At 42.2% G+C, this 72,089-nt stretch overlaps 1 protein-coding gene across 2 annotated transcripts; it reads left to right on the top strand.

Annotated features, from left to right (window-relative positions):
* The first annotated feature begins 29,568 nt into the window (after positions 1-29,568).
* Positions 29,569-60,994, top strand: mxi1 (max interactor 1, dimerization protein). 2 transcript variants are annotated; one of them, XM_033623934.2, is made up of 6 exons: positions 29,569-29,927; positions 32,449-32,551; positions 37,401-37,430; positions 57,063-57,177; positions 59,167-59,365; positions 59,905-60,994. In XM_033623934.2, the coding sequence occupies exons 1-6, from the start codon at positions 29,699-29,701 to the stop codon at positions 60,066-60,068; spliced, it is 840 nt and encodes a 279-aa protein (XP_033479825.1). In that variant the 5' UTR covers positions 29,569-29,698; the 3' UTR covers positions 60,069-60,994. The 2 variants fall into 2 exon arrangements, with proteins under 2 accessions (XP_033479825.1, XP_033479826.1); XM_033623935.2 differs by lacking the exon at positions 29,569-29,927 and adding an exon at positions 31,711-32,236.
* Positions 60,995-72,089: the final 11,095 nt, after the last annotated feature.

The following is a 72,089-nucleotide window of genomic DNA, read 5'->3' as shown; positions in this document are numbered from 1 at the left end:
TCAAAAATAAATATTAATACATCAAAATCACTTTACCTCCCCCAGTACATTTGCATGTATATTACCCTGACGATGATGCAACTAATATCCAGGATGACATCATAATGACAATACATACAAGGAGTATGTAGGCAGAGGGAAAGATTAATATTGCTGTACAAATGTATATTACAGGAATAATTAATGTCACATTTATTGAGGATTTTATAAGGATTTTTTTGTAATCACATTTGCTGGCAGAGTTTGCCCAATTTCATGCTTCCCACAGGGGAAATCATCTTCATTCTCTGATGAGACTAACAACACTTTCACACAATAACACTGTGTTTGATGTGGGATCATGCACAAGCTTTCAGCCCACATTTGACCAGTCCCACAAGTCCGTTAACCCTTTCACGCCAGAGCTAAGCAGTTTGTGACCCACATTACACACAGGTGTGCGGCACAGTCACAGGTCAGCTTAGATGTTGTAGATCTATCAACACTGACGTCAGTCGTGGGTCACTGCTGTGGCCTGAAGGTGGTAAAAGAGTCAGATTTTTATCACATACTTGTTGACTGGCTTTTCAGTCAAGTTGTGCTGTAAAGCTCTGAGTTTAAATATTAGAGGCAAGCTACTGATCCTGTAGTGGTGAATTATCTCCCCCAGGCATAAGCCTGGAGGGGGAATGCATTTGGTTGTGTGTGCGTGAGTGTGTGTGTTTGTATCTGTCTGTCTGAAGCCAAACACATTTATGACTATGTTCTTAAGGGTCCCTTGCGGTTGCAGTGATTCACAATTGTCGAAAAACCTGTTTTACTGTTTTATACTGCCATTAACCTTACTTCTCTTAACCTGCCAATAGGGGCTGCAAATTTTCTGGAAATCATCACAACTAAGACAGCAAGTCTTACCATCTGTTGCAGGCATAGACTGAAAAATAATGGATGTAGCTACCAAGATGTCACCCACTGGTTTGTGTACTCCCGTTTTGAAGCCTTGTGTTCAGTTTTCGGCTGTTGCCATCTTAGCTTTTAGAGCCAGAAGTGACCATTTTTGGATAAGAGGCTGGAGCTGTGGAGGAGTGAGCGGTGGATCTGACTGAGGAGCCAAGGATGCTGTCAGCAGACAGCCTGTCACTCAGCCTGTAATTATGCATAAACTTTAAGCCTTAATCAAATGTAAATTCACCCCTCAAACAGTTGCCATGTATGTTGAAATTAGCTATAGAGACCAGAATCATATAGGGAACCAGGCTTTAGATGTGTTTATTTCTGCAATAAAGTTGGGCATTTTAACATGGAGGTCTGTGGGGATTGACTGGCTTCTGGAGCCAGTCTCAAGTGGCCATTTGATGACCTGCAGTTTTTGACACGTCCACATTGGCTTCATTTTTCAGCCTCAGAGGTTGCCGCTTGGTTGCAGGCCACATTTTGGCCGTCATTGTGGCTAACACGTGACATCCATAAAAAATGTTGGTCTCATTCTGAACCGGAGCATCTACAGATTATTTAAATACTTGATGTGTTATTATCCATTAAAGTTAGCACAAAACAAGATGACTTACTCCCTGTTTTTGTCCTTTTTTTTTTGTTGTATCTTCTTTGTCACCTTGACTGGAAGGAAGACAGTAGGGACAATGCCACTGGGCGCAGATAGTGCAGATGTAACCCTGTTTTGTTTCGTCCATCACAGGGCTGGTCCGACAGCCCATTGGTCCGACATCCCATTAGTCTGACGGTCCGCGGTGCTGAACGGCTCCCGGCGGGCGTATTTCTACCTTGATGGTGCGCTGCGACTGGCACTGGGTCTGATGGGAAAGGCTTGAGGCGGAGCAGGCTCACAGCTTATGTTTTTGTCACTTTCTTTTTCATTTTAACCCACACCATGATCTTTTCCTGACCCTAACCAAGTGGTTTTTGTGCCTAAACCTAACCAGACCTTAACCACAGGGCATCATGATGATTTCGGAACGGACTTTGGAACAATGGGTTTAATATGGTCGGAACAATGGGATGTCGGACCAATGGGCTGTTCCCCACAGGGCATCATACCACACTGTAAGAGTTTCAGAAGCTGAGTGTTTTGCCTGCCTGATTTTGTGGACTTTTCTTTGTAGTTGTGCTTTTGCCAAGTAAGTCAGCAGGCTATCTAGTTAAAAGGTTTCTTTTTTTGTCTATTATAGTTGTGTTAATTGTTGTCATTTCTTACTTTGTTGTGCTGTAGCCCACAAACAACATTAACACTATTAAAAATCCACTTATGAGTAATTATATTGTGGCTATATTTTACATACAGTGCATGTTACCAGGAGAACTCAATTTGCAATGCGCTGCAGTTCCATCAAAACTAGACAAGTATGCTTGTATTTATTTTTTTTTTTCCCTGAGTTGCTTATGAAATGTGCTGTGCACGTCTGCTGGGATTACAAGAACTGTCTAGATTAGACGCAATCAGCCCAGGTGGCTGTGGGGCGGAGATCTGCACACCGCTGAGGGCACTTTTGTAGTTTAGAGTTTGTATTACCGTTGAAAGATGCTCTTCAATCTCAAATTTCTGTGCACTGTGAGTTGCTTGTGGAAGTGTCCTGCTTGCTATTATTGCAGATTCAGTTCTGTTGTTTCCTGAAGAAAGTTATTCATGATATTTTACAGGATTTTATGATTTTCATTCAGGTTTTTTTTTTTACATCTTTTCCTGTAAATTTATTCTCATGCTGCACATTTACATGTACAAGCTTCCCAGTTCCAGTCTATACTGCTTTGCAACATGGTTGTAGCTGGAGATGGAGGGAGTAGAGAGTCAAAAGAGGGAGGGAGGGGAGAGAAACAAAGGCGAGGAGCTGTTGATTCATCCTCTATCTGTCAGGCTTTCCTCTCTCTTCCCTACTATTCAGGAGTCACACTGACCTCCATTCACCAGCTACTAACGAGGGCTCCACTCCTACTCACTGTAACGCTACACTCTGGGACTCTACACACACACACACACACACACACACACACAGTGTACAACGGCAACACAAAACCTTTTCTTACGCACTTCTGCTCCCTCTTGCCAACTACACACAGTGTTTTCATGTGCACAGTCTTGACAACAATTCGTCCTTTATCCCCCACTCACTCTGCAACACACACACACACACACACACACACACACACACGCTGTATAATACAAACTCAGAATTGCGAAAATCTGGGTATACACATGCATAAATGTTTCATATGTGTGTGCAGGTCCTCCATTTGCCTCAGCGGGAACTGGTTTAAACAATCATCACACATGTATGCACTCACTTACACACACACACACACACACACACACACACACACAATGACCACTGTCCACATGTACACTTAAGCTTTTAGACATGTTCTCAGAAAACACACGATGCACATGTGCACTTAAGACTTGGTATATCCCCCCCTTTCTTTACATTTTACGTACACACACACACTCACTCACTCACTCACTCACTCACTCACTCACTCACTCACGCAGATGCCCACAGGCACACATTTACACATTATATGCCACACAACACATGCCCCCTTTGACTGGCAAACAATATATATTACCGCTTTTTCCATCTTTATTATGCACACACACTTAGACTTGCAAACAGTGTTCCCTCCCTCCCTTTCTTCCCCCATTAGCACACACACGCACACAGGCACACACACATCTACTATATGTTCCGTACAGTGTGTGGGGCAGCTGCCAGAGCGCCTACATACGTCCCACTGCCCATTATAATGCACACATTGTGGTCAAATCCCCCTGGATCAGGAGTGGGCTGACAAGCGCCTCACTGTGCCTGAGGTCCCTCCAGATAAGCCATTGTAAGCCTTTCAGTATCACAATATAGGCTCCCCCTTCTACAAGGCAGGATATGGGTCATTGGGTCAAAGGGACTAAGTGCTGTGTATTACATAGGAATTATGAATGTGCCTCCACTCTCCTCTTCCCTATCTACCACAGATAATCACCTGCAGATTATCCCCCATCGAATGCTGCCCTTAATCAAACTCCGCTTAGGGAAAGTAGACTATGTATGTTGACATGTTTTGGTGTTGCCTAAACATGAGTGGGATCAGATCACCGCTAATCAGCCACATTGAAACAGTTTGACCGTGTTATCCCAAACGACCTGGGAGATCTCCTGACACAAGAACGAGCTATCTGAAGGGGGATAAATTAACAAAACAAGGCATTCAAGTACTCTGGGTCAAGTGAAGGAGGGATGGCTGTGACATGAGCATGAGCACACGAACAAAGCACCTCCTCCAGAGATAACAAATATTTGAGATAGGTGGAAGGGACCGATCATCCTGGGTCAGTGTCTAACTTGCTCTTCTTCTATCTATCTTCTTCTTCTGTCTTTCCACTATCACCTTTGGCTGCTGTTCCTCATCTTTGCTTTTCATGATAGGAAATGTAGATGGATAGGAAAGATGGGAGAGAGAGGGGGGTGACATGCAGCAGGTTGGAATCAAACCAGAAACCAGAAATTGACATGTTAACAGCCTGGTGTCTATAGCTTATTTTCCTCTTCATGAAAAACTGTACAGGTGGTGAATTTCTGAAACTGACCTGTTTAAATTTTGTTAGTGCTTAAAGTTACAGGCTGCGTGAGAGACTTCGCTATAGTCTGCAAGTCAGGTCCACCCCTCACTCCTTCACAGCTCAACCCTCTCATTCAAATATGGTCACTTCTGACTCCAAAAAAAACAAGAAAGTGACGACCAAAATCCCAAACTCGAGGTTTCAAAACAGCAGTGCACAAACCAATAGGTGATGTAACAGTAGCTAGGTCCATTATTTTAGAGCAAGGGTCAGCAACCTTTACTACCAGAAGAGCCATTTTTGCTCCAAAAAAACTTAGAAGATAATAGAATATATTTGAGCCTTCTAATAAAGGTAACACAGCCTATTTATCTAAGTTATCTTATAAACATTACTAATTGTTCTAATCATGAATATGTTTTACCATCAGGTGGCTACTCTGCAGTAAGGTATTCATGAATATTTCGTACCTTGTAGGAAAGTAAACAAATCTGTATATGGACTATTAAATTCAGTATTTTCTTCCAAGACTTTTCCTTTCTGGATTTGGAATCCATGACTAGCTTCGCTAAGGAGATTCAAGATAAGTCACCGTTCTTGATGTTCAGCAAAATTTAGAGAAAAGGCACCAGGCCGTAGATATCGCTATGACTCACGTTTTAGTTGACAAATGTTAAAACTTTTTTAAAATTTATTTTTTAAATTACAACTGGATACTCTAAGAATCACTTTAGGCCTACAACAATGATAAATGAAAATTTAAATGTTAAAAAATAATCGTGATTCATTTCAATGTAGCCTAATATTTGGTAAAGGCCACTTGGAGCCACAGGTTGCCTACCCTTGTTATAGTCTATGAGCAGCACCTCCAAAGCTCACCAACTAACATATTATATCTTGTTTGTTTAATCCTACAAAAATATAGGAAAATGTAGAAAAGACATTTTGGGGTTTAACAGTTTTGCTGGATTTATTTCTTAAGCTATATGCTAATTAGTTCCAGTTTCATATTTAGTGTGAGAGCAGTAGGCCTTTTTATCATCTCATGTAAATCTGAGCATGAGAATGAATCAACACATTTACCAAAATGCCAAAACAAGAAATGGGATTAATTCAACATATGGCATGACATCATTTATTGTTGTGATCAAATTAATATTTCAACCACAGTCCAGAAATTTGCAGCTGAAATAGCACATAAACTCATTTGTAAGAAACTTTTTGAGGCCAGGAGGTAGAAACTAGCAGTTTGTCAGGCTCTTATCTCTCTTAGAAAATGAGATTAGTGTCTGTTATAACCAGTTGACAAACTCAGCACAATCTGCTTTCAGTGTAAGATTAGATGAGTTCTTAAACCATCCTGTTTTTTTTTTGGCCAGTTTTAGCTCTCTGTCTGCCCCTGTCTCCTTCCCTCCTCTGCTTTGGCATTCCTCCCACCTTCGTAACTGTGCATGTGACCTAGTGAGGAACAAGGGTCATGGGCCAGTGGTGAGGGGGCGTCGGGGCGTTGAGGGAAGGGGGGGCAGTTTAGGGTCTTTAAGCCCTTCTTGTTATAAGCAGGGCCCCCCTGTCTGCCGTCTCTTTCAGTGGGGAACTGAAATGAACTCCATGGGAGGGCACGGCGCTCCGTCGCAGGCGTCTGCTTGCACCACCCCACCCCAAAGCTGAGGAGGGCTAGCCATCTGCGCCCTTTGTCTAAGGAGGGGGATAGCTTCCCCATTTCTTTTCCACACACCCCTTCACATACACGTACGCAACTACGAGAGGGACAGAGATTTGCTTCAAGGTGGGGGAGATCCCACCCCTCTCTGTTTATCTTGAGAAAGAAAGAAAGAAAGAAAGAAAGAAAGAAAGAAAGAAAGAAAGAACTCATATTGAGGCAGCCATTTCTTTTCCTCTGCAGCTGGCTGTGTTCAGCTCTGCCCCCTCCTCTCACTCACTCAGTATGAAATATCAACTTTTCTCTCTCTTCTTTCTTCTCCTCAGTCTCTCCCATCTCACTGGCACACAATGAGAGGCTGTGTTTTCCTGGGAGTTGCCGATTGACTTGCCGAAATTGTTCACATAGCTCATTGTCTCTGCCCAGACTTTTTGGGGAAAAAAAGTCCAGACACCCCCCTAAAAGATAATGTTTGAATTATTCAACAGAGCAATAACTTCTCACCAGAGCTGTTTTCAACTGACATTGGATTAAGATTTGTACATTTGAATATCAAACATGATGCATGGGCAAAAAAGAAAAAGAAGAAAGAAATGCCTCCCTGGTGACAGCCGCAGCTTCACTCATAACTCATTTTAATGTCCACCGAGAAAGTAGAATGGATGAAATACTGGGAAAAAGTGACATCTGACACGTAATCAGCCATGGAAATGGGATACTAAAGGGCCATTCCACTTTTTTAAAAAACCTCCCTGGGAGTAAAATATCACAGAGCAGGGTTCATGACCACGGGGCCGAACAATACACATCAAATCACCATTCAGGGGCTATGAGAGTGGGAGATGAATAGAGGAGAGCTGTTTGCTTTTGATAAAGCACAGATGTTCAGTAGGAAGACATATTTAGATTGCAGAGGACCCATAACCGGGGTGCAAGGCTCGGCTATAGGGGCTCCTTCTGTCTGTGTCTGTGCATAAGTGTGTGTGTTTGTGTGTATGTAGATTGGCTCCTCTCAAAGAAAGCGGAACACACACGTGCACACGCGCCCTAAACATCTATACATGTGCTTGCCTGGCACCGGCTGTCTCAACGTGCCCATAAAGTCCTCACTCATTCACTTGGTCACCCACTCACCCACTCACTCACTCACTCACTCACCCCCATCCAGCCCCATTGTCTGTGGAGAACAGCTCAGTGAATGGAAGACCTAGTTTTGGCTGTAGAGGTTGGAGGACCCTCTCCACCACTTTTTCCCTTTGGCTCCTATTGTTTGGCTGGGCCTCCTCCTCGCTGGAGGCCCATCCTGGACCTACTTACCCAGAAACAGCCAACTGCTGAGGTCACCCTATTTCCACTGTGGGTCAATGGGAGAAGGGAGAATATCTAAGTCCTCAAGAATTTTACAAATAGTTATTGATGTATATTCAAGTTGAGTTGAGTTAACGTTGGCGGAAACTTGTCTTGCTGAGCTTATAGCAAAGTAATACCAGTACAACTACACTCTAGACTATACTATAACATAATCTAAATGTTTTCCATGATCTTAGTTAGGCTTAACTTTATACTAGGGATGACACGATCCAATCTCAAAGATTGGGATTGGGGCCAATCAAGGCATTTTTTAACTATTCAGGATTGGATATATTGAGCTAAACAGAGCATGTGATCCTTTGTTTAACGTCAGCTGTGACACAGGTGTTTTTACTCGGGAAACATGTAGAAACACATGGAGGGCAGCCGTCTCCAACTCTCCGCTCTTCTTTTCTCCTCCACTCAACTGAGCTTCCGTGTGTGTGTAAGAGCAAGGGCCGAGCCCCGCCCGTGACAAAACACAACCATGCCACAATACACCATAACCAACAGCAAAAATGCAGTATGAGACTCTTTATTTATGTTTTTTTACCAAAATCATGAGCGCTATTTTCATTTGTACTCAGTGTGAAAGTCTTGTGTGTTTATGGCATATGGTGTTTATAGCGTTTACGCAGGGGAGAACTAGACAGTAGTGCAGAATCGAAGACAACTGCATCCACCACACCACTGCAAAATGCAACAAAAGCTCCGGGAGGAAAAGCACTTCAGAGTTTTATGATAATGTAGCCTAATCTGTGCAAAAGACAATGAAAATAAACACTAAATGAAATACCGTTCATTTAGGTTACTCAGGCAAAGGCTGACCTAACCTAACCTATGAGTGACCCCTTTCACACTACACATAGTCATTTGATATATTGTAAACATATTGGACTCATAGCGCAGATTTCTAAAGCCAAATCCCAAGATTGTTTCAGTAAACTCAGACAGTCTTTCCTGAGTGACCATAATTTGAGATTTCAGATTTTCAGATTTATTTCAGAAAAACAGGATGAATCACTCAGGAACTGGAAGGGTTTAAGGGTTTATATGTTTGAAGAGAGGTGGCATGGCTCACGTCTTAGTGCAGATCAGGCTTGAGTTATGGTTTAGTTTCGATTAAGTTAGTAAGTTGATTAATGGTTCAGGTTTCGTATGTTCACCTGATGGTTGAGGTTATCAGTGAATGTCCTCATGAGGATATGGATGTGTGTGTGTGTCTGTGTGTGTGTACATAGTGGTGACACTTGATCCTAATCTCCATGGTTACCAAGAGGATAACAAACAGCATGTTGCAGTCCCAAGCCTAATTTCATTATTGAGCTTTTATCTGCGTGCGAGGACTCTGATCTTTCCCATCCTATTTGTAAGTTTTCTTGGACTCTGCCAAATGTCAGATTGGAGATTGAGCACCACCAACACTGCACATACATTTCCTCTGATCGTCACTTGCGTGACCCAGGCCCTCTGTAATACCAAATTCGTGGCATTTATTTTGCTGACAGCAACACTCAAGTATTAGACTGATAAGGATTTAGCTTCTGCAGTCATGAGTTTATGGGGGAGGGGGTGTTTTGTGGCAAAGGCCAGTATGGAGCTGAGTGGCTATGTGTATGAGTGTGTATCTGTGACATTGTGGCTATGTAGAATGTGAATGGGTCTGGTTGTGTGAGTATACGCATATGTAATGGTGTCCACATTGAAGTTTAAATGAGGCCCCTCAGCCCTTCACCCCTCCTGCGCTTCCCTTCTACGCACGCACACACACCCTTCCTACAAAAAGGGCACTAAACGGGGTGTTTAAGCTGTCAGGGTGATGAGTGCAGGGCGGGAGTTCGGCTCCAGATGATAATGTTGTAAGGAGGCCGCAGAGGTTCACACCCCCTCACTTTCAAGATGATTCATTGGCTATTACACTCCTCTGCTCCCTCAGAGCCTCATCAGAGCAACGAGTGAGCTAAGAGTTGTGGCTGTAAATGATAGCTATGTGAGGGATTAACATTGTTTGTCAGAAAATGGTTTGCTCCCAGACTCAATTAAAGCACTACAGTTGCCTTCTGTGCTGAGAAATTTTGCTCTCTGTCGGTGTAAGATTAGACAGGGTGCTTCCAAGAAACATGGGCCAGCAGGAAGATTCATCAGATAAGATAAACAACTTCTGACCATGGGCCTTTATCATTTTATTGCATGGCTCCAGGTGAACGTCCATTCATGTTAATTGGATTAGACTTACACCTGATGACATACAGTCTGATCAAATTAGGGTTTGTGCCTCCGTTTCTCCTTCTCTTTCGTGTCCCCAGTGGCGTTGGACACACTGGTGTTTATAGAGATTGCACCAGTGTCTGTGCAGTTATCACAGACTCTATGAACATCACGTTGGGCTTCAGCCTTCAGTGATTCATGGACAACCACTAAAGGAAAGCATACTTGATCTTCAGCAGCTCATAAAGGGCTTCATCAGATGCACAGGGTAGCTGAGAGGGGGGAGGAGGTATGGACTTGCATTCTGTGGTGGTATTTCAGTTAAAGGTCCTGCACACCCACACAGGTGTTTTCAATATTATCCTGGCTGCATAAGACCTCCAGCTGAGCTGAAGGTGGGTGGAACCACACTGGAAATGACGTGAGGTTGCATAACTCAAAGTTGTCCTACCCAAACAAGTGCAACAGGAGAACGAGGAAGATGAGTGTCAAACATAAGTGAAAACACCTATGTGCGTGGACTACAGGTGAGTAGTGCTTATAAATTTATAAAAATGATCACAAGGCTGATTCTAGGCCACTTCAGTCTTTATGTTAAAAAAAGAGCATATATCTGAATCATTTCTTCCGAAAATGTTGCTCCCTGTGCACATTCAGGGGTTAAGGATAAACTCTTTGGATCATATTCTTATGCTGCATTCCAGTCAAAGTCAAAGGTCAGAATTTCCCAGTTGAAATTTCCACCTTCCGATCTCCAAGTGTTCAGGCTCATGACGCCAAATGTCAGCAAAAAACACAGTTGAATATGACAAACTGATCTTTCTTTGGCAAGTGTGTACAGAGATAAACTGAAAGATACTGAACAGAGGAGGAAATACGACACATGAGGTAACAGCTACACGGTTGCCAGAAGAAAATGTCGGCATTATACGTTTCTAAAAAAACACAGATACAATACATGTGTGTTTTATCAATTTTAATATCAACGAACATCAATAAAGTGATGTAGTGTATGAGTCACTGGGAGGGGACAGTGGATTGTGTATCACCTCGGTGAGACACATGCCAAGCTGATGACTACGGAAGTGTATTGCATTCACTTAACAAATAAAAAAAATCTTTTTTATTGAGTAATTTTTTCAGTTTTCAGTGTAATTTTTTCTGTTTTTCGTCGTAATTCTTTTTCTGTTTTTTGTGGGGTTTTTTTTGTTTGTATTTCGGGGTAATTTTTTCTGAGTTAAGAGAGCAATAGAACAACAGACGCTTTCATTCCTTTCTTGAGAGCTTGATATAATGGAAGCAAACATGACCCGCTTGTTTAGTTTAATCCAGTTTTACTTTGTTTTGGGTTTGAGACACTAGGAGATACTCTTGTCTTTAAGTCATATAGATGGTGTTATCATTAGTTTGAAGACTTTACCCAGGCACCTGTCACTTGCAGGTGTCAGGTGGGAGCATTTCCTCGTTCAGGAAAAAAGATTACCACAAAAAACAGAAAAAAATGACCACCAAAAAAACCCAGAAAAAAATACCCCAAAAAACAGAAAAAAAAAATTCAGAAAAACAGAAAAAATTACACACAAAAAAAAACAGAAAAATAAAAAAAATACTCAGGAAAAACAGAAAAAAATTACTCAGAAAAACAGGGCTTTTTTTATTTGTCAGGTGAATGCAATACACTTCCGTAGAAGACCACTGTTTGAGACCAACAAACAACAAAACCAATTATTCTTAGCGAGTCTTTGTCGCATTTCCAACAGCTTGCTGTTTTTTAGTGACGCATTGCTGTTTTTCCCATGTGGATTGTGCCATGAAAAGCAGTAGTTTTTATCAAGACATTGCTGCATTTTCAGCAGAGACTGTGCCACCAAACTGGGTATTTAAAGCCAAAGCATGATCTTTTCCTAACCATAACCAAGTGGATTTAAACCTTACCACACGTTAACTACAATGTTGTTGAAACATTATGAAGCTTAGAGATCTTGTAGCTTATCTGGGGTTTGCAGAAATGTATAATGTCAAGGTTTACTCTGGTGCTCGGGTTGACTAACAGAAACTATTATACATTTAATTTTACTTTCATACTTGCAAGTGTATCTAAATTTTCCATTCCCTAGCCTAATACAAACACTGTGGTTTACAAATAGGCCTACGTCCTACCCCTCTCCCTTACTGATTGAAATGTGTGCCTCTATGGATGCTGCCATTTTTATGTGATGTCAGACAACTGCTCCTTCTAATGACATGGATCTGCTGTGCATTTTTCTTTTACGGAGGTCAGAAATTTTTCAGTTTCAAGTTGTCTCGATCACAACATGTCTCCCCTTTGCTAGCTAGCAGACTGGGGCTTTAGGCAGAGCAGTCTGTAGAAACAGACCTTTTTGGAAGCAGACATTCTGACATGTCATAGCAGGACAAGTACAGGTGTAATTAATATGCAAGTTTAAGGGCTCTGTGTATGGGCATGCACTATAGCCTGCTGGCTCATTGGGTTTGCTTACTGGGACACTAAAAGGAACAAAGCCATCATTAATAATCAGTTAGACCTGTGGAGTCAAAATGTTTTGGTGTCTGCTGTCCAAGCAGAGAGCAGACATCTGTGAGATTATTGATTATGGATCTTTGAATATGCGACTTGTTGCTGGAAAAGTGGTTAAAAAGTTTTTCTCCCAAGGTTTGTGTGGGGAACACCTGTGACCGAATCATGGAGTAACGTTACTGAGCTCATAAATGGACAAATGGGGCAAGGACTACCGGTAAGCAATTTGACCAGTTTCACTTGTTTTCTATCTACAATGAAGGTGCTGTATGTCATTTTAGAGAAAGACTGTTGATTGTTGAGTCTCATTTCCAGGTCGTCAAATACCAATGCTTTGGGATAGTGTTTGGACCGAACCATCAACCTGATTCGTAGGTATCTGATGACTTGGGAATGAGACTCAACAATCAACTGTCTTTCTCTTGAGTGACATAAAGCACTTTTAAATGAACAGCACTTAATAATAAACATCAGTCCTCTAAGTCAAATATTAAGAGAAGCAAAACAATGCTTTGATGCTACATATCTGTGGGATATACTCATTACTGCAGCTGAGGTGATTTACACCACCAATAACTGATTAGAGAAGCAACATGTCATCTAAGCAGCTCACTGGGCCTAACCACACACACAGAAGGAGCAGAGAGATAAGTATGTAAATGTCGGAGGAGAGCTTGTTGCAGTTCCACTTACAATGTATGAGAAAGACAAGCCACAAGATGCAAGGATGACTTCTTTTATTTGCTTAAAGGCAATAAAGCACATCGGATGTAAGCTAGTAAACAATGTTTAAGGCTTGTGTAGGTTTAATTTTATGGATTACTGCATCTAAGGGGATTCATTGAATGATTGCACGTAATGCTAAATTAATCATTTGTCACGTTAATATGTAGTAGCCTCCAAAAACTCAGTAATGTTAGGTCTATCTAAACAGGCTTTTCTCATGCACAGTTTGTACGTATACCCATTCGTATATATCTCACGTAATCATGAGCCAGTAGCCCTTTTTACACAGGGATTGCACAATAGGTTAACTATGAAGTCCCCTCTTCATGCCATCTTTGCATTTTGACACAGAACTAAATAACACTGGCATCATGCTGCTCCAGTGTCTGATTTTAGATGCTGGCATCCACGAAGCAAAAGAAGCATGACTGGCGTGACATGTAATGTAACAGCATCAGCCATTAGTGTTACATACAACATACACATCAGCAGTGTTTTGTAAATATTAACAATGGCATTAACACAGCAATTTCAGTCATTCACCGTCTCAGTTACACAGCAGCTGATCTCGCCCCCTGCTCAGAGTGTAAGGAGCTCCCGGACCTCATTGTTTGCCCAATTAGTGGACATTTTAGGCTCTTCTTCTTCTTCTTTGAGTTAGCCGCTAACTACTTCTAGCTGTACGCATGATCACACCCGTGCTGCCAGCTCTCCCTTTTACACATACTAAGTTTTGGCGCTGTTACTACCTCTGCTGCTTAAAGGCGAGACAACTCCCCCAATTCCACGATTGTACCTTCTCTAGAGAACAGCGAGGCAGCGTAATGGCGTAAAATTTTCACCTTGAAGAGGCAGTGCAAAAGAGGCTAGTAATTAATGTATAGCCTACGCTGCAATTACATGACCAACGTGCTGACAGGATTTAAGAAGCAAATAGTGCGACTAAGGAGGTAGGTTGGGGTGGGGGATGGGTCACAAAGCACAGGACTTTCCAACACATGACTTCCCAGGACACTGGTGTATGGAACTGTGTGAAACAAAGCAAACCAGAAACAATTGCCTAAACCTAACCCTATGTAACTTAAAATTAAGTGCGTAACTATACGTTAAGTACAGTACAGGCCAAAAGTTTGGACACACCTTCTCATTCAATGCGTTTTCTTTATTTTCATGACTATTTACATTGTAGATTCTCACTGAAGGCATCAAAACTATGAATGAACACATGTGGAGTTATGTACTTAACAAAAAAAGGTGAAATAACTGAAAACATGTTTTATATTCTAGTTTCTTCAAAATAGCCACCCTTTGCTCTGATTACTGCTTTGCACACTCTTGGCATTCTCTCCATGAGCTTCAAGAGGTAGTCACCTGAAATGGTTTCCACTTCACAGGTGTGCCTTATCAGGGTTAATTAGTGGAATTTCTTGCTTTATCAATGGGGTTGGGACCATCAGTTGTGTTGTGCAGAAGTCAGGTTAATACACAGCCGACAGCCCTATTGGACAACTGTTAAAATTCATATTATGGCAAGAACCAATCAGCTAACTAAAGAAAAACAAGTGGCCATCATTACTTTAAGAAATGAAGGTCAGTCAGTCCGGAAAATTGCAAAAACTTTAAATGTGTCCCCAAGTGGAGTCGCAAAAACCATCAAGCGCTACAACGAAACTGGCACACATGAGGACCGACCCAGGAAAGGAAGACCAAGAGTCACCTCTGCTTCTGAGGATAAGTTCATCCAAGTCACCAGCCTCAGAAATCGCAAGTTAACAGCAGCTCAGATCAGAGACCAGATGAATGCCACACAGAGTTCTAGCAGCAGACCCATCTCTAGAACAACTGTTAAGAGGAGACTGCGCGAATCAGGCCTTCATGGTCAAATAGCTGCTAGGAAACCACTGCTAAGGAGAGGCAACAAGCAGAAGAGATTTGTTTGGGCCAAGAAACACAAGGAATGGACATTAGACCAGTGGAAATCTGTGCTTTGGTCTGATGAGTCCAAATTTGAGATCTTTGGTTCCAACCGCCGTGTCTTTGTGAGACGCAGAAAAGGTGAACGGATGGATTCCACATGCCTGGTTCCCACTGTGAAGCATGGAGGAGGAGGTGTGATGGTGTGGGGGTGTTTTGCTGGTGACACTGTTGGGGATTTATTCAAAATTGAAGGCACACTGAACCAGCATGACTACCACAGCATCCTGCAGCGACATGCCATCCCATCCGGTTTGCGTTTAGTTGGACGATCATTTATTTTTCAACAGGACAATGACCCCAAACACACCTCCAGGCTGTGTAAGGGCTATTTGACCAAGAAGGAGAGTGATGGAGTGCTGCGGCAGATGACCTGGCCTCCACAGTCACCGGACCTGAACCCAATCGAGATGGTTTGGGGTGAGCTGGACCGCAGAGTGAAGGCAAAGGGGCCAACAAGTGCTAAACACCTCTGGGAACTCCTTCAAGACTGTTGGAAAACCATTTCAGGTGACTACCTCTTGAAGCTCATGGAGAGAATGCCAAGAGTGTGCAAAGCAGTAATCAGAGCAAAGGGTGGCTATTTTGAAGAAACTAGAATATAAAACATGTTTTCAGTTATTTCACCTTTTTTTGTTAAGTACATAACTCCACATGTGTTCATTCATAGTTTTGATGCCTTCAGTGAGAATCTACAATGTAAATAGTCATGAAAATAAAGAAAACGCATTGAATGAGAAGGTGTGTCCAAACTTTTGGCCTGTACTGTACGTAATGTTATTCACTGGACACTAATTCATTTGTTATCATACAGGGAATAATATAAACAGCTATTTAAGTTAAATCCGCAAATATCACAAATGAGACATTTACAATTTAGACTCCTGACAATCTGGATAAATGTAGCTGTGCTGAAGTTTAGTCTCTTATCCTGCAGGGACACCCATGCCATAAACACACATACACACACAGCCAGCCAACACCCCCAGGCAGCGCGCCCTCTCCTGCTGGGCCCCGTCTTATCCTAATGAGATTGCTACGGTGGAAGTCTCCCAATAATGAAAATAATGAAATCAGCAAGGACCCAAAGAAAGGTTACTGCTCCTCTTGCAGGCAGATCTCCTAGCCAGACTGCACGCTCCCCCCTCATCCCCAACCCCACCGCCCCCACCTTAGAAAACAGACAGACAACCACAGAGGGGAGAAGGAGGGGAAGGAGAGGAGGAGATCCACAGACAGACCCTGGGGGGAGGAAGGCCTGTGAAAGGAAGAAGTACCTGGGAAAACAACAAAACAGAAAGAGAACGGAAGATAGAGGTATGAAGATGAAGGGAAGATAGGATAGAGGGGGATGTATGTGGTTCAGTGTGTCGACCCAAACAAATCAGTCAGTAGGTCCTACATGGGGAGGTCATTTGATTCGTAAACACAACAAGGATTTTAACAAGGGAATGATTAAACTTAACATACGTGATCAACGTAGCTCCTTGAGACTCAGTTTCCTGACTAGAAAACTAAGAATCATCTATTTTTGACTCATGAATTCAGACAAAAATACCACAGGTATTCACCCCCCAAAATAAAAATGTATTTAGCAGACCAGGAGGGGAAATAAACACTAACAAAAGGAAGAACCATGGGATGTGCGGGCAGAGTTCCTCTGGGACAGGAAATGGGAGCGGTGACAACAGGAAGCCTGTGTGGAAACGACAGAGGGAGGATTCCCACAGCATCCCCTTTTCTGTCTTCTCCTCTGTTTCTCTCTTGATTTCTTCTCCTCCTCTGATTCCTCTTCTCGCCTCCCCTTCAGGTTCTCCAAGTGCTCACAATCATCACACTGCAGTGTCTCTGGGGGTCTGAGGCTACTCGACTACAGCTACAAGAAAGATGAGAGCAAAAGTGTTGCTGTGTGTGTGTGTGTGTGTGTGTGTGTGTGTGTGTGTGTTGGGGACAAAAACAAATGTCTGTGGTTTGTGTGTTAGCACTTGGTGTTTTTTTAAGGATAAGATCGTGTTGGCCGTGTTGTTTACTTTCATCAGAAGATGTAAAACAAAGAAATGCACTTGGCGGCATTTTAATGTACAAAGTAATTACCATGCAATCACAACTGCCAAAGCAACATCTAAGATTTCTGGTTGATGGACATTTTACAGACAACATTCCAGAAAATCCACAATGAAGTGGAGCCATTTGTCATGCAAATCCTGCCAAGCCTGCATGATTTTTTACTGGCCAAATCTGAGTCCAACGCTATCTGCAGCATAATGTCTTAATTATCAAGAGAAAAAAATCTGCTTTAAATTGGGGTTTTAAACTAAATACTTAAAGGATAGCTCTGATTAGATTCCATTTTTTCGTTAAACAAATCCTTTGAAAATACAAACACCAACACATTTACTTAAACAGCCGTACACCCACCACAATGTCCAACAACTATTGAAAAAAAAACATCATTTAGCCACACCGTTACACTGACTGATGTGTTCTTGCGTTATGATGAGCTGGGGCATGGTAGTTTATTTTGAGTCAGTCCCACACGCACCATCTTGCTGCTGTAAATACTCACCAGAGCACCAATTTTGTACAATCCACTGCTGAAAATAGTCTCAAACAAAGGCACTATTTACTCCTGTGTGAGAGATATTTGTCAAAACTAGGGCTGTCTCGAATACCAGTTTGGGGGCATCAAGGCTTCATTGAGATATATTTGCGACTAATCAAAGCTTCAGGTTGGAGGGGGCTCGGGGGACAGAGGGGTGAGAGACAAGAGAACATTTTTTGAAACATCAGATTTCAGCTGTTGCACCTAAAATAATGTGAAAGTTTGCCTCCATATTAGCATGCAGGTCACCATAACATTAGCCATAATAGCTAAAAAAAAAAAGAAGAGAGAGAGAGAATACTTTGCAATATGACCAAGCTGTTATTTAGAGTTTTAAGGTGATTTGCCAAGCTGATAGATAGATAAATACATTGATTTGTGATAAGCCAGTATCCTTAAGCATATTTGGCGCTAGACTTTTTTAGGTCATCTTTATAGGTTTAAAAAATTTTCCAGATGCTTGACTTTTCTTGACATCTTGCTGGCGTATCTGTGAGCCTCACTTTGTGACTCTGTGTGTGTTATCACGGCTAAAGTAGGTCTAGCTGGTACCTCTTGTAAGGGGAACTACCTCAGAAATGGTTTTGAGTATTTTGCTAGTTTGTCTGTCTGTCTGTGGACAGATTTTGTCAGTGATAAAGTCAAAATACAGTCACAAATCTAGGACCAGGGGTATAGGGAAGACTGCTCCTCCACTTTACGTCCCTGGCTTACAAAACTTTACAGGTGTGTAGCTGAAATCACAATGAAGGCAGAGTCTAAAGATGGGTGCGGTCCAAGCAGGGGCACTGGAAGTAGGGGGGCAGGAAGTTGGTTAGGGGCCATTGCATTTGAAGGCCTGTCAAGGCTATCATAAAGTGTCTTTAAATGTGTTTTATTGATCCACTACTTACTTTACATCACAGTGATGGTGGGTACAATCATAAGCCCTTTTCCCACTGGACACCCACTAACACCTGTTCATACGTGTTCTTTTAATTTAAAGGTCCAGTGTGTAGGATTTTGGGGATTATATTGGCAGAAATGTAATATAGCATAATGTTTTATTTTGTGTATAATTGCCCGAAAATGAGAATCATTGTGTTTTTGTTATCTTAGAATGAGCCATTTATGGCCACATAGTCAGCAGGTCCTCATTCATGGAGATCGTCATGTTGCACCACCATGTTTCTACAGTAGCTCAGAATGGGCAAACCAAACACTGACTCCAAATAGGACCATTTGCGTTTTCCTGTTTCTGCGTTTTTGCGTCTTTGCGTTAGCTACCATGGTTACAAAGCCCATCTGCAATGAGCAGCATTGGAGTTACACTGGTTTGTAAAATGAAACCGCTTTTTTTTTTTTTTAAGAGGAAGAGACCTGTGTGGATAATTCTGCTTCTGGTAAAACCTCCTGAACAACAAACACTAAAGGAAATCTAGCCAGGAGAAGCTTTAGCTGGGTGCAATCTGCAATTCACCACTAGATTCCCCAGAAAATACCGTTCATCTCTGCCCACGCAGTATTTGAACATTGGTCCAAATTAGTCAGCACTGAGATTGAAAAAGATACTGAGTAAGTAAGGGATGTTAAAAAAAAAAAGAAGTAATCACTGTAACATTTTCACTGGCCACCATGCTGCTTTCTACTGTTTACTTGCCTGCTTTCCAGCCTGTCTGTGACATTAAACATCACAAACCAGTAAAAAAAAAACATACACAAAGAAAGGCACACTTGTCTGCTGCAGAGCCGTGTACACAGCTTTGGCCTTTTGGCAATGGTAACATGTTTATAAAATCTATTTTTAGCATATTTTCCAATGTTTATAAAACCTGTGTACATGTGCTGTTTTGATGGAAAAGGGGAAATAGATCAAATCTGACAGTTGTCATGTCCCACACTGCCACAGCAACACCAAAATAACATGTGCATCTTAAGAATATTGAAGCAGATATTTAAAGTAATGCAAAAGTTCCTTTCCCTAGTAACTAATTACTTGTATATGCAATGATGGGTAAAGTAATTGTATTACTTTTGAGAGAAGTAACTAGTGACTGCAACTAATTGCTTATTTTCAGTAGCTTGCATTATATACAGTTTGGTGAGGATAGGCAAAAGAATGTTGTTGCTCCATTTCTGGTCTGATCAGACTAAACAAGCTACAGGGATGAGGTCATGTCTCTTTCTCGTCCTATTTCTCTCGTGACTCCCTTTGCATGACTCCCATTACTGCTCCCCTCCTATGCAGGTCATTAGCTCTATGAACCTGCAATCTCTCTCTCTCTCTCTCTCTCTCTCTCTCTCTCTCTCTCTGTGTGTCCTGCGTACGCCCTCTCTCTCTCTGGTCTTTTTCTGCTCTCTCTTCTCTTTAATTTGCAGAGGAGACACACTGCCCGAAGGCCCTCCTGGCTAATTTGGCAGCGTCCCACATCAGAGAGTCAGGGTTGTTGTAATGTTTTAGGGGAGTGTGGTGCCACACCTCCAGTGGAGCTTCAGAGACACAGAGACAGCACTCTGAGGCCCCCGTGGATAAATGACAGGTTAGCACGGAAAACTGAAGCAAATACTCACACCAGTGTGTCGCTGCTGAGAGAAAGGACATGCTGGATGTGCATGTGCATGCCCCCCCCCCCCCCCGCCTATCTATCTAACTTTCCACTGTTTCAGCTCAGTGAAAACGTGCGAGACAGTGTGTATGTGTACATGTGTGCGCTAGTTTTATGTCATCCCTTAAACTCTTAATAAGCATTTACACATCTGACTCATCTGCATCATTTTGTATGGCTCTGCATGTACCCCTGTATGTGTGTGCGTGTCATTCTCCACCACTCTCGCCCCTCCCATGTCTGGGAGAGTGTGTGTGTGTGTAATCGTCTGCAAATGTGTTTATTTGTGTTATCATTCTTTTATGGTTCAGCTCTTTCCTTCGAGTTCATTCTGCACAGAGATTTAGTTTGCTTCCTTTTCTGTGTGTGTTCAGAAATTTGTGCACATGCGCATGTGTTTGTTAACTCAGTCTGAGCTTTGTTTCAGTTCTGCATGCACCCATAGTGTGTTTGTTGCACTGATGTCTCCAAATAAACATGTGTTGCTTTGCATGTGTGTGTTTGTGTGTATGTATGTATTTGTGTAAGTGCACACTCACGGGCTCTTTCCTCTTTCCAGTCGTGGCCATTGTCACCAGATGTCACTGCCTGGGAACAGAGGGGAACAATGGTCACCAAGAGCCAAAGGGCAATCGCCTAGGGAGGGGCAACACCAGTCTGTCGTCTAACAGGTTTATGTTTCACTCGCCCTGTCATTTCATCAGCATGTTTGTGAGTGACTTGGTGCTGTGGGTGTTTTCTGTGTCTCCTCGCACCGTGGGACACTGGCGTTAAATTAAAAAAAAGAAATAGTGAAAATATGCACCAGGGAGAGTGTTGGGACAGGAAGTGAGAATTGAGATTGAGAGGTGCAGAAGTACTCGCATCAGCAGCGTTGATTTGAAGAACAGGGTGGGGTGCAGCTGTATAATGTGTTGTTTTGATACTGTATCACAAGGAAGGGCTGAGAATATCCTGGAATGGAGATAATACCCAGGAAGCCTTTCCCAAGCGGCCGCACGGTTCGAGCCAAACAAAAGAACAGCCTGACTGCAATCTTGATGGAAGACAGATTAGTATCTTGGCCAGAAAGCCCTGACAAAGCAGAGAACCACACAGCTCGTGGGCCCTTGGGAAAATAAGCACACTGACAGTAGCATATAGCCCGCAGTGTCAACATGAGGTCAGTAGAAGAGGCTCCCATAGAAAAAAATGCTTTGTCACTCTCACCCGGTCATTTTCCTTGAGCGAGTGTTCCCTCTATCTGATGGACGGTGTTTTGAGCAGCCATGCGATTACGCTCAGGCACCTGTGCTAGCTTGCTCTGGGTTTGCACAGGGAGTTTTGTAAACAGGATGGAACTGAAACACAGTGATAGTTATTTGTTATGTAGCTCGGGACAATTCAGCCCGAGATTTGCAGATTTGTGTGTGCGTAAATGTAAAGAGCCACCACGGCTGGTTCACATGTAAGCCAACAATTACAGTAATTGATCCGTGGAGGGAAAAAAAGCGGCAGGCAGGACATGTATTCAGTGTTTGCATGTCAAGCTTGACCTCCCATAGAGAGCAAATACCTTTTGTGACTGATGAGGAGAGGACATAAAGGTTAAGGATGAGGGGCTCTTTCAGAGGCCTTGTTAACCACACTAGTGGATAGAGGCCAAAACAAAAGAGAGAGGTTGATTTAGGATAGTGCTACCCTGCAGCTGACACCCAGATGCTCCATCTTCGATCTTTGGAAATAACTGTAAAGAGTGTATTTTAATATGCATCTTTTAAGCGGACACGTATACAGTATTTTACATTTTAGGCATGTTGCTATGTATTTTTTCTTCCTTTAGTCTCAATTAAAGTTTTCTCATTTACCTTGTGGACGCATGCTGAGGTCAAAAGGCCGACTGGGTGAATGAGAAGCAGAAGGGTGCTTCTGGTGTTTTGGAAAGCTGAACAGACAGGAATACAAGGCTGTAAAAAGGTCAGCAGTATGAATGGACACTCTTCAAATCTCTACGCCCCGCTGCCAGGACAAAGGTTTCACTCTGGAGGGCCATGCGTGTTTGTAAAAAGATTCGATGGTATTCTCTCAACTATCACTCAGTTTCTTTACACAGCTTTTACCCTCTGTCGTCCTCTCTCTATCACTCAGTCCTCCTTTTTCTCCTCTCCTCCCGCTCTACCTCCCGAGGTGCACGTTGTGGACATTGCCTAATTACCCGTGAACACCACCAGCTGAAGTGGTCCTCCGAGAATGATGTAAATCTGTGACATTTCCGAAAATGTCAGTGAGTTTTCAGAGGAAGCAATAACGGGAGAGAGAGACCCATTATAGCCGAGCATTTTTATTGTGTCAATGTGTCTCCCATTCCTACGTTACCGCCTTCACAAGATTTGAGAGTTTCATTTTGCCGGGTACTCTAATATGTCCTCAGTCCACAGAGACTGAATAGATGATGTTGACTCAGGGATGACGCAAAATGGCTCCGGCAAAACAAACTCTGTAATTTCTCCCAGGCGAAATGCAATTAGATCAATGTTCACCATGCCTCAAAATGGTTTTGTATCCTCTGAAAACACAGTTGCTTATCATAAATGACGGACTGGCATTGTCGTCATCATCACATTATGATTTTGTCATTGTCAGCAGCAACATTAGCTTTACCACCCTCATTTCACTACAGCTCCCCAGACGTCACCCATTAGGATAAGTTTTACTTGTGCTGAAACAATAAGATGATCAACAAAACATTAACCATTAGTGTTTTTATTGATATGTAAATTCATCAAGCAGAAACACTAAGAGTCTACAGCCATGCTAGCAGCTCTGTGAGGCTGTATTTATGCTGCACTCCATTTACCTGGGTTTATCTAGCAGAGAATGAGTCAAGTTGACTTTGTTCCAGTGCAAGTTGGAAACCCAAGATGTTAGCAATACCAGTTCAAGCAAGGTTAGCCATAGTTAGCATACCAGTTGTAGCCAGGTGAGTCATTGTTAGCAATACCAGTTGATAACGCATTAAGCTGCATTTTAAACACCATGGCAACATGTCGACAGGCAGAAGTTTGACAGGACTGTGTGGACGGCTGATCAAATGAGACACAAATAAGACAGAAGTGCTAAAAAAAACAGTGTATTTCTATACTGTTGGTGTGCAGAGCAGCCATCTTGGGTTTTGAGGTTGGGGCTGGTGAGGTTCCTCCAACTTTGTGGGACTCTCTAAAATAATGGGCTATCACCCAGAAGAGCAGGGTCCATGTCATTGGTCTGACAGTCCGCAGTGCTGAACGGCTCCCGGTGGGCATATTTCTACCTTGATGGTGCGCTGCGACCGGCTCTGGGTCAGCTGGGAAAGGCTTGAGGCGAAGTAGGCTCACAGCTTATGTGTTTGTCACTTTCTTTTTCATTTTAACCCACACCATGATCTTTTCCTAACCGCCTAACCCCTAACCCCCTAACCCTAACCCTAACCCCTAACCCTACCTCACACCATGATCTTTTCCTAACCCTAACCAAGTGGTTTTTGTGCCTAAACCTAACCAGACCTTAACCACAGGGCTTCATGATGATTTCGGAACGGACTTCGGAACAATGGGTTTAATATGGTCGGAACAATGGGATGTTGGACCAATGGGCTGTTCCCAAAGGAAGGATGTAGTAGTGCACGCTTCGGTGAGCTCCGTAACCGCCTCAGCCCCACTAGAAGACCTACAGCTAAGGCAAACACTATAGTAGATACATTAAGGCTATTGAATAATAAGCTTTTCAATTTAAATACTTTAATATCTGATCAGAGACTCGAACCTACAGGGTTTTAAATATCTCATAGGTAAACCAGGGAAGAAAATCTGGCATAGCATTGTGTTGTGACACAAATATTTCCTCTCTTATCTTTCAGCCCAAGGAAGTGAATCTGATCCTGTCCAATGCTAGCATGGCTGTAGACCAGCATGGTTGTCTGTGTGTGGAAATCTAAGACAGCTAGAACATACATCTGTCAACAGACTGTTAAAGTCTGTAGTGGACTGTTGAAAAAGACAGAATGCGTATAAGAACGTGAATTCACTTTTATGTATGCAGACAATCCACCTGCCTTTTTTCAAATTCAATTAATGGGTTGTATTTTTGTTTTGTTTCCCACAGATGTGTGAAAGACACACACACAATGAATTCTATTGCTCTATCATTATTTGTTTCTGTGTGCCTTGTAAGCTCATATGGGCTGAGCATCTTGATGTAACATAGGGCCCTCAGTTGCTTTTAATGGCACTAATATGTCCAAATTATGAAACCCAATTAGCTGCAACATGCCTCTGGTGACTGCACCAACTGGAATGTTGTTTGGTGAGGAGTTCCCCAAACTTTTCCGTTCGCTCAAATAGATGGAACAGAAACCTTTTGGTTTGAGTCATAGAAAATGTTCATTGCTTTAATGTTGCAGATGGCAGGCCAAAATGAGCGTATGATATACATTACTTTATATTGTACTGCTGGATAAAGCCTTACTGATATTATAACTTAATTTGATTATATTTTGTATTGTTCTGATTCTGGAAAGTAACTAGCAACAAACACCAACTTTCACCCAGGCTAGTGGTATTCATGTCCTGTGAGATTCTAAAGCCAAACCCTCTTCTTTTTTCCCTAACCCTAACCACATGCTTTTGTTGCCTAAACCCAACCACATTTGTTGTTGAAGGTAAAAAAAAGTCAATTTGCAGTGTTGTACCAACATAGGGCGATTATTTTTAAAGAGACTGTATGTAAACAGTAGATTTTCTGTGAAAACAGTAGTGTCTTTTGAAAGAAGATAATGCATGTAACAGGCATAACCACCCAGTGTCCCAGAATGTCAACAACCAACACACCCAGGGCACCTTGCACGTCATATCTGGATGAGAAAAGTCCATGACTAAACATCAAGATGTGATGAGGTTAGAGTGATAATGTGTTGAGTTATGGGGTTGACTAACCAATTTTGCGCATTCACTCTCAACCAGTTTATTCAGCCAGTTTTCATTTAGTTGTGGCACTAATTAGTTAGAAATAAAAAATACAAACAAAACCAAACTTTTCATTCCAGGTTTTTTGAGGCCCCACTGTCTCATTTTGGCCCTGGATAATCAGTCTCATTTTTCTCCCAACTACGATACCCCTGGGACCATGAACAAAATTTCATGGCAATCCATCCAACTGTTATAGATATTTCAGTCTGGACCAAAGTGGTGGACCAACTGTCCAACACTGCCATCCCGAGAGCCACTTGTTTGGCTAAAAATGCCAAATATTCCCTGGTTCCAGATTCTTCAGTGTGAGGATTCACTGCTTTTCTCTGTTTTGTATTATTTTAAATTGAATACTTTGGGGTTTTAAACAACGGGTTGGACAAAGAAAGCTTTTGATGACATCACCTTGGGCTCTGGGAATTTGTGCACATTCTTACTATTATTTTCAAAAGTATATTATCAACAGATTAAACAATAATTAAATTAGTTGCAGTCCCATGTTTTTCCTGATGATCAAAGGGCATTACAGTCAATGGGCAATCCGCATCATTTAATTTCCATTTGGAAGACATTAGCATTCGTTTTGCCATTTAGCTGCCCCCCTTTAACATACAGAGGAGCGGGTGGTTGTTGTGGTTTGCCCCCCAGGCTCAGATAAATGAGCTTGTCTTATTAGAAATGTTTGACCTCTGTCCCCGTCTCTCCTCTGGAAGCCTGAGCTCTCCATGGCTTTATGACCAAGGTTGTCTCCTTGTTTTGACATGGGTGTTGCCTTTTAATTCCTTTAATTGGAAAGATTGCGTGAAGAGTAATGGTCTGACCTGTCAGTGTAGGGGGAGGCTACGAACAATGTGTCTGTAGGACATCCATACCCCTGAGCTATAGTCTCTCTGAAGTCTTTACTTGCATACTGTGACCGGTGTTGCCTACTGGGACACATCACTCCCTCCTGCATTCCTCTCGTCTCCCTCCCTGCTGCACGTGACCTGACTGGTCCAACAGTGGCGTGTGACCTGTTGGGCTTGTGTGATCCTCACTGAGAATGAAAACATGCTCAAGCCTTAATAACTTACAATTCTACACGTTAAATCTCTTGTGTTGCCTTAAATGTTTGTGCTATGAAGGAAAGTTGCCCCATGCACTACAGGGGGGCAAATGCAACCTAAAAAGCACAGCCTACAAAACTGCACACAGTAACCTAAACTGGGGAATCTGGGCTACCATTCTGAAGAGGATGAGGCTGGGCACATTTCAAAATCCAGTCATTTTTGTCAATTTGATAGCGGTGGCACCTTCCAAACTCCAAATGGGACCGCTCTTAAATGGGTTTCCTTCCTCTACAGCTACTGTGCCCCTCACCGAGGGTGGAGAGGTGGGGCAGGGGCGGGAGGGACCTTCAGAGATTCCCTTGTGCGTTGGACTTGAAAGTTTCTGTCTCTGTGAACTTTACATCAAACGGTCATAGGCTGCTGATGGCTCTTTGAAGTGGCAGAGGGGGGGTATCTGAGCTGAATACAGGCCTGTGCCTCGACATGTTCCGGTTTAAAACGGACTCTGCAGCAATGTAAAAACAGCTCAGCTAAAGGTCTACTGAGAATGGCACAAGATCAAGGCTAAGGACTTATCTGTCAGTTACCATTCCTGTCACACAATGAAGGGTCTATGGACTCACTATAGAGTTATCACTGTAGTTATTTAAGTTCCTCACTCTCGCCCCTTTCTCCAAGATCAGGGTTATTTACTGAGAGGCCATCTTGGGTTTAATGTCTTTCAGGGATAAAATATCAAAATAAACAAACAACTACTACTACTACTGCTGCTACAGCAATCGCCTACCACTGATAAGCCTCTGTGGGCAAGGGCCAGTATTTTGGGAGATCCGATGTAGCCAGATATCTGGGCCAAGACTTCCTCTTCCATGCTCCAGTCATATTGGCTAATCTTTATTAACAGATATCTGCATATGAATGTAGAAAATGCAGAGAAAATCAGATATCACTGTATTTTTGACTCAGTACGTCGATATTGATAAGACGATACCTAGACTTGTATTATGTCCTGGTTCCTAGATTGCATTTCATTACACCTCTGAATCTTGTCCCATTGCCTATAGATTTTGCATACATATGGAGAATCTATTGATAGAGATTGCTACTTTGGTAAATTTACTGTTTCTTCTACGAGCAACCCAAGTGACAGAACAAACATTTTATGTTTCTGCAAACCTTGGGTAAGTTACATTTCACATGTAGCAGACATGTTGAAACTTTACATTTCTTAACATTCCAGTTTTTAATGTTGTCATAATGTTGTGGTTAATGTGTGGTTAGGTTTAGACAGAAAAAAAAACACTTGTTTAGCGTTAGGAAAACATGTTTTGGTTTAAAATACTGGGTTTGGTTGCCACAAACACAGCTGGAAATGTCACTGGTCTCAACAGTCTGCTGGTTGCCAGCCGTCTCGCCAAGGTCTCACGCCATCCACCATCCCATCCTCCTCTTGATGAGAAACTCACCTCATGTATATGTCATCTGAACTATGTCACTTTAGAATTGTTGATATGATACATATGAAACGTACAAATGTAAAACATGCAATGCCAATGTTTTACTCTGGCAACTGGGCTGCTACTAATCACTGCTGCTATAATACTAGCATTACTACCAGGCCTACTGCTGTTACTAATACATCAGTTGGCCACTTTAAAGGTCTAGTGTGTAGGATTTAGTGTGATCTAGCTGTGAGGTTGCAGATTGCAACCAAATGAAGCTCTAGCAAAAGTTCAGTCAGGCAGGCAATACTTTTCATGCTCAGGCTGTAAGTTTCTTTCTCGCCCTGCTATTCACTCTTTGCACGTATGCTCACTCACTATCTCTAGTTGCCATTGTCTCGGTAGGTCAATTGAGTCATCAGCTAATTCACAATCAACCAATAGCACAACCTCACACCTTCTCTGTCATTCTATCATCTTACTGCTCCTCATTTCAAATATGGTTCTTTCTTTGCTGTAGTTCTTTCTTGCTGCTGTCGTGTGCGCCCTCCACCTCCCCATCACCACCTAGTCTTTACGGGTTCATCAGCCTTATATGCCTCAGCAGTCGGCAGCCTCAGAGTCATCAGCCACCACCACAATGTCTGGACTCCATAGGGAGATTTATCCTGCTGCTGCTCAGATGTCCCTCAATCATGAGCGCCAAAGACTTCTTTTAAATCTTAATCAGCACAAATCATTTGTTAATCTGTACACTCATATTCTGTATTAAATATTATCTTTACTTCATTCTTCTGTCCCCCTTGATTGAAATGAAACTTCTTCATTGTGCCAAGTGTATAGGAATATTACGGTGGCCGACACTAAAATTGCAACGCGCAAATGACCCATCCAGAGCAAGTGCTTGGTTTGTCCTCTCTGGGCTACTGTAGAAACAAACATGGTGGACTCCATGGAAGAGGACCCACTCTGTATGTAGATATAAACAGCTCATTCTAAGGTAACAAAAACATGAAGAACACGGTGATTACAAACTAATAAAAACATAGTTATGAATATTATATTACATTTATGCCAATATATCCCACACACTGGCCCTTTAAATAACATGTCGGTACTTAAGTTATGTTTCTAGTAAAGTAACATGTCTCATGAGAATTAGAAACTGGGAATCAGTAGAGCTATTTCTAGTCAATGCTCCATCAACAATAGAGGGTGTTGATGGCTTCACTTCCAAAGGTAATTTCTAGTTTTTCCACTTCAAACAATTTAGTCATTATGTCCACTCATCTTCCTGGTGTCATACAGGTCACACCCATCATTGTTATTTTCACTTTCTTTTACTGTGTTACTGCACCTCTTTCTATGAAGAGGACTTGTGGTGATTGTAATATACCATGCCTGTTGTACCATATCAATAAAACACGATGAAGACATAATGTGATTCAGATTTTATTTTATTTCTTCACATTTAAAACCAATTTTTGAGCACCACTGAGAATCATGTGTGCAGATTTTTTTATCAGTTGCCTGCTTTGAGTAAGATTAAATTTCAGTAACAGTACTTAAACTTTAAATAGTATAATACTGCTATAACTGATAGCATTGCTTTTTCTGTCACTTTTCTGCTACTCACACCATCATTACGTTGTATTTCCTAATAGACAAAAGTATACCAAACTCAGATTGTGTGTAAAATACATATTAGACTATGTGATTATAATGACACGTTGAAATATAAATGTGCCTATTTCTTTCTTTCCTTTTTTCTGTATAGGTACAAAGTATTCCACTGACGGGCACAAGGACCATGCAGACTCCTCAGACAGAGGGGGCCGGGCTCTCTGTTTTCCCATGCACCACCATCTACTGACATTGGCCACTGCTCCACATTAAACACCCCGCATTCATAAAAAAGAAAAAAGAAGAGAGGAACCATCTGACAAGAGCAGCATCCCCTCGTAGCTGCCTCACTGTTTATTGCGCTCAGCACGTCGCCAGAGCAGAAGCCACACAAACTTAACAGAGGGACAAAATGGCCAAAAGTGAGATGCAGAGAAGAAGTTTGAAGAGTGAGGAGTTCTTTTTCGATTCCGAGGCGTCTCTCTTGGATCAGCAAGATTTCGAGATGTCTAGTTGCCCTTTCAATGACGTCTTCAACTCCAAAGACTCCCACATGGAGCAGATCAACACTTTTCTGAAAAACGTACAAGTTTTGCTGGAGGCTGCTCGGTTTCTTGAGAGCGCCGAGAGGAAGGACGGAAGTGAGTTTATATGTGCTGCGTTTGATCCTTGTCATTTGCCTCTGAATTTCAGGAAAACAAGACTTCATTGACAATAGACTCAGACAACAAAGGGCTGAGTTCATTCAACTAAGCACCACTGCCTGCCATAAGCACAGCCTGCACAAGACTAATACCAGTGATATACACATTGCACTTATAAGACAATATAAACACGTATGCTTTTATTATTATCTGGACTATTTGTATCTGCATTGTCTGCATGTTTTTGGCACTGTGCATCGCTTTGCGCCTGCACAACTCTCAGCCAAGGATTCTGTAATTTTTCCCTACAGCACCAAAAAAAAAGCAATATGACATAATGATTGGGTGTGTGGGTGTGCATGTTGGCTACCATTCCGATATGATAAATCTGACCACATTGCAGCGCCCTCCAACTCAGTTTCAGATGATGTCATTGTGTGCCCCCGCAGGCTCGATCGAAAAAAAGCTACAACTTTATACATAAAACGAAAACGACACAACTGAATTATGAATCGGACATATGTAACACATAGAAATGCCTCGCCTGGCTGTTTTATTTCCTTGTTACTAACTTCTATCGTGCAAGGAATTAAGTCGATATCGGTTTGATTGCAATTGCTCTCTCACATTGCAAATACAACCTGGCCTACGTATAATTTAATGCAGATTATTTGTAATAAATGCAATATTAATAGCGATTTTAAAAAATGAATTATTAATGATGTCCTCGTTTCCTTTTAACAAGTCATGATTTAAAGACACTGATTAGATGTTTTTCCGTCGCTTCCGCATGCGTCTGTCCGTACATGGTTGTTTCGTGCAGTAAAGCCGAGCATACGTGCTGATGCGCGTTGCAAAACTCCTTTGAGTAATATAAGCTATTACAATATAACGTGGGAATTTTGCAGCCGCACATCGCAGCGGCTCAGCTCTTCTCTCGATTGTTTGCTTCCTGCTATTTGGGGGCGTGTCGCACTGGTTTCCACATGGCGCAAAGCTCCTCTACGATTGTTTAAAAGCGAGCTCAACCCTCGACGCCTGTCAAAGCCATCCGCCAATCAGACGCCCGGTCGGTGGCGACGTCATGTGTTGCTGGGCCTGGCTTCAGCCGGCAAGTACACCCCCACGGTCCTGGTGAATCATGGGATTTGTAGGGCTTTATTTTTTCTTTTGAGGAGAGAGGATTGGGAATAGTGGTGTGGGAGAAATTAATGACTCACAATGAGTATTTGTTATTAGTCAGTGACACATCAAACAATCGATTTATAAATGATTGATGTCCTAAAGTAATTACTTTGTATGCTTTTATTTTTTATATAGCCTAAAAAAGTACTCATGAACAGTTGTCAGAATATTACAGGCCTGTCATCCAAAATAATGGTGATTTTTCTTTATAATAATCATTTATTCCAACATTCTGTAACGTCATTGTCATCAGTAGCAGCAATAACCTTGATTAAACTTTGCAAGAATAATAATCACCACATAAACTTCAAATAATTTCTGATGACCTGTGGACTGCAGCATGGTCACACAGACATATTTACTCATTATACTGGCCTGCCATAGTTACAGTTAAATCATAAAGTTCTAACGGACATGTTTTACTCGATTAATCGCAGTACATGCATGCTAAATTGTGAAAATGGCGAATTTCATGCATGTTTAACTGTATTTTCTAAACGCACCGAAAGACTCAGTTTTCCATAATGCATCGCGCACAGACCGGCCTCTCCTCCGCCCGGTCTCCGCCTCTCAGCTGTGCAGCTAGGTAAACAAACAGGAGAGGAGAGGAAACGAGTGGCAGCAGGCAGTTTGCTGGCGCTGGGCTTCCTCGGGGGGAAATTTTATATTGTTTGTATCCGTTTTTGTAAAAAATTGAATACCATGTTTCCTAGGAACTTTTAATACTTTGATACGCTGGTTTTGACATTTTCTAACAACGGAAACTGGCAAGAATTGGCTGTAGCTTGCCAGCTTGGAAACACTGGATATTTTTTTCCTCTTCTTTTCGTCAACGGCTGCTGATGAGCCAGCGGAGACACTGAACAAAATAATAATAATAACACGACGTTTTTTTTTTAAATGAAATATCACTCAGTGTAGTTGTAACCGATGCACTGTCTTCCCTGTATTTAAAAGCGACCTGCCGTTGCTGCTGCCAGCGAAGCTAACGGTCCGTTAACCTGAGTATAGCCAAGCTAACGTTAACGGCAGCCAGCCTTAGGAGAGGATGACGGCTGTTCAGCTAATGAATATCCAAAGGTTATTGGAAGCTGCGGAATATCTAGAAAGGAGAGAAAGAGGTAATTGTGTGTTTAAATGTGTGTAAACGACGGTAACGTCTGCTTTGTTGACTGCTTTTGAAATAGCTAACGATTACTGCTGTCTAACTGTCCAAGTGTTGTCAGCCAATTTCGACCTGTATGTTCACGTCGACATGTCGCGAAAAAAGTGTCCAAACTCGGGCTGGTTTCCCAACGGTTAACCACATTAACCACAATTTTTCTTTCAACAGAGTGTGAACACGGATATGCTTCGACATTTCCGTCAAATCAGAACACAAACTACCAGAGGCAAAGAAAATTCCGGAATAAGAAGTTCAGCAGTAACCACAATAGGTAAGAAACTACCTTATTCTCTTGTGTTATCCCTGGTCAGTGTCAGCGCTGCATTTATTTGCGTTTACTGATAGTTATTTGTAATTTAAAATGTCCTTTAGCTACATGTGATGTGTTGCAGACAGCATGTGATGATAACTTACACTCCCTGCCAACGCTTTATCGCAACGTTTGGTAAACAGGAGGCGAGCTGTCACCACAGGGTGAATACAGATGCTGGCAGCATGTTCACCGTCCAGAAAACAGACTTTATTCGATATAATAAGTTTGTATGGGTGTTTCCCAAACTTGTAGAAACGTATTTAATGCATACGTGTATGTATGGACGTCCACCCCGCTCTTTGCCTGGCTTGGGGGGAGGGAGTAGCACCAACGACTCTACTGGCTTTTCATCAGCTGATTGTCAAACGGACTGCAGTGGATGAGGTTAGGGATCGTGGTGAAAGTGACGGATCGAAAACGAAAAGACACGTTTGTAATGTTGTGCATTCCTCACAGTTCTCGCTAAATAAACCCGCAGGCTTTGCTTTGCTTTATTTTAAATTATTTTGTAGATTTCGATGGCAGTCATGAATTTTTTCCCCGATGACAAATGTATTCTACACTGTGGGAGAGAGGGATAGCTTTGCCTTCTGCCCTTAAGGCGAGAAATGGCTATTTATGGCCGTTGTTGTTTGCAGACTTCCTAAGGTGAATGTGTAGAGCCCTTTTCAGGAGTAATGATCTTTAGGGTAATCAGTAATTTTCTGTTTCACCTTTTTTATATACAATTAATTCCTACAAAGAAAAGCACATTTGCAACATCCACATTTTCTCTCTTTTTGTATGCAACACAAAATCTAGCTGTTGATGCATGTTGTGAATCATATATTTAACAGTGTATTTTATTGTGTAGCTGGATGTAACACTGTCTGATAATCACATCATCAGCTGCCACAAAAAGATAAAAGGTCATCCCCAGCATAGTGTGCCCACTGATGACAGAAACTTGCGTTTAGTAGTAGGAGAACCAGGCGAGAATTTCCTAAGTTAACGCCCATTGGTATTGTGTGTTTTTCTTGGTGATAGGCTGCTTACATTAATCTGTCCATTGACAGTCATACATCAAACGCAGCTCCACTCTCTCTCTCTCTCTCTCTCTCTCTCTCTCTCTCTCTCTCTCTCTCTCTCTCTCTCTCTCTGAGCCTTTTAATATTAATGTAAGAGCGGGCCACAAACAGGAACTGCGCATTACTCATCATGAGCGCACAACGCTGCCTAGTTCTGCATGGCAACAGTCATGATCAGATATAGGTCTGAGGCGGTTTTTACAAAGCTTCCAAAGAGTTGCCCCTAATATGGAAATTCTTAAGTTAACAGATTCCTCAGAACAACATTATTTTCAGTGTAAAATGAAATCCTCTGAAACCGAAAAGCTTTTCATGATGCATCTTGGCCCTTAATATAGCCTCTAAGGTGAACAACTCTCGAGGAGTAGGAGGGTGCACTTTTAGAAAGATTTTCACAAGCTTGAAAGAAAAAGGCACCAAGAAGCACAGAGAAGAGAAATCTTCTGCCAGTGCCCTGTACCGAGGCGTAAGTACAGTTACACATAAAAGGCTGTGCAGGAATGATGTTTGGTCTTGCTCTCCACAGAGACACATTCACAGCTCACTCAGTGAGGTAACACCATTTAGCATTTAACACCGTTTCTCAGCCTCGTGATGTGATGCAGTTTATTTCGTTCCCACTGGAACTGCACACCTTGCAAACCAACAAAACAGCATTATTTGTATGTTCCCAGTGCTGTAAGGGTGGCTGATGGGGCACATGTGTGTGTCATTAGTGGTCTCATTTATCCAACAGTCCTATTTATGGCCTGCTGACATAGGAAGAGGAGAAATCTTGCTAATTAGTCGTGAACCATTTTCACTTCCTCGCAATGTCAGATTGCAATGTCCGCAGAAGCCAGAGAGGTTTGAACAAAACACCTACAACTCACATCTAGGGCAATATATCAATATTACAGGTACACTGATATCGTGATATGAGACTAGATATCATTTGGATTTCATAATATACTAAGTGTTGTATTTTCCTGGTTTTAGAGGCTGCATTAAAGTAAAGTGATGTAATTTGATTAACTTCCCAGACTGTTCTAGCTGTTCCATTATTTGCCTTTACCCACTTAGTCATTATATCCACCTTACTGATGATTATTTATCAGAAATCTCATTGTGTAAATATCTTGTGAAAGCACGAATACACAATATTGACATTGAGGTATTTGTTCAAAAATATCATGACATTTAATTTTCTCCATATTGCCCAGCCCTGTTCACTCCTCATATATATTTACTTTGAGGGCATTCAAAAATGCATGTTAAAATGACTTATTTGAAATATGACAATATAATGATTACAATTGCTAACAGTACTTTTTCTTTAAACCCAGTTTGCTGTAAGGCACGAGCCTGCTGCAGCCATACAGTAGCTACCTTCTCAGTAGCGTGTTGAGGCTTAAAGCGATGGGCTTATCTGACTCTGTCCTCTCCTGCGTACCGTTTATAGCAGGGCTGCTTTATCTCATTGACCCACTCTGTGTGTGCATGTATATGTGTGTGTGTGTGTATACACATGCACACATATGTGTGCATGCCTACAGAAGGAAGTGTGCTGCAGTTGTGTGTGGCCTTGAGCCAGTTTATAATCATTGTTGTTGAGCTCCAGACACGGAGATATCTGATTCAGGCAACAGGGAAAGCGGTCTGTGGTGATAAAAGCCAATGTGAAAACAAGCTGACTTTTTAACAAGAGGCCACACTAAGATGGAGTGTGTGTGTGTTGCTTGATTATGGGAGGCTTGTACCAGGGCTGACCTAAGGCCTCTCCCATTTCAGAGTAAACGGACATTAGTGTTGCCCTGAAATAGGCTTCTACTTCTAGGTAGTTATTTAGGTATGGGAAAATCAATTTTAACTTTTTTCATCACTGTCTGTAATATCACCAACTTTTAAAACATGTGTGTTTTTACCATGTTTCTATCTGTTATGACACTGTCCTTTGATTCTCTGCAGTCATTTTGCATAAAACACTTAACACACTGCTTGACATGGCCACAATTGTAACAGTACCCCAAAATACATTGTCCATCATTCCTAAAGAGTGATAATTGGCAAAAACAAAAAAGACAAAACAAAACAGCCCTGACGTAATTACACACTACACTGAATCAGATTATGGCAAAATGCTCAAAAGTTTGGAAGAGATTACAAATCGTGATGAGGGTTTCCAAGCAACAAAGGCACAGTGCAAGCACAGTGACAGCTGATGACGCAAATTATGCACTCCAAAGTATTCATCTTCTGCTAGCAAAACTATTGCTCTGACTCACACAGTTTCAGAAATCGGTCGACTCACTGCCATTAGAAAATAATTATATAGTCATGTAAAAGCTTGCATTGTACACAAGACCATGACTAATTATTTTCCCAACAAAGAAATCATTTTGCAACTGTGAGTCCATTTTTGAGGTAACATTTAAGAGGGTAGTAGTAGCTGAGCAGAAGAGATAAAGCTGGTTTTAAATTTATGTGTTTTGTGATTTTTTTATGTGTGACTGGTTGGCTGATGCAGAGCACAGTCATGCATGACAACTACAGGGTTGTAGAATATGTAAGTCGAATCCTGTCAAGTCAAGAGTGTGCGTGTGAGCACTTAGGCTCTGACAGGTTTTCAGGAAGTGGCCCGGGCCAGCTTACATGTGAGCCCTGTGTTTTGCTGTGATAGCCAACCTGGCCATACACCTTGTCATGTTAAATCAAATACACCGCCACAGTTGACTTCACATTCAGTCTTGCATACCCAACTACATGAAATCTAATGTATTAAAATGGAGACATATGGTGTTTTTATTGGTGTAAATAATTAAACTTTGAAAAAAATAATTTCCTCTCAGGCAGGGCCAGTTTGTACAGACTGGACTACAGCCCTGGACTGGTCCCTCTATCATATCCCTCTCTACTTCCCTTCCTACCCCTTTTTTATCTCCTGTTTTCTCCATATTTCCTGCCAAGACGACAGTTTTGTCAGCTCTGTGTTAAGAGAAAAAATAGACGAGGAAAGCGTATTGCAGTATTGATAACCCACAATATAGAGGAGTGCTGTGAACATGACTCAGGAGAGGTTGAGTCCATCATCCCTTTCCCTAAAACCGGTCCCCCTTGAGGCGAGGGAGAGTGCAGTTTGTGTGGATGGGAACTCGGGCCATTTAAACATCAGGAGGAGGACTTGTCTCCCTTCAGTATGTTGCCACACAAAGAGACTCTTAGGGACCAGCTGATTCACTTTACATTATTAACAGAGCAATGAACCCTGACTGCTGCATGCACAGTGTGTGTGTGTGTGTGTGCGTGTGTGTGTGTGTGTGTGTGTGTGTGTGTGTGTGTGTGCATGCTCGCACTTGCCCAGCAGCACATGCACGCACATGCTCAGTGTGAACTTTGGTGGCTGCTGTTACACACACACACACACACACACACACACACAGAGTTGTGCTGTGCATTATTGAGGAATAGGCTGTATAATGCCACAGTGAATGCCTGGCTGTCACACTGACGTTTGTTGGCATAAAGGCTCCAGTGCAGTGGGCCTAGAGTTGGTCTCCTTTGGGATTAATTAATAAATTCATAAATCAAATTCGACAAGGTAATTCACTGTGCCTCTCTCGGAAAGTTATTATCTTAATGTTATGTCTTATTTCCCCAAACAGAGTGCATTGCCTTATTTAGGAGGAACAGACTGCCCTGTCCTCGTTGCAAAAGTCTACGTTTGCTCTTTATTTGACAACTTTTCTTTCCCGTCTTTGCAGGTCCACACACAATGAGCTGGAGAAGAATAGGTGAGTCTGCATTAATTTTTCAAAACATTTCACATTTAAATCATAAGAGCCCAGCCTGCAGGCACATGCACACCCTGCATTACATGTGAATAAGTCCATCATGTCCTACTTTCATTTTGCCCCGCTAAGTTTTCGTCCTTCCTCAAAAAAGCACTGCCTCTTCAACAGGTCCTTAAAACCAAAAGTAAAGAGTGACCCAGTTGTGTTCAGTAAAAGGCATTCCCTCTTCTCTGTCTTTGCACCTTTTTAGAGTTATGCAACAGTGTGGTTGCCAGGCTAAGGGCTTCAAGTTACAGGGGCAGGCAAGGGTGCATGCAGGCAGAGCTGGAGCTGAAGTCAAAAGTTCAGTGCTTGTATTGATGCAAAAGTGTTTTTTGATTGGTTTGTAGTAGCGGCAACAACATCAGCAGCCCTATATCCAAACAAAATGTCCTTTCAGTAGCTCTCAAGCCTGATCATAGTTCTGTTCTGAGTTGTATCTCTAAATTCAAGATAGTATCTACAGTGGAAGAAATGTGGGGTATTCAGGGAGACCTTGGCTTGTGGTAGTTTACAGCACCGTCTCTTCTGAAGAGACCAGAACACTGGTTTCTTAGAAGCCCTTATCAGATTGAGTTCACCACCCACATAGGGTGCTCGCTGGTGTTTATGCTCTATGACTTTGCAGGCTTCAGGAGTCAAGCCGTTAAGGGTTTTTCTTCGACACCATAAATAAGAGCGGCTAGACTTGCAGGATTTATGGTAAATGGAGAAAAAAGCTTGCCTTCCATTTCATTATCTCTGAGGGTGTGGGTACAATGAAAAGATGTGGGAGGCTGGATCCATTCAGTGTAATTACATATCACCTCGGCCTGTTTTTCTCACCATTCTCCCTGGCAGCCTCTTCTAAAAGGATGGGAACATTGGAAGGAGAGGCGTCCAGTGAGTTAAATATAGACGAGAGTTGATGTGTCATCTTGGTGCTCATACGCGATGCCACACAAGGCCAGCCGGTCGGTTGACTGGCCTCGGCAGATTGCGGCACTCATGCGGGGTCGCATTTTTCCAGTGTTCCACCCACACAAATACATTTTCAAAAAAAAAGAAAAAGGTGCCAGCTCAGATGTTTGTTCCTACAACAGTGTGAAGGCTTTTTTTTTTTTCGTCACTCCTTCTACATTCACAGAGCCAGACACTTTGTAGTATGGCCTGTTCCTATGGCCATTTATGGGCTATAGCCATCTCTGCCAATCAGAACAGACTAGTGTAAAGCCTGTAGATGGCAGAACAGAAGGGATCACTGCTGGTTCAGAACTGAATTATAGTGACTGCAGTTATAAACCATTAGATGGATAATTTAATTTAGGTGAAATGAAACTCTGTGCATAATAAAACTATTCGTTTTTTTGCTGATTTACTCACTCAAGTGCATTTGACAGCATCAGTTTCAGTTTTGCATCAATGTGTTTTCATTCTTGTTATGAGTACAACATTCATTAAAACTTGCATCCTCTCCCTCCTCTCTTTCCTGGCTCCACCTTGCTGGTCCATGCAGACCAAGAGAGAGAGAGCGCTGCAGCAGAACACAGTGGACTTGGGAACAGGCCGTCCTGTACCACACCACTGTACCAAATCCAGATATTGACACTCTGTTCTTTCTCCCCCCTTCTTGTCTTCGTTTGCAGTGTGGTGTTGTTGCTTAGTAGTTGAACAGCACAAGACTAATTCAAATTTCCATTAGCAGAGAAAGTGGGTAAAAATTGAAATGGTAATCCATCTTTTTAGAAGCACACTTAAAGTCAGAATCGTTTATAATCCCCCTCCTTTTTTTGCCAGCAGTTAATCCAATTCCCTTTAAGCACATGCCTCACTGTAAGCTATATGTATCAGGCATAGTTGTTCACCCAAGTGTGTCAGGCTTATACCATGATTCTACAACAGCAGCAGCAGCAGCAGCACATTTGGTTCCATCTCAGCAAACTTCCAAGTCGTGTAAATTGGAGCAAGCTCCTTTATGGTCCAGACTTACTGGGGCCCGTTTTTTTGCCTTTACACTTATCAACTCTGTGTATCTGCCGCCAGCGAGACGATTTGCCTTGCATGGCTACCACAGGTCCTGATAACCTCTGTGACGAGTAGTCTCGCTTTGACAGTGGAGACCACAGGACGTGGATAAAAGGGACCGAAAGAGAGGAGGAAAAAACCCCCCACCACATTCCAGATGCTTACACTGTGCGGCGGGACCAGATAACGTGGTGGCTCTGCCGCTTTGATCATGTACCTCCTAACAGCCCTATTTCACTTCCTCATGTCACTACTAAATTACATTGCCTCAGTAAGGTTTAACAGTAAAAGGCTTGTATGCCCACACGTCGCAGTTCCAGCGCTTTGATCTCACAGCCTTCCGCCTATTAGTTCTTTTTCTTCTAAACATGTTGGTAACAAATTCCCCAGCTCAGGTTAGATGTTGGGTGATCCTTGTTTGTTATACAGAAAAACGCAAAGGTATTCCATGGCCCGGAGTCGAATCTGTTATTCAATCTGTTGTTTTTTTTTCTTCCCTTTTTGGATGATGACTCTGTTTATGGATAATCAATACTACAGGCTTTTACTCGCTACAGTAAATCCACAAGAACCATTGCTTATCATTTACCCTCCTCGTCCACAGCGACCTATTCATTTTAATATTGTTTATCAAGGCCAGGGTTATAATACACAAGGCAAATTATTTTTTCCCACAGCACAATATTGGCTTTTCCGCTTGATTCTTTACGAGGGGAGTTGGGCAAACAGTGTGGGTTAAACACCTTTTCAGCATGTGCCTGCGGAATATTAAAAAGGCTCAGTCTTGCCCATTAGAGGTGGGAGCTGGGTGTCCTTGGGTGGCATGTAAGTAGCATCCGTGAGGTTTGCCCTCTCGGGATTTGTTTTGGCTCAGTGGTATGTGAAATGGTAAATGAAGATAGTCACGCCTCATTTGCCATCAACTGTGGATCGGTGTGGGTGTTTTGGACAGTCGCTGTTTTTATTTTTTGTATGCGTGTGAAGGTTTTGAAGTGTATGAGCTTATCAGGATATATGGTTAGATTTTAGAGCTTACTTCTCCTACTTAACTTAAAATATCCCACTGAATGTAACTGCAGTAACTACAGGCCTATGGTGATAGAGAGTAGTTTTAGTAACATGTACTCCAGGCAGTAAAACTCAGCACTGAATATCATTGAATAGGTGTCACATTTTTCAAATGGTACATAACTCTGTTGGGATTGAAGCCCTTCATGTATTTCCATTCTTTTTAACCAGTGGGCTATAGACTCAGCACTGTTGTTCCAGCCTTTGGGGTTGGATGAGCAGTCAAACATGAATAAGCCTGGGCTACATTTTCTCTGGCTGTCCTGATGCTCCACGAAGAAAGCCAAACTGCTTCACCAGTCTTTCTGTTGTCTGCCCAGTGAGTGCAGCCTATTCTCAGGCCCTGCTGCAGGGCCTAAAACTGGGACCATTTGTTCTGACCAACGTGACGACTTGTAAGCTTTTCTTGGCTCAGAAAAGCAGCTTAAGGGACTTGATCTTTGGTCTGGTGAGCCCAGCTAGAGCACACGCACGTGCTGGGGCACGCCCCCCCCCCCCCCCCCCCCCCACCCGGTGCTAGTCCTTAATAGCCTACCTTGGCTTTGGCTTAGCTAACAACAGTGTCAGAGGACGAGGAAGTAATTGACAGGCTGATGGGATGAGTAGAGGGATAGGTCAAACACACCTGACTAAGGGAAGCCGTGAGCATCACGCAAGCCTGATCCACACTCCCACTGTGTCAGCGTGCGCACAGTGAGCATTTCCGACCTGTAATTAACACAATGAGACATGAGTCAGTATCAGGGTAGTACTAGTAACCACAAACAGTCTGATGGTGACAAATTGTGGCTGTGGCTACGAGTCTGCTTCCTCTACCAACCAGTGTAGCAGGTGCCCAGCTGTTATGAGGTCGTATCCTTCCCCTAAAGTTAAGTCGGCTCATACGATAGTGAAAGTTCCTTGTTTAAGATGTACTTCCTTGTTTAAGCCATGTACTTCACCACAGGAAAGCACCAACTCACTTCAACGTACTTGCATTTTCACTTGTGTCGTGTGGGTGTGTAGCTCTGAGTTGAGGTTGAGGAGGAGTGAATTACCCTGCATTGATTTCCCTTTCAATCACACCTACATACTGGGTTGCCAGGTTTCTGACAGTAAAAGGTTCTTTTTTTTGAATTTGCTCTCTCAGGGGGCCAGTCACATACCTTATTAAGAGAGGCACTTGCCTTTAACATCAAGAAATTGAAAAATCCATACCCCTAAAGAGAAACAGTGTAGATCAAATACACCCAGTTTTCTCACTTCCTAATACGCCTATTTGGGGGGAAACACACAAGCATCAGGGGGGACAGAGCACTGCTAAAGGATGAAATAAAATAGAAATGAGCAGACCTTTTTAAATGTTCACTGTTAATATAAGCTCAACACTTCCTGCAGCTGCGACAGAGACTTCCTAGTAAAGACAGCTGAGCTTGATATATTGCAGTTTTTGTAGCAAATTATATGGAGTAGCATCAACAGAGAGACAGTCAGAGATTTTTTTTATTTGCTCTGTTGTTTCAGTGTCAAATGCTTTAATTTGAGATTGATAGCAGCTACTTGAAAAGTGCCTAGTGAGAACTTAAAAGCAAAGACTGCAGACCCGTACAGTTCTGTGGGCATATCCTAGCATTCCCAGTGGCTTGCTGTCAGATGGTAGAAGACAGTGTAAAATTAGAGGTCACCATTGTTTTGCCTCACATCCTCAGAAGCCATCCCCACACAGATGTTCTGCAGACAGGTGTAAAGTAGGGCTCCACACAGGGGATTGGATGTCAGCACTTGAAGGCTCACCCATCACTCTGGGCTTATCTTGCTCTTCTGACCCTTGACTCGTGTTTTCTTGGCGCCTTCTTGTTGTGCAAAAGTGCATCCACGCAGCATTCTGTGGAAGGACAGTGTAACCAAAAGCAACAAGGCCGGATGGGCATATGGGCTTAGTCAGCAGAGCTTGAACCCGGGCTGTACAGGCTTGTTTTAATTTTTGTGTGACTGAAATGGGAACATCTTCAGTGATTTGTTTGTAGGTGTTCAAATTAATCAACTTGAAATAGAGGACTGCATGTCCAGGCTGTGCTGCAGTATTCTGCAAAGTGTTTAGTTCCTCCCACATACTGTGCTGTTCAACCTGTTCCATTAACAACATTGTGTCGGGCTTGTTGATAAGCCCACTTTGGGCCAAATGGATGAGGCTGTGGTTACATGCTGTTCCTGGAAGAAATGCTCCTGTTGTCCTTCCTTCTTCCTGGAGCAGCTTGTCATGTTAGCAGCAGAGCTAACTTAATTTGTACCTTAAGGAGGGAAGGAGAGAGTGAGTGAGAGGTGGAGATAGAAAGAGGGGAAAATAGAATGCTTGCTAAAGACACAAGACAGACTCAATTAGGCTAAATCTGACCATGGCTTCTATTTTTAGCCATACAGCTGGGGAAAAAGGGGGAAACACCACTGCCTTCTGACCAATCATAGAGGTTAGCTTTTCACCAATGAGAGCTGTGAGATGAAGAAGCAGTGTGAGAAGTCCCCACCCCTGACTCCTGTATCAGCTATCTCACATCCTTTCTCATCATCAGTGCGTATGCTGAATGTCACTATTTGCCATTTCTGTGTTGAGAACTAACGTCACACCCCATCGGAGCAAATATGTGCCAGCTTTGTGAAGTGACTTTGCAAGATAAGTTAGTGAGTTTAACTTAGGTAAGTGAGAAAGTGTGTGCCTCAGAATGTTTGGACATGTGAATGTGTATTTGCGCATTAAAGGCTGATGTAGAATATTTGGATTGTGCTCCTATCCTGGCCTTCTATTGGATGTATTAAAACACACCCACAGCTGTAAAGTGGATGTGGTCTTACAGGGCAACCCCCTCCCCACACACATCTACCAACCACCCACTCCCCTCCCACCCCCCCATAGCCAACATCTGGCTGGATCTCCCAGGCTTTACACCAGGCCCATTTTAGGAGCCAGGCTATATTGGAGTTTTAATCCAAAGCCTCTGCCCTTACCCCTCGAGTCACACAGGGCTAAAGTCCGGTCACATGATCCATATGTGTGTGTTTTAGAAGGATTTGGGGCATTTGCCAAAGACAAGTGTATTGATTACATTACCTTACTTTTAAGTGGTTCTTGTACAGTACACCCAAAGGCATGCCCCCTCCTCCATCTCTTTTCCCCTCTGTCCCACGAAATCCATCCACCTTTCTCTTCCTCCCTCCTCTTCTCTCGCTCTGTTTCTATGGCCATCTCTTTCCTCAACTCCATCTCTTTGTCTCTTGCCTTCTTTCTTTCCCCTCTCTCTCCTCCAACCTTTGTCAGTGGAGCAGATTAAAAGGCAGTGTGCACGTGTGAACTAATCCGTGTGTTAGTGATGGGCTTCAGCCCCAGAGTCTCTTGGCCCCACCGCACAGCTAGCGCATCCCCCCCTTGCTCCCTCTCTACTCCGATGAACTCTGCACGTGTGTGTGCGTGTGTACATGAGTGTGATCACGTGTTTATGTCTGTGGCTGCTGCTTAAAGAGGGCAAATTTTCTGCACTATTCTTTTATCTCTCTTCTTTCAAACTCCACTGTTGTTTGCTTCATCTCTGTCTCCTCTGTTTCCACTTTATCCCAATCTGTCCCCCATCCCTCCTCTGCACTGTTGCTATGCATAGCGGATGCTGTTTGTGGCTTGGAGTGGCTTCAGCAGGTTTAGTGTGACAGCAGCATTGGTCTGCCTAGTAATCAACTGCGTTTCGCTTTATTTACCACTTGTGGCCTTAGGATTGGTTGAGCAGAGGTGGGGTGGGTTCCCGCGGGCCAAATTGATTTCTGGAGTCCCATTTGCATTTTATTGTCCCCAGTTTCCAGTGCGGTTTCAGCCCTGAATCCATATGCGTTTTTACAGTGAGCTTTACTGCCAATCGGAAAGACTGTCTCTCTCTCTCTCCTCCACACACACTGAATCTCTTTTTTGGGATTGAGGTCACAACTGCTTGCATGCTCAGAAATATCAAAGTCCCTTTTCCCACCCACCCACATGCAGCAATGCATTTTCACCCCCTCTGCATTTCTTTTTGTCGTTCCCTGCAATCTAACCAGAATATGGGTCACCATTCAGCGTAGTTCCTATGGAATCCCAAGACTTGTTAATAATTGTTTAATTTCTCAAACGAGAAGGCGGTTGCTGTGTGTGGGAGGCAGATGAGCATTCCCCTCATTCCTCAGCCCTGTTTGTCAAACTTAACAATTGGCTGTCAGTGTGGACAGTGTAGTAAAACCCTCAACGGACGATAGAACCGTTAGGACGTGGGCCACTGGCTATCATACCCCTCAGGGAAGACGGCACCCGAGTTAGAATATTTTCTTCGAGCTGCTATTGTTTGAGTGCGTTTCTATCAATAGACACAAAGTTCCATGTCCTTGTTTCTTGCTCATTTCATGTTCACTGTCAGGTGGAAGACGTTGAGATAAACAGATCTTTTCTAGCCCATACAGTTGAAATAGACACAAAACACTTACCCGCTGTCACTGTCAAAACAAAGGACGTACTTTTGGCTTAGTTCATGAGTGCTGTGTCCATTGTAGCTTCGTGAGTGGGGCATAGGTCTTTATCTGTCAGGGTTAGGGGTTAAATTTCCACTGGTGTCACTCATGCATAAAGTAAACGCACTCGTGGCACGTCGGATGAATGTGCTCAACACAAAGCATGTGCGTCTTTCATGTGTTTTCTAGTATTTCATAGTATTTGGCTAAACATGCGGTATTGATGCAAGAAATCTGAGTCAGAACTTGAAACAAGCAAGCGGATTTTAGTTGCTTGCCATTGGTAAACCCAGCGGAACTCCTGACAGACTGGCTCTCGTTTGTGGCCATGGCTAGTTTCTGGGCAGATTACACAGACGGAACACTCCCCTTCCTCCCCCACTCTGTATATATCTCACCCTGTCTTTCTCGCACTGACTCTCTGCATCCATCCCATCTGTCCGTGTTTTATAAAGGAGATGAGGGAAGCATCAGTCGGTCAGAAAATAGAAAGCCTACCATTGCTTAAGGGCAAACTTACACCACACCAGCTTAAATGTACAGTGCAAGTAGTTGCTTATCTTGGCCACAGTAATGAGGATGTCATTTAAAGTCCCATAGGTTAGTGTTAAGGTCCCATTAAGGCTGCTCGATTATTGCAGAAATCATGGTCAGTATTATGATCACAATTATTTATTTGACTTTGGAAACATCATGCAATTTGTCAACTTAAAAAAACTTTTCTGTTTAACAGTGGATTTATTTCAAGTTTAAATATAATTCAGCTGACAATCTGGCTTGAGGTGAACTTGACATCCCACAGCCTGGCTGAGAGTGAGTACAGGCTTTTAGGGAATGGTGAAAGAGCACTGCTCTAAAGGAAAGAGGTGTGCTGCATATATGTCACAAAACGGAATGTTCCTTGTAGTCATTTGAATCCAAAATTGTAATTGAAAATAAAATTAGATTCATGGACCAGACCAGCCTCATTAACAGTTAGTGGCACAGTCCAACACTCTGTCCAGTGGGCATTAATGACACTAAAATGTGAGTAAAACATCATGTGCTATGCATGGGCTAATGCCAGAACCATCTGTCAAATCATAAATCATTCACAAAGTTGTCAGCATTAAGGAGACCCAGAATAATGATTTCACCATCCTAATCCAAACCTGTTCTACATATAAGCTTGTCTCCATCTGCATTTGTCATTTCCTGAACCTGCCATTTATAGCTCAGATAATAAAGCTGTAGTTGGCTAAAGCTCATAGTCAGGCGCCAATTTTGCAGCCAGGCTGTTGGCTCTTTGATGACTGTTCCAGCAGTCAACCTAGTGAGTGGTAGTTTCCCCTATTAAAAAAAAAACACTCAGTCAGGTGCCACTGTCTGTATGGGTAAACATGTGACCTTGGCTGCAACCCGACAGCAGTCATGTGAGAGAGGGAGAACGACCCCACCCCCCATAGGGGGCATAAAAAACAGAGAATCCTAGAAGAGGCATCTTTAGCAGAAAAAACAGCCCTGCTCTTTGTGTAAACTCAGCGATCCAGTTAACAAAGGTGGTGAGCAAACATAGAGAGCCGTTGTGTTTCCTGTAGTTTGTTGTGTGTGTTGTTTTTGTTGCGCTATAAAAGCTTTTTGTGTGGGCTACAGTGCATATAGGACATTATTGATTTGATTTGAATTTTTTAACAACTCAAAGGAGTATGATGACAGGAAAATTCCAGAGGATAGCACTTGAAGGCATTTCTAAAAACATTTATTTCCAAAGTGGAAAAAGCAAACAGTACATAGAAACACAAAAACATCATTGCAAACAAACCAATTACATCATAAACCTACTTGCCTCCTTTGCAACTCCACATTTATGGTTTACTTTTGAATTGTCTGCCATAAAGGTGATCCATCAACCCTCCACCTTAACTTTTGTTTTAAAAAATGTCTTTGTTTGACTTTGTTTAATAAGCGGGGACAGGTTATTCCATAGGGAGATACCAGTATAGAAAAATGAGCTTCTTGCTTTACACAAGGAACAGTGCATGGCATAATGCTTGTTCTTGTGTTGCAATTTTGTTGTCTTCCAACCATGTCAGTTTGATAGTTTGCTTTTTAAACATTATTTCATACATATGGTTAAGTCTCAGTCGTTAAACTCAAACTTCAACAAATAAGTATCCAACTTGTTTTTTTCTACGGGTCTTATACTGTATGTATCTTAGGAGGAGCATTGAGTATGTATCTGATTACATTATTCTGTATTCTGTATTATTCTGCACCTGCATTTTGTTTTTACACTTCTGGGAAGGCCCACTATACCATGTGGCGCAAGCATAGTCGAAGTGGTACGGGATTAACAAGGCAACTAAAAGTTTCTTCACTTCAGTATTTAAAAAATGGGTGTAATGATAAAAAACTTCAACTTTTGTGCAGTTTTAGAGAAGATTGTTGCTGCAATTTCAGTCCTCAAAGACTGACTGATGGAGAGAGAGAGTTTTGGATTCAATAATAATTCCTTCACACTGTACCTTAATTGCTTTGCTTTTCGTTTACTTGTGTTTAGTGCCAAATAGAATGGACTCTGTCTTTCCCAAATGTAAAGATAATTTGTTGTCAATCAACCAGTCTCTTACTAGCGACAGTTCTCTACACAGTTTCCTATATTACTCTGGTGCCCTTACTGGATACCAGTAAGGCAGAATCGTCTGTGTGAAGCATCATTTTAGATGTCACTGCTACCAGCGTATCATTTACATAGATTAAAAACAACAATTGTCCCAAAATGGAGCCCTGGGGCACCCCATGTGATTTCCATAACTGTAGACAGGGCCGTATCTACTTTACACACCCGTTTCCTGTTTGCCAAGTAGGATTTAAACTAATGTACTGCTGTGTTTTTAAGGCCCATACATTTTAATTTGATTAAAAGAATACCATGATCAATGGTATCGCAAGCCCTCCTATAACATGACCATACCCGTGTTAGTTCATTTCTCGCCCTTCATTTTTATGCAATCAAAAAGTATTTTGTGTTTGAGTCGATTTTCTTCTAGTTGATTATATACCAGTCTCTTTAATACTTTGGAAAGTATGTTTAAGATTGACCCAGACCTATAATTGCTAAGTTGGGTTTCACTCTCTTTTTAATGCAGAGGAACAACTGGCTATTTTTAGATCATTTGGGAACTTTTCATGTGTATAGCAAGTTTCAAAATATGCATCAGTATTTTTGCTGTTATGCTGGCACTATCTTGTATAAATCTAGCAGGCAAAGTGTCTCGTCCAGTTACTTTAGAGATGGTGTCAATGTACATTTCAAGTTAATTCTCCTGGTCAAACAATTGCACTCCATTTCACTATAAATTAAGCCAATGCAATTATTGCATTGTATAACTGCCAGGAACACAAAATTAACTGAAAATGTTCCAGGCATACAAGACGCCAAATGTGCAATTAAAGAATTTTATTCCATTAATCCACCAAACATCAGGGGTGTAATTTCTTTTGAGTTGGGATCATCTGTCCTCGACATTTTGCAGCAATTCCTACAGTCACATAGCAAAGCAGCATGAGTAACTCATATATATGCTGCCATGTGGGTTGACCCCCTCTCCATGTATATTGTATGTTACCATCTGCAGCATATGGATCACTATGCCACATGTTCACATGTTGTTCCACTATACATGATCTGGGAGAGGGAGCCTTACATGTGATTCGCCTTAGCAACCGGTCAGGACCATTTGAGCAACCCAGCGTCTCGCTTACTATTTTTAACCATGAAATAATGGATTTGGAATGTTTTGGAAAATAATGCTCAAAGCAGAGAAAGAAAAAACATCTGTGCCCACAGTTTCTGTTTGATTTAATTGCCTCCCACCACACAGTGAGGTAATTTGCTGCTGATTTGATGTAGTGCTCCATGGACATGGCTTAGTCTACTTTAAATGAGGCTTTGCATTACAAAATACTCTAATCACTCCAATAATCTTTGACATTGCTGAGAATCATGATTTGCGGCTGCTTTAAATGAGCCCTGACACTCAAAGAAGAGTAAGGCAGAGGATGAACAATAGAACTCCCTCACGAAGCCAAGTTTTTATTTTTTTTTTTCCCCTAAGAGGGCCCGTGTAATGATGTCTTAATTTCCTTTCGCATGTCAATTTAGGAGATTTACCGCTGAGACGGTCATTGGTGATGTGTAATTAGTGTAATAACTGGGTGAAGGGTCAAATTTCCTCCCCCTCTGCATGTATTAGAAGTAGGTCAAATCGTGTGTGTGTGTGTGTGTTAAATGGGTTTGAGAGTGTGGGATTTGCCAGAGAGAAGTGTATTGACTGGTATCTGGGCTGGAAATCTGACCCTCCCCTTTTAAGAGCACGTCCAGTAATTATGTCAGACATCTTGGATGGCCTGAGAAGTTATCCATTATTTATGTATTCACAAGTTTGGAATCTAGGGCAGCCATTTTTTTTTTCTCCATCGCTTGCTTTGTCGGTGCTGTTTTCAGCTGCTTTTGGTTTATGAAAAGAATGAAAAAAATCCTACTCTGTCCATGCCACTCTTCAGGCCCAGGTGTTCTTTTATTGGCATTTATTTTATGCACACATAAAGCACACTTACATGAATATGTATTTTCCCTTTTGTCTGCTCAGCTTCTTCCCCTCTCAATACTCACTGCGCACAGAAAACGCCATGCATTAGATCTGCACAAATTTCAGTCTGTTTAACGGACACATGAGATAATCAATTGAGGCTTTTAGTTTGTGTAAGCAACAAAGAAAAGACAGAAAAAATGTCTGGATGGCTCCCTAATTGCCATCAAGTATTGTCTTCAAAGTGGCAGGATGCAAGTGAAATGATATTTTGTGTAATTTGGTCAAAAGAAGTACCTTGAAAATAACATCACTGCAAAACAAAAAGGAAATTCAGATGATGTGTGCCCTATTAAAAACAGGATAAGAAAGGAAAATACTGGAAGATTAGATGTTGTTAGCATCACAAAATATAGAACTTCAAAAACCAAAGTGTCTCAGGAGCTAACTCAGAGACTATAAGGTCCTCATGTGTATTCATGTGCCAATTGGCAAATTGTTGATAATGGATAAAAACACATGGCTTGGTTTGAGAAATAAGTTTGCACATTTCAATGTTGTTTTTCTTACTTATTTTTTAGGATATTGGCTACATTTAGTGTCTTACTAAGTAAGTATTTCCCATACCCATATTAATATCAGAGACTCATAGTGCTTGCTTACAGGCTGAATAAGTTGTTGCAGTCTGGAGGCTTGTGTTTGACCTGGCAGCAGCAGGCATTTAGTGGACAACAACTAGGCTACAGCCCAGCTTAAAAATTGAATGCGGCTCCTGCAGTTACGATACAGTTGAAGTTCCTGAGTTTCTTTCTTTTTTTTATTGCTTGTGGGAGAACCTCCTGTGGTTGGAAAGACCTGTTATGCAGTTTAAAGGAATACTTCACCCACAAAATGATTATTCGTATAATCAATTACTTACCCTGTGTTACCTTGAATTCATGAAGGAAACTTTGTTGTTCTCGCATGCCTCCATGGTGAATGACGAATCCATGAGAAGCAAACCTGAGCAAGCTTAGTCTGCTTACTCGTCCGCGTGTGTCAGACTGTTTATGTGGAGGGGTTTTAAATAGTAAGGTTTAAGAGAAAATGCATGTTCTTAAGAAGAACTGAGTTTACAACTGGATAAATTTAGACTTGAATTATACTGTACGAGTTGTGTGAGAGTTTGTAAATGGATATTTTGATGTAGTTTTGCTGTTGTTAAACATGGACCCCCGTGATTTTAATTCATTAAGAATTTTCTCCTGTTTGGATTCTGGGTTCATCATGAAGTCATGCGAGAAAATGTTTGTTTAACAATGTAAAAGACAAGACAGTCTATGTTTTGGTATTTCAGCAAGACTAAGGGTGTTAACAATACCCTCACAATTGTCTCTAGCATTATCCTACTAGAGTCACTGGAATATTTTCAAGACACTACTGTGCTGATTGCTCTTGTTGTCTTGATGGAATTGCAGCTTGTTGCTGCCACTACACTTGTTTCACGTCACACAGAAATTTAAGGGGCTATTTGTCTGACACTAGTTTTTGACTACAGAGATATCAGATATGTGTGTGCATGTATGCACACAGAGGGGTGTGTGTGTGTGTGTGTACGTACGCCCTTCAGCGCCTGTCCAAAGGCACATGCACTCTGCTTGTGCGCATGAGATGATACAAGGACGAGGGAGGTTGAGTGCAGTAGAGCTGTTGTTCGTTGTACTGACGAGAGAGAGAGAGAGAGATGTACATATGATGTGCGTAGGTTCTGTAAGAGCTGTGGTGGGCAGCTCTCCCATACCAACAGGGAGAGCTTCAAAGTGCTTCTTTAAAAAGGACTCTGCTTCAATCACATTGGAGGCAGTTTGACGCATTTCAAGAACGACTGAACCCGCTCACAGTGAGATGAAGAGCGGTACAGAGATGACGACGGATTTGTTTTAGTATAAATGTTTCCCAGTGTTACTTAAACTTACAAATGAGGCAGGGCTTTGCGTTTGAATTCGGCTGAACTGCAGCAAGGAAAGGAGACTGAAAGTAGTCGAATTTGGGAGAAAAGGGCAGGTCTTTCTGCACGTGATTCAGGGGGGGGCCCGGGATGAGAGAGGAGGGTGGATGAGGAGGAAAGGTGTGGTGCAGTGACCAGGGGCCGGCTGGCTGCTTGCTCACATGTCAAAGCCAAAAGGCAGAGCTGCCTGCCTGCGTACCCATCTGGGGCCCATCAGGAACACAAGTCACAGGAGCACACACACACAAGCATGAAAGAGACACACATGCACACACACAACACACTGGTGAAGTGGAAGCGTCTCATTGTCTCAGGAGGAAAGGGAAGGCTGGCTGTGTCTGTGGCGAGCCTGCAGGTCGTGCCTTTAGGATTTTGCACACTTTAAATCTTCTATTTTTGATTGTGCATAGCAGGGTATTAAATCAGCTTCTTTATTTTTTAGAAGACATTTTTACCTTGGTCTGTTTTTGCTGAAATTTTAGCGAATGATGGAATTATACTTGCAATGTGCCTATTGAAATGCATGCTTCGCCCTTATTTCAAAATAATTTCATAATGTTTCAGGGTCATGTCTGAACTAAGTCACCATTGATTCAGACTTGATTGTGTAGAAGTATGAAAATGAAATGACCATCTTCATTAACAAGTGGAAACTAAAAGCTCCCCGTCTCTATAGTTCTTTTATGAATGCTGTTACAATCCACACACATTTACACTTTAAGTTCCAGGCAACTCCTGTGAACTCGTGGGAGATTGGCTTTAGATGTGGTTTCCTTTGAATAGCCAGTAACATTATGAATCGATCTGCATTAAGACTCTAGTTCACAGAAGCTCACTGTCTCACTACCAGAGAGAGCGTGGGATTTCAAAAGCAGCTGTTAGCTTAGGTATACCCGCAAGGCAGCAAAACGAAAAAAAAAAAAAGACAAACCAAACAAAAACAAAGTGAAACATGCTATTATATTCGCTTCCTTCCCAGGAATCTCCCACCACAAAATACAAGGCAAAACAAGGCTTTTCTGCCTGTGTTGTCTTATTGTCAGCGAGGGATTTGATCTCCCTGCTGTGCGTGACAGTTTGGAGCACAGGTCCTGGTAGCAACTGGCCACGTGTTATGTAATCCGCCACAGATGAAGAGATCCCCGTTCAGGCAATGGCTCACTGTGCCATTCATTAGACACTGGAAATACTGAGGGGCAAAGCTATAGCTTTCACTATTAGTCTGCATTAGTGATATCTCACTTTATGTTGTGTTTATGTACTGATGTTTTCCACACTGTCTGTTATCATAGAGATCCTGTCATTCATTGCAGTTGTGACTTTTGATTTTGATTTTTGTTGTTTTGCTGCAGTTGATTATTTTCAGAACTTGAAGGTGTGATTGCTTTTTAGTTGTTTCGTATGTGAACTTGGCTTTTTATAATCATTGCATCTATGATTTTTTTTTTAGTCTAAATGATTGTAATATGGAGCTAAACATGGCTAACTATCAATATAGCTGTTTTTGCTTTTGGATCTTTAACTAGTAGGCCTGCATGGTATACTGCTAAAATACAACAAATTACTTGTTGAACTAAAACAATTGAACATCTGTCTGAACCAACCTGAGTCTGGAAGAGTAGTAACTGAGTCTGTCCTGAACCTGACATTCTGTTTTTGTATTTTCCAACCAAACCATCCATGACACAGTTAATGTAAGTTGAAGAAAAGAACAGTTGAAATAGCCTTTGTGTTCTGTTCATGCTTTGTCATGTAAATAACAAACCTCAGCACTGAACAAGAAGCAGCCCAACACAGACATCATTTTTATTTATTTTTACACTATATTTTTACTAAAAAGAACATGAAGCACAACATCAAGGCGGCCAAACCTGAAAATCATTTGTATATAATATAATATTTCTCCGAACCCGGCCCGGTCAGTTGGGCTCATGTCAAATATACACGGAAAAGAAAAGATACATTTTTAAGTGCAGTTTTCTGCTGATACTTTCTTTCAGCTAACTAAAAAAAAATCAGTAAGTAGAGTTACACATCACAAAATGTCTTTTGCAATGTGAATATGTCATAAGTTGACATCGCAATAACAGTTAAAAAATAATATATGTAGTCCTAATCACTAGAGAGTACTACCCTCAGGAGAGCAGTTTCACCCCTGATGAAAATGAGGTCAAATTCACCCACATTAACAGCAACCTACTGACACTGCCTGCTGACCTGTGATGTCACATCCTTCCTATTAAGTTTACTTGACCAATCCTTAGCTTTAGCAGCTGAGGACGTGGAGTTATGGGGCTGCACAGTAAATCCATTGCAGTTTATGTAACTAGCACCAGCCTTTTTTAAGAACTGGGGAAACAGTAGGCTCTGTTGCTGTGTTACGTGGCTACAAGAGGGCAGAGGCAGAGAGAGATTCTGGCTGCAGCACGCAGGTATTTATGGTCACAAGCCGCCACTCATATCGTAAGCTGCAAATGGCTTAAGCTCTTTGGCCGTGGGTTGACATGATATACAAGCCTTTTCAGGGATTAGGGCCCTGTCTTGGGGGCATCACCAGTAACTAGTAACTTATGACCTTTAACCCCTAAGTGACACAGCTAGAGATAGTGCTGGTGGAGACTAACATGATAAACCAGTCTCTGCCATTATCTTTAGTTTTGCCTGCAGCTCTGAGGACATAATCGTTTTTCTCCCAGAGTGATTTCTGAAATACTAGCCAGCTGAGAATAAGAGTTCCAGTTGTTTGACTTCCCATTGCCAGGCAGCCCGACGTGATGGCAGTGAATTACACTCTAGTACACACTCTCTCTTCTCCTTCCCTCACAGTCACACTCTGTTCCTCCGTCACTCACTCTTATGCTTTTCGGGGGCTCCTGTAGTTATCAGAGTGCTCCACAGCAGAGCACGTCATGCACCCAGAGATTAGGACAATATGTCACGCAGACGTCTCACATGTCTGCCTATCAGTAGCCGCCAACCCAGTAGCATGTGGTCACACGGTGCAGAATGTTGCTGTGAAAAGGACAAAACTAGGACTCAAAGTGCTGAAGAGGATGACAGCATGGCAGACTCCTCCTCTGCCCCCTCCTCCTCATCATCATCATATGGGTGTGAAAAGGTGTTTGTGGTTTGACACTGACTCGGCAAAAAGTGGTGATTCAGCAGCCCGACAAGTGACGCCTCACACTGCACTCACTAATCGAAGTCTTAGTCCTAAGTACCATAATGGGATATTTCGGTCATAGCCAGAGTTAGATGGTGATATTCTGTGGAGCCTGTGCGGTCAGCGTGCCCCTCTGCTTCCTCTGTACATTCATCATGTCAGCTGGGTCAGAGAGAAGGGGAGAGGGGGAGGATGGGGAAGGACAGGAGTGGCTGTAAGTGGGGGTTATCTGAGGTTGTCTGCTGAGATGGTTGTTTTAATCTCGATGGGAGTCGAGGAGAAGATGGTGGTCTCCGGTGTCTGGAGTTTGTTAGCTCGACGCCTGACAGGCTAGACGGACATACGGGCCCACACATGACCAGTGTGTCTAGTTCTGTTCTGTCCTCGCAGCCCTCTATATCAGGCACTCCCTCGCCCCTGTCAGTGGAAAAAATGTTTGTGACTAAGGAAAAAGTAAGAGCGCACAAGATGTCCTTACTCATGCATGAGTGTTACACACATTTTACGGATTAAAAACGGGACGCTCAGCAGCAAGTACATGTTTGTTCTTGCACGTAACGTGAAATTATATTTGTGTCAGCTCTTCAGCTCCAGCTGCACAATAAATTATTTATTGGCCTATCAGCTGTTTAAACATTCCATGTACATGGCCTACTTAATTTGAAAATGGTTAGCAGTATGCACTTAATGCCTGGTTTCCTCATGATCAAGTATAATCGCAGTGTTGAAAAAAATTATCAGAATTGAAATTACTGAGACAGATATTCTGCCATGTTGTCTGCTCTGTAGTGTGTCCTAGACGTCTCCCAGGTGGAGCTGTGTGTATCCCCCTCAGGCTGCTGTAGAAAGAGTAGAAAGTGATTAATTGCCAGCTGATATCTGTGTGTGACTGAGAGTGTGCATGTGTGTGTCGGGGTTCAGATGAGGCAAACACAGATAGACGTTTCACAGCTAAAGAGCAAAGGTGGACTCTGCTCCCTCCTGTGGATAAAAGTGATTACACACACAGATGACCTGAGCCGGACTCATCATCGTTACCAAGTCCCAGGTTGAAAACGTGTGTCTTGTGACATCATCAAGGTATAGCACAACAGACGGAATCAGGACACCTCCTCTTTAACTCCCCAGACATGCAGCACTTGTCTCGTTCACGTAGTTTAAGCACCACACACTCACGCATACTGTACTGGTGTAATGGCTTGCTCTTCTCTCCTGTTCTTATCGGTAGCACTATCCACGCATAGCTGAACCTCGCCTCCTCACACACACACACACACACACACACACGCTGACATGCACACAGTCGGATATACTCTAGCCAATGCTCACATGTCTCCACCAGTCTTAAAGCAGCAGAGCATAGCAGAGAGCAGTCTGGCCCGGCGTAATCAGTGCAGTGAATTCCTGCTCCAGTCCCCTGGGCTTGTCTCCTCTGGGCTCCCCCCAGAGATAGTTCCTGAGGTCCTGGGTGGCTCCGCTGAGTCCACTGATTCTTAATGTCTCTCCACTTTTCCCTTCAGGCGAGCTGAAAGGGCAGCTCCCGCTAATGGAGCGCTGATTGTGTTATAACCACAATTATCACTCTTTACCTCTCAACTCGGAGCCATTAGCAGGATAGATAGTACCCCTGGCCTGTCTGCAGTCACAGAATAAGGGACTGTCAGAATGATGGAGCGTATGAGCCAAGCAGGGTCTAGGAAATGCCATTACACCTTTCCTCCCTGCCGCCCCCCCCCCCCCCCCCCCCCCCCCCCTTTCAGCTAAGACTTGTTTGTAATGTAGGCGAGAAGGGTAACTAAAGCTGGGTGCAAGAAATACCTGCAGAGGATTATGTGGGAAGTGAATCATATGTAACCTGCAGTGTTGATGAACGATAAGCTGGGGATTTACAATACATGAGGCAGGTCTGCAGCTGTTGGATCCTCACAAAGAATACAATGTCTTCTAATGAGCCTGCATACCAAGACGACAGAATGCTGCTTGCATTAGGTGCTGAAGTGCAGGTCTTTTAGAAGAAAATCCACAGATGCTCAGCAAATACTATCAACGGATGTGAATACGTTGGGGTTTTTTTAGGGATTGGTGTAAAGTCATGTAAACATCTTAACGTCTGTGTTAACCTGTAATCTATGCATCAGAAAATAAAAGAAATCGACTGAATAACACAGGGGGCAGCTGGTTTAAACAGTGTTTAGAGTGAAATTTCCCTTAAGAAACCTCCTGACCATTGATATAAGGTTGCAATACAGATCACATTTTCGTTTTTCATTTTTCACACCGTTTCTGTCTTTTCTCCGCAGACGAGCTCACCTGCGGCTGTGTCTCGAGAGGTTGAAGGCCCTCATACCCCTTGGACCCGACTGCAACCGCCACACCACCCTGGGCCTGCTCAACAAAGCCAAAGCACACATAAAGGTACGGGATGATTAGCCCACAGAGAGCTGATGACACGTAAATATGAACCACAGGGCGAAAGAAGGAAGTGAAGCAAGCAAAACAGAGCAGTGTTCGAGTCTGAAACACATTTGACCCCAAAGAAATAAAAATATGAAGTATTCTGCAACCAAACAGAGCAAAGATGAAAACAAAACAACAATGTATTTATTGCTCAAATGAGATCAGAACGATAGGCTGATACAAATACACTAACATGCACTGCCATAACAATAAATAAATCCCTGCTTGGATTGTGTTTGTTTTGACCTTTGCTGCCAGATTCAACTACCGTCTGCTGGGATCACTCTTGATACGTAATTTATTTGTGTTGCTGCAGGGGCAGGGAGGCCGTGGCACAAATGTATTTGAGGGGAACCTGACTACATTTGCTTAGTGACAGCAGTGTGCATTTTTATTGCAATTTTCAACGACTAGCTGTTTTAATTTCAAAACCCTTAAAGGGGCTGTATGTGAAATTCACAGCATATGAGATATCTGCACATGGTTCTCAACATGGATGAGGCTGAACTGGCGGCTTGCAGCTAACGGTGCTAACTCCATAAACAGAGCTAATCAACAACAACAGTGCTGACACAGCTAAAGGTGTTAATCAGGAAACCAGAGAGTGGGCACTACACTTACATGATGCCGTCCCGATATCAGCTGTAATTATTGTATGAGTGCAGTGCAAAGCGGTGGTGATGAGCTAGCAAGTAAGATACACACATGCATTAACAGTTAACCACAACAAACTACAGCAAAGGTCAGATTACAGCACACACACAGGTAGCGTGACTTCATTCTTTGCCCAGGACGTCATTAATGCACCATATCTTTACAGAGCAAACACTAGTTTGCTGCTATATTAATGCTCTGAATGTCACATACAGGACCTGTAACACTTGTATGGCTCACTTTAGTTTATGAATGTGTAAATGGTGTAAACAGAATAAATCCAATGAAGGGTAGACCTGAAGTACATCCATGAATAATTCCATCCAAATCTAGATGTGTAAATTTAATACATTTACCACAGCATTAAAAATTGGCTCATGCAAACAAACTTCAGCCAAAATGTAGCCAGCATTCAGCTGGTCACTGGCGATAACTTCCCTGCCAGAGCATATAACACGTTAAGACATCCTGCTTCACGATTTCCAGTCCACTTAAAAAAACAGGCATGTGACTGGCAGAGATTGAGCAGTCTGCATGGGAAAGGCCTGCAGTAGCGTGCACTCACGTAACTGAGAAGCATAAAGCTGATATTGTTGTCGTGGCCCCCCTCCCACTACTGCCGTCATCACTCTGCACTTCTGCTGCTGTCAACTTGAGTCTCTCCATCTCTTATTGATGGCCCATTGTTTTGGTCCGTCGCCGGGAGTCACGCTCGTCACTGTCGGTGACCGTGACATAAGGCTACAAGGTTAGAGCACAGCACATGGCTGTATCAGTCCCTGCCACGGCCCTCGCTTATATTGTCATGGCACAAGGCGGAAAGAGGCAGCGGGTAAAGGAGGTGATATGGTGTAAACAAGGCAGGTGAGGGAAATTATCGTGGGGTTTCAGAGCTGGCAGGAGAAGGGCCAAGGGACACGGCGAGTTTGGTGCTGAATGCTAAAACAGGTGCTGTTTGTTTTGTGCCGCTTGTATTCTGACAGCCTTTTATATGAAAGGAATTTCTTTATAGTCTAACAACATCCATTTCTTCTGTATCTAGGCACTGTTGCTTAAGCGGTTCTACCAGCTTTTCTTCTCACACTCTTATCTCCTCTATATTTCTTCAGTGTCACGATCGATGTGTGCAGCCATCTACTCTTCTTGTGTCTCACTTTTCTTTCTCAACATGATTTTATCTGGCTGTCCTTTACTCTTAAACACTTGAACTTTATCTATACATTCTCATGTCACCCTGATCCCCACACACAATTAACCTATTATCTGCCTCCTCCTTTTCTTTCTCCTGACCAGAAACTTGAAGAGGCAGACAGGAAGAGCCAATACCAGCTGGAGTCCCTGGAGCGGGAGCAGAGACACCTCCAGCGCCAACTGGAGCTGCTGAGGGGCGGCAGCAGTGCTGCAGCCCAGAGCAGCCCAGGGGAGGGGGAGAGGATACGCATGGATAGTGTGGGCTCCACCCTCTGCTCCGACCGCTCTGACTCTGACCAAGGTGCGTGAGGCCGCAGTCTTTAAACAGGATTTTAATTTGGCAACTACAAGGCCATCAAACCATCCATCTGCTCTCGGGCTAATATTACCACATTAAGGTTGTACCGGTCAGAGCCCCTCTGGGACTGTATGTGAAATGAGGTGAAAATAATCAATTCAAATACCTGGACAGAGGTGTAAGAAGTAAATACATCTCGAAAGGTTTGAAGTAAACTTTGGTTAGGTGAAGTATTATTACTTTATGTCATTCTGATCTGGTTCCATCCCGGTTCAACCAAGTGAAACTCAAGTTAACAGGATACTCATTTATTTACATGGACCGCTGCAATATAGTGATGTAAATGATGTTATAAAGTATTGTGTAGCAGTGCTGGTGTTGTTTTTATTGCAGAATTTGTCGACTAAGAAAAAATAAAGAATATCCCCTGCATTATCCTTAAAGCAAATCTCATTATCCCCACACTAATGTGTTGTCCACTAAAGAGTTTTGTCTCTTTCTCTCTGCCCTCTCTCCATTCATCTCTCTGTCCTCGGCTGCAGAGGAGATCGAGGTGGACGTGGAAAGCACGGAGTTCTCCCATGGAGAGCTGGACAGTGTGAGCACAGCCAGCACCAGCGACCTGGACGACCACAGCAGCTTGCAGAGCATGGCCAGCGACGAGGGCTACTCCTCCTGTAGTGTCAAACTTGCCTTCTCCTCCTAGAGCCCCGCACCACTACGGCCACCACCACCTGCCCGCCAAACCCGCCTGCCCTCCCGTTCGTTTGTCCATCCAGCCATGCCTATGTACACACACCCAGTCACCTCAGACGACGGTCACGCCCCCCAGCTAATGGCGTCCCCGTCGTTCCTGCCTCTCAGCAGCTCCAGCTCCTTTAGTTGCCCCCCCCACCTCCATCCTGCGCTGCTGTTTGAGGAGCTCCACTGAGAGCTTTTCCTCACTCCTGAACTTTGAGCCGCCCCGACCAACACCGATACCAGGGACCCAAACACAGACGTGAAACTGCCAACTGATTTTAATTTTCTTTCAGTGGGAGATCAGAGACTTGATTGATTTAAAATTGTTCAACATCTTCAATTTTAAACCCACACAATTGAAATGAACGAAGTGTCTGAATTTTTTTAAAGAAACACAACCCCTGATTTGATCCAAAATGCACTTAAATTCGTAGGATATTGAAAAAATTCAGAGTTTCTGTTTGGTTCTCTCTCCTGTGGTGTGTGTGTGTGTGTGTGTACATACGTGTGTGTGTGTTGAGCTTGTCCTGTGTATCCCTTCTTAACGTTCTGGTGTTGGGCCTGGATAAACGGGAGCACATCTAATCTGGACTGTCATCAAGACTGTGGGTGAACTTTGCCATATCAACACAGCTTGAGCGTGACTAACGTCCCATCATCCCTGCATTTAACCCCCGTCTTATTGTTTATTTTCATATCCTCTGCTCGACACCACAGAAGCTCGGACACTCAAACTGGTGCTATTGTGAAACAAACCAACGGGGAAGCAGATCAGATCCACCACCGCGAAGCTTGTAAAGCAAAACAAAGTGTGTCTACAGTGATTGTTTCCAACCAAGCACCGAGGAAAACAACCAAAAAAAAAAAAAGAAAAAAAAATGGAGGGAAAAACAACAACATTCCTGTCGAATGTGGGTGCTCAGTGCATTTTCAAAGAGTGGAAATTGTAACTTGTGTGTGTGTTTTCTGTTTTGGTTTCTCTCCCCTCGACAAGCAGCTACAAAAAGCTATCCTGCACTTGCCTACTTTAGAGCTGTCCATAGAAACGGCACAAACCAAGAGGTAAAAAAAAAAAAAAATACAATAAAAAAAAAATCAACAACAGCAACAAGGAAAAAGTTCAAAGGACAACAAACTTTGGAATAGATGTCCATCCTGTCTCCAGCAGTAACAAGCAATAACTCTTGTAGTCCTTTTTGTCTCGTCAGTTTGAACTCCTTCCCGTTTATTTTTTCTCTCTTCTCCCCTAAAGACTGTGTGACCGTCCAAAAAGCAAATTTCTTTTCTTATTTTGTACATACAAATAGCTTAATGAATTAAACGTTAAAAAGGAGTTTAAAAAAAAGTTAGAGCTCATGGATAGAACTATTGCCTCTGTTGCTGTTTGACCTGTGTTTATTGTGCATTTTAAATTACATTTTTGGAACGATTTTATCCTCTTCAGAGTTGGCAGTGGATGTGGCATGGACACTATCACTTTGTTCGGTTTGCTGGTGGAAACTTTTAAAAGTTACTCATTCTGTTGCTGCGCTGACAGAGAAGAAAAGTTACTTTTCAAAGCGATTATAAGAAAAAAACAGAACAACTTCCCAGTTGCAGAAAAGAAAAGCGGACCCATTATGACTTCTGTGGGAGAACGCTGAGTTTGTGTGGCACTCTTTTATTTATTTTTTTTCTCTTGTTTATAATGTTCATGAATTCGGGGGGGGGGGAATAAGCTCTATGTGGCATTCCACTGGTGGTCAGGTGATCTGTGGAGGGAAAGCCTGAAGTGTGGGAAGGAGAAAACGGGTTGTATGATGTCAATGTTCGCCATCCCAACTCCACTGGCATTAAGAATTGCACTTCAACCACTGTTTTTATTTTTTCTTTTCCACTATCATTTTCTCTCATGGAGCTTACATGGAACCTTTTGTATGTGAAAGAAAATAACAACAACCTCCCTTTTAAGATATTTATTTCTCAATCCCTCAAAGAACACAAGCAAACGGGGAAAAAGAAGTTAACTTATTTTGGTTCTGTCTTATTTTACTCCTCTTTTTGATGCTTATTCCTCATTCCTTATTTTAAGAATTGTATATTTTATGGCTTTTTTTTTTTGGGGTGGGGAGGGTGGGAGGGGTAAAGAAATGTAGCCATTTTGTTTCTTTTTTTCTGATGTTTAACTCAATGGACACTTGAAATGTAATTGGCCCCTAAGCTGCTCCTAGTGCTGAGCCTCGCCTGTTTAGAGTCACCAGCCTTGTCCGGAGCCGACCCCCCTGACAACAGCCTGTGAGGATAAATGCAGATCTAAAACAATAAGACAGACAAAATGGCTTCCCTCCATAACCAGCCTTCAAGGTGAAACATTCGCCATCTTGTTGATAAGTTCTCCTGTCTGGGTTGTTTTTGGGTCTGTGCTGACGGAGGGGGGTCATCTCTGCACAAGGTTTATCGATAGCCAAGACTTTACTGGCAGATATTGAGCCAGCTACTACACAATAACAGGGGTCTAAAACTCCACTTTCCTCTATTAAGAGGATTGTAGTCTCTATTAGACTTGTGTTTTAGTTGACAAAATGTGTCTTACATTTACAATTCAATGCCTCCGACTGAGGATTTAAAGAAAAAAAAACTCGACATAAAAGAACAAATCCTTTGGGTTCTCTGAAGGACATCATTAAGGTGTAGAGTTTGACATGTAAGCTCTCAGCGGAGCTACGTTGAGGTTGTTGGACTTGGCACTGAATCAGAAAGTCACCACTTCTGGTGCTTGATTATTTAAAAAAAAAAAAAATGCCAAAACCACCTCAGAACACCTCAGTGTCCTCTCTCTTCATCTCTCTCTCTCTGAGGGACAGTTTACATTTATTCTTCCCCTGTTTAAGTTATTAACCTTCAACTCTTTTTTGTTTTGTTTTCGTCTTCATATGTTGGTTTTATGAACCTGCACTGCTGACAGGAAAGAAAAAAGAGGTCCCATGTTTGACAGTAATTGAATTCCACTCCTCGTGCGGACCTGGATCACATCCTAATGTTTTCCCCTGCTCGGAGTACAGTATATGTTTTACTGCATTGGGGCAACTCTGATAGTGTTGGGTTTTGTTGTTTATCACTGAAATGTGTGAAAACTGTCTGGCACTCATTGTGTTGTCTCATGTGGCTAACTGCTCTGATCTTGTATTCCCAGACGGGATAAAACAAACTATAAGAACTGATTTCACTGAAGCCAGGTCTGTCCTCTCTCATGTGTGTGAGAGCATGTGAGTGTGTGCGTGTGTGTGTGTGTGTGTGTGTGTGTGTGTGTGTGTGTGTGTGTGTGTGTGTGTGTGTGTGTGTGTGCTACACGTCTTACCAAGGCTGAGCTTTAGAGAGGCACCTGGTTCATGACTAGTCTGCACTGATCTCAGTTGGGCTGGTTCCCATCTACTTCTCAGTAAATATCGCACGTCTGTGTATTCGTCATAAGAATGGCGAATATGTCCAGCGTCAGATAACGGGGAGTGAAGGTTCTGTCACATAATTTGCAGCTATTATTTTGCACTGAAAGTAAACTGAGCTCGACTGTCAACTCAGTGCAGACTGGTCCTGGATCAGCCCAGGTTAGTTGGGATGTCTGACAAAGAGTTTCTGGCTATGCTGCAGATTCAAAACAATAGCATATCTTCATAAGCTGGTGATCACAAAGCTATATTTTTACCTCTGTGTTTAAAGGTTTAGACATGCGGTCCTGACTGTGGTTCAGGTTCACTTTCCAGGAGCGTTGAGTTCCAGTTTTGCAGCTTATCGGCCAGAAGTGTACCGACCAGCCACGACAAAGTGGAAGTTACAGTGTCTTTTGTAAACCACACTCCATTCTGGCGTCTGGCTTTTGAGCAAACGGGTCCATGGGGTCAAGTCAGCCCAACCAAACGAGCAGTCCCACGTGGGGAGTCCTCCTGTTGTTCTGAACCTGTGGCCATCCTTTGTAAAACATGCAGTCTGATGATGATTCTAGCCGTGTAAGTTGAAGATGCAATACTTACAATAAAAACACCAAGATTTTCAAACCTGAATGACTCAGCTGGCCTCTTTGTACCAGGCAGTATTTTAATGCTGAATGTGTTGTTTTTATCTTATTTAATTTCCTGTACTCTGCAAGAATCCCTCTGTCAAAAACTTAATATATGTTAAAAAAAAGGTGTTTTCTAGCTCAGGCTAGCTCGATATTAGATTTCACAGCATGGTTAACGTGGCAGAAAGAACCCATGATGACGATATTATCACAATTTCTACAGAAAATTTAAGAAAAAATAATCAAATTCATCTCTAACTTTGTTAATTGTACTTTTTGTCTCTTTTTGACAAATGTTTCACACTCGAAATATGAGTGTAGCGAGCCTGTCACCAAACTGCACAAAAAGTACAAAAAGAACAGTTACACTTAATGGATAGTGAAAAGGCAGCCAGATGGTGTTGAGGGAGGGAGACACAGCGAGAACAGACAGAAACAGAAATGATTTAAGAGGTGCTGGAATATTTACACAATATAATCATATGTGTATTATTAACATGGTTTTAATATGTCATGCTCAAATAGTTTAAATAGTTATTATCAATAGCAAGATATCGCCACACCCGTATTCCTAACATTGAGGCTGGGACCTCTTTAGTGGGTCGTAAGATGATGATGGGAAAGAAACAAATATTTTCTACTCAAAATAAATGTTTTTCAGAGTTTTCTTGGATCATTACATTTACACTGGATAATTTTACCTTCTCATGTTTGATATTATTACTAAAACTAAGCAACACAAGAAGCAAAAATGACTGGTTGAACTGTTCACAGCTTATGGACAAATGCAGCCTGTGCAGAGCAGTCACAGTTTGATACTGCTGCATTTTAGTGGGTCACAAACCACAGGAGCTACTGTCATAGAACATGTACTACTGATAAGATATACAAACTCTCACAATGTTTGTCTCATAATGATCTAAATTTTAGCATGAAATTTAATTCTTGGCCTTGGAAATATTCCTAAATTAAAGTCCTCTTGCTTTATTTTTGCTTTCAACCAAATGTCACAGTCAACATCGGAAAATGGAGATTGCCAATTTGATAAAATAAAGACAACAGAAGAGTTGGACAACTGAGCAAATTCCACCTGTTGATAAAGATGGAAAGACGCAATTGAACACCCGAGAAAAAAATCTAGTAAGTGGCCATTGAATAAAAAAGTTTTTTTGTCAAAGATCTCAGTCCTGTTTTTAAAGATTTATTTCCCACCCTGGAAAGCACAAAATGCACTAGTGAAATATACATATCTCTTAGATAAATAATAACTAATGCTATTTATAGAGTGCTTTTCATGATACTCAAAGACACTTTATATTAGTTAGAAATTAACACTAAATAAAATAAAATAAAATAAACTTTTTGTTTACATCATCCTAAAAAATATCTCTAATAAAGTAAGGTCAGGAACCGTCAAATGGTCCATGTCATGTTGGTATATGACATAACATTTAGTGTGAAATGATTAATATTAGCAGCATTTTTTCAATAACAGCAACAAGAACAGCAGTAATGTCATCTTAAAAAGCTTTAAAGTCAAAGTTCACTTGTCCCTTGCAGCTGTCATTACATTACGTATTAATAAAACATCTTATTGGAAGGTGGACAGCCACTGCTCTGTTTTCAGATGTCACGAGTCAAAATAGTGTGTGAGTACCTCCAGCAGACCGCACGTGCCACGAATCTGTTGAAGATCACATGATGTCTGTGTGATCAAAGCAGTCTTGTGGGTAGACTTACAGATTTTCTTTCTCTTTAACAGACCACATGAGCATCCACCACATGTAATATTCCTCTCAAGCGATCACAGCTCGTGAAAAACAGTTAAGAGGCTCGACCTCCCAAGTTGTACAAAACCACAGCGTGACACCACGGTGAGAGACGCAGTGATAATTAAGACGTTGTTGCCTCAGTGTCATAAAGAACTCACCGTCACTACAAATAATCTGGTTTGGATTAAAGCGCCACGTCGACTGTGGCTGATTTATCAGCACTGACGAACAGATTGTCCATCTGTGGTGCTAATGATGTCTGAAAAGTTAAAAAAAAATTAAACATGTCACATCTCAAGCTGGAAACAAGGGTGTGTTGAAATGGACACATTGTTTTAGGGTGTGTAAAAAGTCAAAATAGAATTTCATGTCTCATTAGAGAAAGTGGCAAAATATATTCCCTTAAATGTTCACACTCATTTTTAAGAAATAAATTTAATTCTGAATATATATGCAGTATCTTTATCAATAAATCACATTGTGGTCTCACAGTTAAACTCAAAGCAAAGGCTGATGAAGTATTTCATAGCACTTGCAGCACTATAATGTCTCACATATGTGTGTGTGTGGTTTGGGGAGTTTACATTACACTCACCATTTTAAATTTGAATTCAAATATATAGAGAAAAATTATACAATAAACTCATTTTTCTGTCCTGTTTCTGACCTTTCTCTCCTCTTGAAAGCTGTTAAACTTTCATTCTCTGAGGGAACATTACGAAAAAGACATGTTGTTGCTTGTGTAGTGAATATGGGAGGCAGAGACAACAGGCTGCATCCAGGCTGGGTTATTAGGGTCATGGTCAGAGAGATGCTGCCACCTAGAGGACAAAAACAGTCAGTGGTTCCTGGTGACATGATATACTATCTGCATGTACAGTGAATGATAAAAATAAAACCATATTTAAGAAAGAAATAATTTGTATTGAATGCATCCAGCATATAGGACCATTCAGCTGCTGCATTTACAATTTTCCAATATTATTGCAAAGCACACTGAACAAAAATTTTAATGCAATACTTTTTGTTTTTGCTCCCATTTTTCATGGGTTTAAGTTAAAGATCTGAGACTTTTTATGTGCTCAACAAACCTATATATTTCTCTCAAATTCTGATCATAAATTTGTAAAAATCGTGTTGCTGATTAAACAGTATCATTACTACAAAAGTGTGCCTTTGGAGAGTTACAGTAAACAACACAATGCCACAGATGTCACAAGTTTTGTGGGAGCGTGCCTTTGGCTAGCTGACTGCAGGACCATCCACCAGAGCTGTTGCCAGTGAACTGAGTGTTCATTTCACTTCCACAAACCATCTCCAATGCCATCTCTGTGAATTTGGCAGTACATCCAATCATCCTCACAACTCCAGACCACGTGTAACTGCACCAGCTCAGGATCTCCACATCCAGCATCTTCACCTGCAACATTGTCTGAGACCAGCCACCCGAGCAGCTACTGCAGCAACTGGTTTGCACAGCCAGGAAATTCTGCACAAACCATCAGAAATCGTCTCAGTGAAGCTCATCTGCATGCTCGTCATCCTCACTGGGGCCTTGACCTGACAGCAGTACATTATTGTAACCAACTCGAGTGGGACACCTTCGATGGTGTGTGGCACTTAAGAGAGGTGTTCTCTTCACAGAGGAATCCTGGTTTAGGTTTTACCAGGCAGATGGCAGATGGCGTGTCTGGTGCTGTGTGGTCAAGTGGTTTGCTAATACTAATGTAACGTTGTGAACAGAGTGCCCCATAGCAGTGGGGTTATGCTATGGGCAGACATAAGCTACGGGCAACAAACTGTTTGCAGAGAGGTACCATGATGAGATCCTGAGACCCACTGTCATACCATTCATCCACCGCCATCATCTCATGTTGCAGCATGATAATGCATGGCTCCATGTTGCAGGGATCTGTACACAATTCCTGGAAACTGAAAACAGTTCTTGCACGGCCTGCATATTCACCAGTCATGCCACCCACTGAGCATGTTTTGGATGCTCTGGATCGGCATGTACGACAGCATGTTCCAGTTGCTGCCAATATCCAGGAACTTCACACAATCATTGAGGAGGAGTGCACCAACATTCCTCAGGCCGCAATCAACAATGCTGTTTAATCAGCATCTCAATATGCCACACATGTCAGATGATGATCGTGAAAAAGGAGAAGTGCTCACTAACATGGATTTTTAACAATTTTATGACCAATTTGAGAGGAATTTATCTATTAAGTGCATATAAAGTCTTAGATCTTCAACTTAAAGCTATGAAAATGGGAGCAAAAACCAAACTGTTGCATTTAAGTTTTTGTTCAACATATCTCTGTATAAGGGTAACATCACTATTCCAGACCATATTACTGTTACAAGGCGCAGCACGAACCACTGGGAGGCACAAGAGACCTGGAAATGATCAATAACAATTTGTTATGTCACCACTAATGGACTGTGTTTCTTTTATATCAACACACTGACAGAAATCTGCCGAGCCTGTCTGTGTGTGACGGCGCTGCATTGATCTATTGTGTCAATGATTTTTCTATTCACAGTAATTCCACCGAGCCTGCCGGGTGGTCCCAAAGATTTCCACTCAATCAACCTTTATAAAAATATTTTGGAGAGACCAACGTCTGTGTTTCACTGAATTTTTTGTTATCTTTCAGCACAAGCTGGGAATCTGCAAAGTTTTTTACCCATGTGCAGCTAAAATCATTTCTCAGGGGAAAGTTTTGCTGCTCACAACGGTCTTTTCTTGTCTCATCAGAAATAAATCAGCTTCTTTCTCAAAGATGACTAAGTTGTGATCTGTTTCTCTGATCTATTTCTGCTCTTTGGCTTCTCAGAGTTTTCTCAATTTTACCCACAGATAAAATATGTAGAGTTGATATTTGAATTTGATCACTGAGACAAATTTGTGAAATTGTGAATTTATGCTTTAATGCATTTATCAGCCAATCAAGTTTTCTTTTGGACCTAACTGTTATCTCAAGAGCTGACTATTTCAGACCAATACAGATTACTGCAGTGAGAGAGGGGAAAAAGCATTTTAAGATCTTAAAATTAAGATCAGAAAATCTCATACTGATGTTATATTGAGCTCTGCTATGCCAAAGAGAAATAGGCTGGACAAAGAAAAGACTTTATTTTGAATTTTTCTTTCCTCTGGGTTTTCCAGCCTCAGTGTTGAACAGAGGATTGAATCTGGCATCAGATTTGGGTCGATTTCACATGGGGTCGGTCCCTTATCTGAGTTGTGGCTATGTGACCTCAGTCTGAACATGTAAAAAGCTTGTCGTGTGCCACAGAAGGCTGGACTGGAGGGGACTGATATCAGCAGTGAAGGCCTTTTTTTTAAAGCTAGAGACTCATGGTCATGGCTGGATAATATGGCCATCTAACAATGCGACTGTATTTTATGTGAACAAACCCGGCCATCAAGCATGAGCATGAATAACTTTAAATGCAATGACTCACTTCATAATGATCGCGTGAATCTTGTAAAGGTTTAATTTAGTGTTGATCTGAGTTTAGCCGAGGTGAGCTGAGATAACTTAACTGGCAGGTGCCAGATCAGACAGGGAAAGGAATACTTTGGATTTTTTGAAGTGGGTTTCTATGAGGCACTCATCCATCCATGTCAGTGTATCATACACTGTAGACGTCAGTCAGCACTCCCCCAGTCTGGAGAAGCAGCAGGAGTGCTAACATGAAAGCTAAGCAATGTACTGCTGTGGATGAGGGGCAGCAGCAAAACATATTTTAGCCATCTAAAAAAGGCCCATCTAAAAAATCTGTAACAATTTAAGTGTATGCTGTAATTATAGTATTTTTACCACTCTACCTCTCTGTCAGACAGCCAGTTCTGACAGGAGAGACATTATCGACTCAAGTCCCCATCTATGCTCTTGTCAGAGTCTTCAGACTATATTGTCAAAAACAGTAATTTTGGCTTGTTGAACTCGGGAGCTGTTGGTCTACCGCTGCCTCCATCAACAGTTTGTGTGTGATTTTAGTCACACAATAATATGAACTAAATCGGAACCCTTTTAAACCCCAAGTCACACAGTAACACAAACAAAATAACTAATCAAGGAAGCGGTATAACAGCAGGTCCTGTGTTAAGTGATGTGAAATCATTGTTTTTCTTAATGGAGTCTGGCTTTGAAGGGAGTGATATAACACATTAAGTTTCCCAATGGATAGGCATGTCTGATGGCAAGGTAAAGAGGTGAAAACATTTAACCTGATGTTGATTTTTATTTTTTATTTTTTTGGTTAGGTGGCTTAAATAGGTTCTGCTGCTGCCCCCGTCCACAGCAGTCTGTTGCTTAGCTCCAGCCTGCTACTCTAAACTGGAGGCATCCTGACAGACATCTACTGTACATCATATAGTGAACATGGTTAAGTACCTGATAAACCCAACTTCAGAGGATCCCTTTAATAACCATAACATGTTTAAATCAGCAAAATTTCACATATATTATAATGAAAACCATGAGCAAAACCAAAACTGACACCCTGGATGTCATATTTGCATCCAGAGTGTTACATCTGTGGTGCACTCCTGCAGGAATGCTTCAGTTCAGATGCAGGCCCACGCTAAAAACATAAAGCAGCTGCAAGTTTAACCCATGTGATGCCCAAAATCGCTTTATGCAGTGTAGAAAATATTGGGCAAATAAGTGAATCTAGCTTTTCAGACATTCAGATCCGAACAGAGTTTAAGTGTGTGTAATACAGAAAATAACAAATGGAAGAATCAGGTATGAGGACCTGAATGTAACAAAATGGAGCTGCATACAGACTCCACAGGACTGACTCTGGCTATCTGAACATTATGTTCAGATTTGTTGTTGTCCACATCTCACTGCGCCACTAGGCTGCACAAAAGCACTGCGAATCTCACGGCTCAACATCCTGACTAAACTGTGACTCCCACGTCAGAGCGCCTGTGAGAGAGAGAGAACAGTATGAAAGAAACAGCAGGGCCACAAATATTTTCATGATAAACACTGTAAGTTTGTGCTTTGCAATCACAACTGTGACAGCAATCAGACATCAGAGGATTATTGATTCAGTACACTTATCTATTTGTGGGGGCTGAATGTGTTTGAAGTTTGAAGAAACGTCACTGCCACAGAAAATGTACACAGCTCTGGCGTCTTCTTCGGAGGAGGAAGCCCTGTGTGTTGTGTTACGCAAGAGTTCTGAACATCAGAGGAATCCCAGTGAACCCCGTCAAAGTTTCATCACTCATCGGAAGACAAAAACCCACACAAATCTTTCAGAGGAAACATGATCACCACTGTCGCAATGATGCCTGTTTTGAAGGTTAAGTTACACAGTCATTATAAACTGTGTATGAAATCAAATGATAATAAAATGTAAAGCAGCTATATCAACTCAATTTTTTCATGTTCAGGGGTAGTCAGGAATTTGAAGAACTGTGACAAAAGTAGGCAACAACTTCAACACATTCCCTACAGGCAGACAGTCAACACATCATACTGTAGTAAAGAATCTACTCAAAGCCACAGAAAGCTCTAAATCATGAATATTTAATTAATTAATTATGCATTAATTGTGTCCCTAAGCTCCTAGAAATGTGATTTGTTGTTTCCCGACTGTCTTTTCACTTTTATGTTTCTGCACATGTGACGTCAACCAAGACTTTCCAAGTTGTTCTTCCGACTTTAGGGGGTGTTCATGTAAATTTTCTCAGTTGGGAACTCAATTTTGCTCCGACACGACACAAATGTAGGTTTAAATCTACATGTCACATTAGATATTACCAACTTCCTGTTTCATTAGTGACTCTTTGTGGTGGATAGTAGCTATCAGAGACTCATAATACTGACACACCAGGTAAAAGCAATGAGCTGTTGATGATTATTCAGAGGAGATGAGAGTCACTCAGTCAGAAACTGGGCTGATTTAGGGTTAAACAGTCTGTGAGCATGTTTGCACCATGCAGTCGTACCTAAAAATAGAAGTGTGATTTTTGGAAAGCATGCTTTTATTTCCCAGTGGGTTGCACTTCAGTCGAGGTCACCTCTTGCTCCTTCAACACCCAAAGTCCTTGAGTCCTTTGGATGGCCTGAAATGTGTTTTTTTTTTTTTTGGACGGACTTCTAAAAATACCGAAGCAGCTTTTTGCACGACGTGCTTGAATTAAGAG

The sequence above is a fragment of the Epinephelus lanceolatus genome, chromosome 3 (assembly GCF_041903045.1).
Source record: "Epinephelus lanceolatus isolate andai-2023 chromosome 3, ASM4190304v1, whole genome shotgun sequence".
Lineage (NCBI taxonomy): Eukaryota > Metazoa > Chordata > Actinopteri > Perciformes > Serranidae > Epinephelus > Epinephelus lanceolatus.
This window is presented reverse-complemented; position numbering and strand designations above follow the sequence as displayed.

Coding starts and splice junctions, on each gene's coding strand:
- mxi1 (XM_033623934.2), top strand. CDS start 29,699: ATGGCCAAAAGTGAGATGCAGAGAAGAAGTTTGAAGAGTGAGGAGTTC. Junction 37,431..57,062: donor AATGAGCTGGAGAAGAATAG/GTGAGTCTGCAT, acceptor TTTTCTCCGCAG/ACGAGCTCACCTGCGGCTGT. Junction 59,366..59,904: donor CCGCTCTGACTCTGACCAAG/GTGCGTGAGGCC, acceptor CCTCGGCTGCAG/AGGAGATCGAGGTGGACGTG.